The sequence below is a fragment of the Amborella trichopoda genome, chromosome 10, assembly GCF_054954075.1.
Source record: "Amborella trichopoda isolate Santa Cruz 75 chromosome 10, AtrichopodaSantaCruz75HAP2 v2.0, whole genome shotgun sequence".
NCBI lineage: Eukaryota > Viridiplantae > Streptophyta > Magnoliopsida > Amborellales > Amborellaceae > Amborella > Amborella trichopoda.
Genome location: NC_142345.1, coordinates 29,629,847 through 29,701,935, shown reverse-complemented (window position 1 = coordinate 29,701,935; position 72,089 = coordinate 29,629,847). Strand labels below are relative to the sequence as shown.

General features: G+C 35.0%; 2 protein-coding genes, 1 long non-coding RNA gene and 1 other non-coding gene across 4 annotated transcripts; 2 read left to right on the top strand and 2 right to left on the bottom strand.

Moving 5' to 3' along the window:
• Window positions 1-327: 327 nt before the first annotated feature.
• LOC18429722 (cytochrome P450 CYP94D108) lies at window positions 328-2,160 on the bottom strand. Its single transcript, XM_088850555.1, has 2 exons — window positions 1,144-2,160; window positions 328-1,077 (listed from the first exon to the last, which is right to left on the bottom strand). The coding sequence occupies exons 1-2, from the start codon at window positions 2,158-2,160 to the stop codon at window positions 328-330; spliced, it is 1,767 nt and encodes a 588-aa protein (XP_088706681.1).
• A 504-nt stretch (window positions 2,161-2,664) lies between these two features.
• LOC110006871 (uncharacterized) lies at window positions 2,665-7,689 on the top strand. The gene is made up of 3 exons (XR_002280210.2): window positions 2,665-2,893; window positions 5,099-5,720; window positions 7,529-7,689. It is a non-coding gene; the product is annotated as an uncharacterized LOC110006871 (long non-coding RNA).
• A 6,141-nt stretch (window positions 7,690-13,830) lies between these two features.
• On the top strand, window positions 13,831-18,668 carry LOC18429719 (putative disease resistance protein At1g50180). The gene is made up of 3 exons (XR_016043444.1): window positions 13,831-14,421; window positions 14,508-14,771; window positions 16,722-18,668. It is a non-coding gene; the product is annotated as a putative disease resistance protein At1g50180 (transcript).
• Window positions 18,669-35,773: 17,105 nt separating this feature from the next.
• On the bottom strand, window positions 35,774-36,538 carry LOC148780129 (uncharacterized). The gene has a single exon (XM_088850554.1). It carries the CDS (start codon window positions 36,536-36,538, stop codon window positions 35,774-35,776), a length of 765 nt encoding a protein of 254 aa, XP_088706680.1.
• Window positions 36,539-72,089: the final 35,551 nt, after the last annotated feature.

Sequence of the window (72,089 nt, the reverse complement as noted above, 5' to 3'; positions counted from 1 at the left end):
ATGCCGAAAATATAAAAGCAATATTCATAATAAATAAAACGACCATAATACCCCTAAACTTTTTCGAGGTATTTTGATTATTTTTATTCCATAAAAAATATATATTTTATGCACCCCATTGAGATGGGGACACATATAAATTTCATATTCATATAATTTTAAGAATAGAAGGTGCCATCAAATGGTAAACGTCTTATTTGATATAAATTGATCGGCTGGATGGGTCAAGTAGAGAAGTATAGAAACCTTTCCGGATACAAAAAGCATACACTCTCAAGGTGACATGAGAGTATAGGTGTACCTGGAGAGTGTATACAGTGCTCACATCTACGAATCTGAGCCGTCGATCATGTCACCGTACGCTATACTCTCTTGTCTTTCTCTAAGAGATATTGGCAAGCCCCCCCGCATACGAAGTGTAAGAGATAGTGTATAGGGATGGTCTTTTTGTCTCTCGGGTATTTTAATCTCGTATCTCTCTATTATGCACGCTGCTATGCTCTTCATCTGAATGTATGCCATATCTTTGCCCAGGCAGAGCCTGGGCCCAGCATGGAATATCGGATATTTGAAACTACTCACCGGCGAAAAAACCCCCTTTTGGAGCCATCTGTCGGGCCGGAATTCGGCAAAATCTCGGCCCCAGATCGTCTCCATCCGGCCCATGGCATACGCACTGTACGTTATAAACCAACCTTTTCCAACGAAAGTTCCATCGGGTAAAACGTCGTCTTTTAAGCAGTGCTTCGAGTCCATTGGAACCGGTGGATAGAGCCGCATCGACTCTGTGAGCGAGGCATGTAGGTAATGCATGTCCTTCAGTTCTTCGTAGCCGAAATTTTGGCCGTGGCCGTACGTTTCGCGAATGTTTTGGATCTCGGCCAGGATGTTCTTTTCGACTTCGGGGTGGCACGTCAGCAGCCAAAAGAACCTCGACAGCGCCGATGATGTGGTGTCGCGCCCCGCCAAGATGAAGCTTATGACCACGTCGCGGAGGAGCTCGTCGGAAGATCCAAACCGTTGATCGGCCATAAAGCGCGATATCAGATCCTGACCATTCATTTCGTTCATCTGCTTGTCAGAGGATCCAAGCATTTGATCGGCGGCTGAGGGTGACATGAGGTCCTGATCGTTGGATTCCATCCCGGCACAGCGGGCCCGGACAATCCCGTTGGCATAGACGTGGACGACACGTACGCAATCGCTGATCTTCTTCTCTGATGCCACGTGGCAGAATTTCAGAACTTTCCAGAAGTGGGGTACAATGCCGAGGAACCTCCATGCGGAAAGAACCGTTGCCTCCTCAAAAGCAGCTAAGAAGGCATTTTCCCCCATCTTTAGCGTCTCTTTTTCACGGGAAGCATCATCAAACCCGCCGGAATTCACTAAACATTCACCGGAAACTTCATATTTTTCGACGGATTTAACTGAACTTTGGCCTGTAGTTTTGCCAGCAATTGTTGATTTCTCACTGAAAGTTCTGTATTCCTTGTCGGAAAATGAAGATTCTTGGCCGGAATTTTCTGAATTTTTGCCAGAATTCATCGGAAAGAACTCCAAGCATGCCGGATCGCTGCCGAAAGCCACTTTGCAGACATTATCGAATGCGAATCTCTCCAAAACGTCCTGCAAATCGATCAATTTCTGACTCGAACTCACGAATTCGAGTAGAGGGATCAACCTCTGGTTAATCTCGCTCTGCACCACGCTGAGCATGAAGGTCCTCAGCGACTTCGTGCTGAACTGAAAGCTCGCCGTCTTGCGTTGGATCTTCCATGTGTCGCCATCGGCGTTGAAGATGCCATCGCCGAGAAAATCATGCAGAAAGGAGATGAACCTAGGACCTTTAGGGTAATTCTCGAAATTGTTTTTCAACATGTGCTCTACGTTCAGAGGATTAGCAGTCACGACATCCGGGACACGGCCTAGTCGCCAGTGTGTGACCGTCTGAGTGGGGCTCCGGGAGAGGAGCTCGGTCGTCCATTCCAGAAACCGGTGGCGATTAAGCATGAACTCGATGAGGCTGCCGACAATGGGATAAGCTTTAGGCCCTGAGTATGATACTTTGGGGTTGGGGCCAAGGGCATTATGGTAAAAGAGGCGGATTACGAGGAGAAAGGAGAGGAAGAAGAGGGAGTAGAAGACTAAGAGGAGGGCCATTCTGATGGCCGACTGCAAGGATTTCCCCCGTATTAATGGCCGTAAACCTCCTCCTTTCTCTCTCTAAGACTATAGGTATTTTAATGCTTATTAGTTTCAATAAATGGATACTTATCCTCTAGACTCATACTCACTCATAAACTACGCTTGTTACTATTTAAGAAGAAATATTAATACTACCTTATCATCTAGAGTCATCTACCCTATTTTTGTTATCACTTAGTATTTAAGGAAATGGTGTTTTCTAAACATATAGGCATTTTAATACTCATTAATTTCAATAAATGAATACTTACCCTCTATAGTCACAGGGGCGTGCTTGATAACATGAAGTGTTTTTCTGAAAGTGGGAACTTATTAATATGGTTCATGTTTCGTGTTTGATAAAAAATAGAAGTTCAACTGGAAACTTCACGGTACTGTTCATCTTCTTATCTCGCGTGTAAAATCAGTTCTGACCAAAAGGTCGGAACTTAAAATTGGAACTTCGTTTTAGAACTTCACCCCCGAACCCTAGTTCTTCTTCTTTTCTTCTCTTTGTTCCCATCTTCAGCTGCTGGGCACCCCTCTCTTCGTCGCACAACCACTCTCTTTTGTTCTTTGTGTTCAGCCGTTGAGCCACCCCTTTCTTCATAGCACTCCACTATCTCAGACGGACTCCTTTCTTCACAAGTAGCCCTTGCTAGGGTTTACTCAGCTTTCTTGACCTCTGATCCTTGCTATTGATATTGAGGTATACTATTGACTCTTATTCTCTCTGTGTTATTGATCTCTGTGTTTGTTCTTAAGCTTTTGAAGCAAATAACTCTTATTCTCTCAGTGTCATTGATCCCTATGTTTGTTCTTGAGCTCTTGAAGCAAAGAGCTCTTATTCTCTCTCTGTTATTGATCTTGAGGTATGCTATTGACTCTGATTTTCTTCATCTCTCTCTCTCTATCTCTGATCCTTCCTATTGAGCTTTGATCTGTGTTCTTCATCTTTCTCGAGGTATTTGCCCTCGACTGCCCTAACCACAACAAATAGTATTGATGTGTTTTATTTAATAAAATCAGAGTGAATAACATACCTTTTATTTATGATTTTATAATTTTTTTGCAACAGCCCTATAGATCAGAGCTCAATTACAACAAAAATATAGCTCAGTTACAAACTGATTATTCAAACAGTTTGTAATAAAATCTGAGTTCTTTTTTTTTTTTTTTGTATTTATTTGGCAATTTTATAGATTTTTCGTAATAGCCCAATAGATCAGAGCTCAGTTGCAAAAAAAATAAAGCACAGTTACAAATTGATTATTCAAACAGTTTGTAATAAAATCTGAGACCTTTTTTTTTGTGCGTTTATTTGGTGATATTACAGATTTTTTGCAACAGCCCAATAGATCAGAGCTCAGTTACAAAAAAAACATAGAGCTCAGTTACAAACTGATGATTCAAACAGTTTGTAATAAAATATGAGTCATTTTTTTGTGTTTATTTGGCTATTTTACATATTTTTTTTAATAGCCCAATAGATTAGAGCTCAGTTACAAAAAAAATAGAGCTCAGTTACAAACTAATTATTCAAACAGCTTGTAATAAAATCCGAGTCCTTCTTTTGTGTTTATTTGACGATTTTACAGATTTTTCCTAACAGCCCAATAGATCAGAGCTCAGTTACAAAAAAAATAGAGCTCACTTACAAACTGATTATTCAAACAGTTTGTACTAAACTTTGAGTCCTTTTTTTTTGTGTTTATTTGGCTCATTGGATTACTCAGCATAGACTTTGATGAGTTGATTAAGATTTTGCTGAGTTGCAGATTTTTCCTAACAGCCCAATAGATCAGAGCTTAGTTACAAAAAAAGTAGAGCTCAGTTACAAACTGATTATTCAAACAGTTTGTACTAAAATTTGAGTCCTTTTCTTTTTTGTGTTTATTTGGCTCATTGGATTACTCAGCATAGACTTTGACGAGTTGATTAAGATTTTGCTGAATTGCAAGGGGGTGAGTTCCTTCTCCTGAGCCCCATTTTCAAACATTGGATAAAGCAAAGTGATCAACATCTGGAAATGCCCCGATTTTTGAACGTTAAGTATAACATTTTCGAATGTTGAACATCCAAATTTAAAACATTTTCGGATGTTCAACATCTAAAAATACCCTGATAGTTAAATAAACATTCGTCTTCTCTGTTTTTGGATGTTGAACATCCAAAAATCTCTTAAATTTGGATGTTCAACATCCGAAAATGTTATACTTAATGTTAAATTATTGGGGTATTTTCGGATGTTGAACATACAAAAATTCTTTAATTTCAGATGTTTAACATTCGAAAATAGTAAATTTAACGTTTAACTTTAGGCCTATTTTCGGATGATGAATATCCGAAATTCCCACCAATTCGGATGTTCAACATCCGAAAAATGGTAAAGTGGTATTTTTTAAAAAACTGTGTTATAAAATGTAAAAAACGGGCATACATGTAATAACGAAGCCTATTTTTTATGTCAAAAAAATAGGGAAAAAGGGTTGTGAAAAAATCAATTAGTGGTGGGGGTATTTTAGAAATAATCCAAAATGAAGGAGAAATATCAAAATAAGTTTGTCAAAAACACTTTCCAATTTTTGTCAAAATTATAAAAAAATAAAAAATTATAAATACAATTTTCATTTTTTTAAAATTTTTATATATATTTTTAATAATTTAATAGTTGATGTTGTAATTTCTCTTGAATGTACATTCATGAAAACAAATTCCCAAATACTCCATATTTATTATGAATCTAAAACGATATGGAAATTTTTAATTCTTTGCCACCCTTACTGTAAACGGTGAAGGGGTTGGTTTAATCAACAGGGGTTCAACTAGTGGTTGATTTAATCAAAAGGGGTTCAACTAGTGGTCTAATTTTTTTCAATACAAATGTAAGGACCAAAATTTTCTCCGATTCCAGTGACATGCACGGCGATGGAGAGTGAGATAGAGGCCTAGTGCGGTTTGGAGCATCGCCGCGTGTGTTTAAGATACAACACCGGCTGTGTAAGGAAGACACAACGCCGATTGTGTAAGGAAGATGCAGCGCCGACTATGTAAGGAGGACGCAGCGTCGGTTGTGTAAGGGAGACGCAGCGCCGACTGTGTAAGGGAGACGCAGTGCCGGCTTTGTAAGGAAGACCCAGCGCCGACTATGTAAGGAAGAGCGCCGGCTACGTAAGGGAGACGCAGTGCCGGCTGTGTAAGGAAGACGCAGTGCCGGCTGTGTAAGGAAGACATAGCGCCAGCTGTGTAAAGAAACTCAGCGCCATCTATGAAATGAGAGCAAGAAAGAGCAGCATCGTACGTCTCAGCGCCGCTTCGTACACATCAGCGCCGAGTGTGACTGTGTCAACCACAGTGCTTTCTAACCACCCTCTCATTTTTAAGCCTTTTTCCTCCCTTGGGCAGCACGGTCTCCCCCATTTCCCAACTCTCTCTCTCTCTCTCTCTTGAAGCTCACTGCTGCCCCTCGAAAGACATCCAACTGGTGGAGCTAAGGAAGCCCGTGAGTGAGGATCGAAGACACCATGGGAGTCAAGGTAAGTGGGTTTAACTTTATGCATCCATGGTTTTGTAAAGATCAAATATTGAAAGGGGGTAAAATGATAGAATGAAAAACTGTGAGGTACGAATGGGTGGATAAGTGATTGAAATTTTAGAATCACGCTTCTAAGTGCCATGACTGATTTAACCATATAAATGATCTTGTTATTCATGAAAAGTCATAGAATAGCTCACTGCGAGACTTGTTAACACGAACAAGGTTCCATGCCCCAAGGGTACGTTGGCCATGAAGCATTTAAGTGTTCTTCTAAAGCATGTTAATTTGAGAATACGAATTTCTAGAACTGTAACCCTCTTTGGGCTGTGCCTTTGACCTAGCAAACGGTGTCCAAAAACCTTCAAATTGCCACCATTAGAAAGGTCTTGAATGTACTCAAAGTTGTATGTTTTGAGGTTTTTAAAATTTCCCACGGATTTTAATTATGCCCTGAAATACGTGAATATGTCACTGCGCACTGCTGTAGGGAAAATTTCCAGCAACTAATGCTCACTTTGTACTAAGTTATTGACGCATCAAATGGCACCCATATTCTTTCAAATCACTATCTTTCTAAAGGTCTGCGTATTAGCTCAAAGTTTCATGTTTGAAGCATTTCGAAACTCCCCCTAGTTCGGGAGCTATGCTCTCGCAAAGAGGGGCATGTCACTGTTACCTGTCACTGCATCAATTTTATGACCATGCGGCCTAAGTTATCTTGATATATGATAAATGTGAATGTCTTATGATAAATTTCATGCGAATGCCATAAAGATTTGTGAATGATGTCGTATAACTGCACTTTGTGAGAAAAAGGGGCCACGAGCGCAACATCGATGAAATGAGTTGATAACGAATACCAAAATGCTACTGAGAAAACTTGTGTAAATGCCCTGTGAAAGCTTATGAAATATATATCTTTTGCTAAATACTATGATGTTATGATGAAATATGATTCATCTATATGAGGCATTGACTGATACAAATGAATTGAATACTCGAATATGTTGAATGGCCACTGCTTATATTGATATTGACCACTACACGATGGAGCACTCACCGGTAGTGGATACTGTTATGATATTGTGATGAATGGCCACCACTTATATGGATATTGGCCACTACACGGTGGGACACTCGCCGGTAGTAGATACTATTATGATATCGTCTGCTACACGATGGGACACTCATCGGTAATAAGGAAAGTGACGCCGGCATATCCCCTAACCTGCATAATGATAGGAACGGGTTAAGGGAGAGGATAGAGGGTCGCACCCTAGATTCACGAAATGAAATGAAATGAGATGAAATATACGATTGGTGCCTTGCAAGGTAAGGGCCTATCGAACCTCCAATGCACGTTAAGGACCGTGTGCGTGTGTTGAGACTATTACGAAGTGGATTACTACACTTGTCATTACCCTCCCTCCTGTATGATGGTAGATGTCTTAAGCAATGAGATTGGTTTAGCTTGATGGATAGGGCCTCTACTGTGGGAGTAGGTGATTTAGGGAGTGAGTGGGTAATGATTGAATTTCTGAATAAGGAATGTTTAGGATTGCACTGATTAAATGTTAATGATTTCATTGGTTGAATGCTCATGATCGCATTGATTTTGTGATAACTGTTGTTTAAATGAAATCTTCATAGTCGTTGTCTTGACCTGATATTCATATATGCTAAACTCTGACTTTATATTGATGGATTGAACTATTATTACACATGGATAGAATTACTATAGATGCATAACTCTAGAACTGCTTACTGGGCTTTCGAGCTCATTCAACTATTTTTTCCTCCTTGTAGACTGAGAGCAGCAGGTCCAGAGTCAGGAACTCAGGTTGCAGTTGGGGATTCTGCCCAGCTATTTGGAGAAGGAGTTAGTGCCTGTATGTAGTTGGGCTCTTAGCCCTATTTGTAATTGTTTCATGTAAACTCTGAAATCACGGGCCTTGGGGCCTCGAACTTTATTGTAGAAATTTTGGAAAAAAGAATATTATGTAATATCTTTTGGATTAGTGGATTTGCCAAGTTAATTTTTTTTTAAATATTGTATGTAGTTATTTCCATGGTTTGCTCGATTACCGAAATTAAAGGCATTCTGTCACTCCTACTTGAGTAACAAATGTTACATTGGATTACGAACCCACGCTCGATCACCCCTCATCGCGTAAGGTACGGTGGTCGAGGGCACGACCGTGACAGATATGCTATTAGAGCTGTCAGGATAGGATTATTGGCCTAGGGAGTTTAGGAGAGTCCTTAGATTAGTTTTGGGGTAGACAAGTGACTAGGTGTTCTTGTGATTAGGTTAAAAGATGCCGAGAGCTCATACCCACAACACGAGTTTTAATAATGAAACTACTGAGGCACTCGAAACTCTGGGGGCTCGACCCAAATGATGAAGGAATAGATGCCAACCCAGTTTACCCCTACACCAGAGCAGAATGACAGTAGCCTCATGGAGAGGTTTAGGAGAATGGCACCCCCAACCTTTTTGGGGCATGGAGGAGTGGAGAAGGTTGAGAGGTGGAAGAAACATTCTTATGATTATCTAAAAATTTATTTTCATAACTAATTATAAAATTTTGAAATCCAAAAAATGGTAAAAATCATGTAGATCTATAAACATATGAAAATCTTGAAAATGGACGATCTAGATAATGTGTTGTAAGATGCACTATTTTTAGGACTCAAAATATTTTTTTTTATACATACATACATCTCGATGTCGAGATGATCAATTAGAGGGTCTTTCAATATTAAAACAACATTTTCTGTTGGATTTTTGAGATACATATATATATATATATATATATATATATATATATATATATATATATATATATATATATATATATAGGTGTGGTTTGTATAGAGCCGAGGCTCTAAAGAAACAAAGTAAATCGGCCCTTCAAATAGTGTCAAGAAAAGTGGTTTCAATAGTTAAAATATTTGTGATAGCCTTAAAACCTATATTTTTATCTTCAATTATAAATTTAAAGCTTAAAAAATAGTGCAGATCGAGCAGATCTATTAAAACTTGAAAATCTTGAAAACTTGAAAATTGACGGTCCAAAAATGCATTACAAGATGCACTTTTTCCAAAACTTGAAATCCAATTTTTTCTCATGTCCATGCATCTTAATGGTGAGATAATCAATTTGAGGATATTTGGACATAAGAGCAGCCTTTTCTAGTGAAAAATTTGAGGTGGGCTCTAATTTGATTGTTTAGAGCCTCTGCTCTATATAAACTTTTTCCATATATCATTTAGAGCCTCAACTCTATATAAACGTTTTCCATGTGTATGTATGTGTGTATGTGCGTGTGTGTGTGTGCATGCATGTGTGTGTGTGTGAAGCTACCACAAGGTAACATCTATAATGAATAGTAATATAGGTGGAACCCTAGCCATCATATATTAATCTAGTGGTTGAAATTATATGTCACCATTTAAAACACTTATTCAATTGCCTCATTGTTTTTTTTTAAGTGATACTACTTACTTACCAAACCCGAACAAAGAATTTTAATAGCACATTTGGTACATGTGAAAATATTTTCATGTGACAAAAACTTCCTGATTAAGTGTTAGAGTTTTTCACTTCAATTGACTACCAATTGGTATAAGAAAATATGATGGGACCATAGGAGTGTGAAAAAACGCCCTACCTAATTATATGATAGTGTTTTTCCATAAAAGTATTGTCACGCATACCAATCGTGCCTTAATAGAAATATACTTCAAGTTTATAACCGACAAAAAGAAGGTAATATTTATTTTTAGGTGATTTGGATACGTCAAATTATTGAAAGACGCTCACATCCTCGCTCACTTTCCTTTTTTGAGATATACTCATCCCATGAATAAGGCAATAGTCCTTATCCAAGCGCATGGTCACATACAATTCTCATGATGTATGTTTGATTTGCGTGAAATATTTATTTTCCTATAAAAAACTTCCTGATGTAGTCAAGTGTGAGAATATTATTACACTAATTAGCTGTTAATTGGTGTGAAATAATGCATTGGGATCAATTGGTATGAAAATATTCTCACACCTAACCAACCACATAAAAAAAAATTTTCGTGTAAAAATATTTCTCAGAAAATATTCGATAAATATTTTCACGTAAAACAAACATATTTATTCTGCGATTATTTGGGAAGACATGGAACTAGTAAGGCGGAAGTTTGAATCTTTCAGAGTAGAGGATTTCGTGAGTTCCCAATATACTAGTGTTTATCGAAACTTTTAAAATACGTGACTTTGTTAATATGGTAGTAAGAAGAAGAGTGCGACTTGAAAAAATTCAAATGGTTAATCAATTTCTTTACTTTTGATAAGTAAAATGGTTGATGTTCCCACATGAGAACACCATTCAATTTCTTTTCGGATAAAGGCCAGGCTTATGGTGGTTTTAGAATCTTAACCTAGAGACCAACCTCAAGGAAATAAGAACTTTCAAACCACACGCACTATGTGCCTAAAAGCGGTTATAAGATTCAATAGAGAATCAAAATTTCGGAAGGCAATATGTAAGTTAGTATAAAGAACTCAAAGTCAAAACTTTTTTATATATGAAATAGTAATTTTTGTTGATACGTAATGCCAAATCACAACCCTATAGTATTTTCATTATGATGAGGGATATTTTAATCATAATGAAAATGTTCTTTCTCATAAGGCTTTATAATTTATTTGTAGGAGGAACATCCGTAGTGTTTCTCTCTGTATGAAGCTCTTTTCCCTCTAAGGGGAGGCATTGCGGATGCTCAGGGGGTTTGGCCTCTCTCTAGAGGGAGTCACATTTCTTATATAGAGACTCAAATAGGGCACACAAATTCTTTGCACTTTCATCTCATAAATATAAGGTGTCTCTCTCTCTAGAGGAAGCCACCTTTCTTATATAGTGACCCAAATAGGGTACACAAATTTTTTGCACTTTCATCCCATATATATAAGGTTAGGAGTCCACACCAAATAGGAAAGGACCTATAGGTGTTACAAATATCTTAAGAATCAAGAGATATATGTAGAGTCCTAATATTTTTGGAATTTTATTTCCTCTAGTAAACTTATCAATATTAATCTCAATCCCGCCTAATATGGGATTTTTTTATGTGGGTGACTTTGGATAATCATCATATCCAACCGTCTCCACCTTGATATCAAAATCACCAGCTCCCCATGCCAACATCCATTGGATAGCTTTACGAATTCTTCATCGTGCCAACATCTATTGGATAACTAAATTTGAATGACAGAGAGAGTATGAGTATACACAAGAGAGATCTCAATATTGTTTCTATATCTCCACATTATTTCTATATCTTAATTAGAGAGAGGGAGAGAGAATATGAGTGGGCACAAGAGTGAGATCTTAACATTATGAGAAAATTTGAGAAGAAGATAGAGAGCGCATGCACAATAGATAGAGAATGAAAGATTTTAGGAGAGATGAGAGATTTTTATGGAAGCTTTTGAAGAGTAGATAAAGAAAGAATCTCTTTTTTTAGAAACCAAACTTTTTTTTTTTTTTTTGACAATGTTACTTATGCTTTATTAATCAATTGAAGGTTACAGCTAGTTAGAAAGGAGAAAGAAAGATTCTTATAAAATAGGATTTTACGAAACCTAAATTTTAGAAGAATTTATTTTTATAAAAATGATAAGTAGTTAAAAATTTCTTATTATCTAAGAGGTGATTTGAGATTTATCAAAAATTTTATTAATAAATTTTTTTGATCAATGAATATTTAGTTAATCTGCTTCAAGTAATTGCATACCTGCAACGAACGTAATTCAGCTAGTTTAAAGCAATGGAAATACAACTCTCCACATGCTCCACTCTAAACAAAACAAAATATAAAAACATCCAAAGATTCAGGACCTAGTTGTAGATAGTACAAAGAAAACGTAGACTAATTTTTTATCCTAACTAAATATCATATTCTGAAAAAAGTCAATTGTGGTTGTTGGGGGTTCACACCATCTTAAGCGGCCATCCCACTTGCCTTACGGCACTTGCCATGTTCCTAAAGATGTCACAAGATAGAATAGAGATTATGGAATGTTTGATAATGGTATTTTATTTTTGATAAGTAATTAATATTTTGACATTAAGGTGCCGTTTGGTATCTGAAAATCTATTAGAAAAACCTATTATAAAAGAAATATGAGATTTACTATGTTTGGATAAACTTTAACAATAACAAAATCGAAATAAATTACACACGATTTGTCCAATATGTGAAATCTATTATGTGCAGAATGACTGTGAAATCGATTACATGGTTAACGGGTAACCTAACTACGCGCTTCTCTTGCCTAAAAAATCCTCTATCTCCTGCTATTCTCCCTCTCTCCTGTGCACATCCATTCTCCTGATATTCTCCTTCTCCCATATGTACATTCATTTCTACTTTTTCTCTCTCAACTCATTCTAGTTCCTCTCTCTCAACTCCACTTATAAGTGTTTCCCCATACTGCACCTATCCATTTCACACTTATGCGTACATCCATTTCTACATCCCTCTATCCCCAATTTGAATTGTAGCCCTTATCTGAAGCCATCAGCTCTCATATAAGAACAAAAATAATAAAAATAATAATATCAATGAGAAATTACACAATACAATCATAATAAAAAAATTCACACAATATAATTCTCATAAGAGATATAAGAACAAAAATAATAATAAAAATAATTGGTAATCAATGAGAAATTATACAACACAATCCTAATAAAAAAATTTACACAACATAATCCTCACAAGAGATTAGTAAAAGCTCAATTCAAATAAGATACCTCTTTTGTCTCCTCTAATGCATCAAAATTTTCTACTGTAATTACCAAATATTTTAGTTTACTAATCCAACTTCTTCCCATTTTTTAACTTATACCATAAAGATTTTGAATTTGGAATCATATATTTCTTGCTTATTTGAAATTATATGAGAGACATTTGAAAGACTTCTATAAAAAGTATATAAAAATAACACTTATTACAATAAAAGTATGTTATTCCAATCATATTATTCCAGTGACTTATCATATTGAAACCAAAGTTCAATCATGTTAGAGGACATGTGACTCCATGTAAGTGCGAAAGGCATACAAAATAAGTGGGAAATGGTGTGACGATGACTTTAGAATGGTACAAGTTATTATTAGAAAATCGTTTTGGAATGGTGATGATATTATTATTAAAAGATCTTTTCGAAATGGTTTGAGGATGACTTTAATTCCACATTTCAGTGGAATTTTATGACAACAAAGAAATTAATGATAGTTTATAGGCAAGTGTTGGTAAAATGTTAGTAATGCATTTCCCATATTTCTTCCAGACATAGCGAAACAGTAGCAATGTATTTCTCAGGTTGTATCTAAATACTACCCAAACAGTAACAATGCATTTACAGATAATGTATTACGCCAGTAATATATTTCACATGCAATATATTTTCAGGTATCCAAATGACCCCTAAGCCATACTAGCAAGAGACACATGCCTTGGATGTTAAATTAATTCACGTTAACAAAAAAATCAAAGTAATTATTAAATATTAAATTGGGAATTTATAAAAAGGATTAAATTAATTGAGCTTTATATAAATAAATTATAGTTATATGCATGGTTCGTATGTAAAAGCATTTCAATTTCTCCCAGTGTTTAAAGAAAAGGGATCGGTGACTCAAATCGGTAACACCCATACCCGTGTTAGATCAGGGGAATCGGTGGATCGGATTGGAACAATCGGCGGAATCAGTAATGTTTGTCCCAAAAAAATTTTAAAAATAATTCACGAAAAAAATGTTCATCATTTTCTAGCTTGACTAGGTGAAGAATCTGTCGGAATCGGTGCGGAATCAGCAATTCTACAAAAAAAATCGGCGAGTCTACTATTCTTAATCGACCGAATCCCAATTTTTTTACCGGATTTTGGATCGTCATGGTGATTCCTGATCCAGATCGGGTCACCGATTTTTAAGTCACTGGTTTCTCCAATTTCTCTCCTTAATGTTCTCCCTTACACATATAAATATCCCTCATACATATGTGTATGGTACAAGCTTATGCACCACTTGAAAGATTGGAAATGGCGTATGTAGTGGCCAGTATCTTGAAAACATTAAGCACACCTCTCCTACAGGAAGCAATTTTCCTGTATGGAATAGGGGAACAAGTCGACAGACTTAAGGCCGAGCTAAGGCGGATGAACGCCTTCCTTAAAGATGTGGACATGATAGGAGACAGTGATGAGAGAACAAAAAATTTGGTAGAAGAAATACGAGATCTTGCGTCTGAGTCTGAGAACATCATCGAAATGTTTGTTCTTCAAGCTATGCAGCAAAATAGAAGGGAACTTATGGGTTCTCTGAGAAATTATGCCTGTTTGATTTGGCATTTGAGAGGACGCCATGAGGTGGGTACGAGGATAGAAGCTATCAACAATAAGCTTGGCGATATTGCAAGGGCCAGGTCCATCTATGATGCGCCGCAGAGCAACAACTTGGGGGAAGCCACAATTTCTAGCGCCCAAAGTTTCAGAGAGATGAGAAAATCATCACCTCTAAAAGTCGAACGGGATTTAGTGGGGATTGAGAAGAAAGTGAATTCTTTAAAGGAATCATTATTGGATGGAGAAGAACAACTCTCTGTGGTTTTTGTTGTTGGTAAGGGGGAGTTGGTAAGACAACTTTTTTCAAGAAAGTCGATAATGGAGAAGATATAAGGCTACACTTCAATTATTTTGATTGGGTAAGTGTATCTCAGACTTACAGCATAATTGAGATACTTCGTGGCATGATCAGTAAGGTTGTAGTGTCACCTGAGGGCTTACAAAATATGAATGGACAAAGGTTGAAGGAGGTTTTGCATACTCATTTGAGAACAAAGAAGTATTTAATAGTCTTGGATGGTATATGGGATTTCCAAGCATAGGAATCTCTAAGAGAGGCTCTACCTGATGTGAGCAATGGCAATAGGGTTTTAATAACAACTCGAAACAAGGACCTGGCCAAGATGGTGGATAGAAGTGTTGGTTTTATGTAGCCTTTAAAGGCCTTATGAGAGCTTGTATGAGTATTTTATATAGTTGAACAAAAACTCAGTGAGAGTGTGGTCTTTTTGTGGACCATACTAGGCAAATGTTATTTCCTGATACGCGGACAAGGCTCGACGAGCAAGGCCAGTCGAGGTTTGGAAAAACCCAAGATACTTGGGTATAGGGATCTATCGAGAAGGGTTTAGTGGGTTGTCCCTTGATGATGTCGAAGTATGCTCAGATGAAAGCCAATAGACTGTGTGGGCCTTGCGTGTAATGAATAGCCTTTAGAGACAGGGCTAAAACATCATCGTTATATCATCACACAGTATGTCGTTTTGAGATTCACCGATGAGGGTAAAGCGTGTACATGTGCGAGATTCACCAATGTGGGTGAATCATGTACATGTGCGAGAGATTACCCCTATGCACTATAGAGTCATGGTTGCATCGTGGTTTGGAGGACCACGATTTTATCTCTAGGGAAGAATCTGAAATCCATAAACTGGGATTGCGTCCCCTAGTCTATTGGCTGACTTTGGTGGTCCAATCATGAACCCCTGCAATGGACTGTGGGTCATTGGAACTGTTGGGTTAGTTTGAGAAAGCTAGGCGGATTGTGATTCACAGTTGAAAGTGGATTGCTCCCATGTATTGATAATTTCCTCGATCTAACATATTCGATTCCCATCAAAATTAATTAATTTTAATTAATTTTATGTTATGTGATTTTTTGAATGTTTATTTGAATTTTTGTGAATCTCCTGATATTTTATTTTTATCATTTAAATTTATAAGGGAAATTAATTTTTCAATGTTTTAAATAAAATATAAGATTTTAAATATGAAATAAAATATTTTTTAAAATATTTGGGACCTCCACAAAATATGGGGCCCAAACTTTAAAAGGATGTAGATTAGATAGGGCCCACACATGGCCACCAAAGGGTAGCACGCCTCCACCCACCCACGTAACATTCTTGCAAAGAATGTTTATCCTCTTGGTTAGCGTATCTCTTTAGTTATAGCCAACTTATGTGATAAAATTGAATATTTGAGATATTTACTAATTCTTTGAAGTATAACCAACTTATGTGATAAAATTGAATATTTGAGATATTTACTAATTCTTTGAATCAATATTGATTGATAAAATAATTAAGGATTTGATATATTAAAATATAAGCTTTCCTTATTTGATGGGAATAGATTTAGGAAAAGGAGGATAAGACTCTAACTCATCTCTTTGAATCTTGATGATAGATCAAAGAGAGATTTATGACTCAAATCTCTCACCCCACAAGTCTCCTTAGATTGACAGTTGAGATTGGACCCTACGAATTGAAGCAAAATCTATGGTATAAAAAACCTATAAAAAGAGATGTTCCGTCTGAGATACATATTCTCTTCTCTCTATTTAACAATTCTATCTCCCTACCCAAAATTCCCTTCTCTTCCCCAAGGGAGGCATGCCCCAATTTTATCTCTCTTTAAATTGTATTATAATTTGGTGGACGCACCACCTCTATACTTTGTGAGTGGTAAAGGGGTAGAACGTCTTGCTAGTAGATCTCTCCTTTTCTTTTCATATTCTTCTCTCATCTCTCTAAAATCAAGCTAAGAGACTTAATGAAGATTAAGTCATTGAGTGGATTTTTGCCATAGTAGGGAAATCAACCTACCAATTATAGATCCCGAGCACCATCGGAAGGAGGAGACTCAGCGTGGGATGTACTAAGTCCGGTTGGGTAATCTCCAGCAATTTTACATTTTTTAAAATATTTAGTTTTCTCCCCATAAAGCAATAAATTCTATTTTTTTTTCTTGAATAAAGAATTATATTTGAAGAGGTAGCAATTGAGAACCGATTTTATTTTTATTTTATTTATTTCAAGAGTGTTTTGATTATAATTAGACATTGTAAGTGATTTTGCTGGTGTAAGGGTAAAGAATTTTTTAAATATATATACGTGCTTTATCATAACGTCTTTTCAAGAAGAACGATCTATTATCTTGAACCATTGCGAGAAAATGAGAGTTCGGAGTTGTTCAGCAAAAAGGCTTATGTGAAAAGCAATGGAAAATGTCCCCAATATTTGGCAAATATTAGCAATGGCATTGTGAATAGATGTGGAGGGTTACCCCTGGCACTTGTCGTAGTTGGTGGTCTGCTATCCATGAAATTCATGACTGAGGATATAAGGGCATCATCGGAATGGCAGAAAGTGCTTAACGGCTTCAGCTATTATCAAGATAGAGGTAAAATCAATACCTCTGAGATACTATCATTAAGTTATTTCGATTTACCCTACTACCTTAAACCATGTTTTTTAGTTTTATCTACTTACCCCGAAGATTACAAGATCAGAAGGACTACATTAATACAATTATGAGTGGCTGAAGGGTTTATTGAAAAGCGAGGAGATGAGATATTAGAAGATGTGGCAGAGGACTATCTTAAAGAATTGGTAAGTCAGAGTATGTTACAGGCGGAAATTATGAGCTCGAGTGGACGCATCAAATCTTGTGGAATGCATGATCTTTTACGTGACACGTGTTTAAGAAAAGCTGAGGAGCAGAACTTCTTAGGCGTGGTTGCAGGTAAAGATAACGTACCCTCTTAGAGGTCTCGACGTCTTGCCTTCCATAAAGGTATTGATTCAATGAATCTCCTTCCAAAGTTCGTTCATTCATCTCTTTTCACATTCAAGACACCCACCCGATTCTAAACATTGTTTATACAATTCTACGCTAGTTCGGGTATTGTTGATGGAGAATATTAGTGTTGAATGCTCTTTAAAAGAATTGGGAAGTTTGGCTCTTCTTAGCTTTCTTGAGTTTTCGAGGAAGCCAAATTCATAGTGAGATTCCAAAATCCATAAGAAATCTTCAACACTTGGAAGCCCTCGACTTGAGGGCTGACGATTTGACTTGTGATAGCATTTGTATATGCTTAAATTCAAGTTGGAGCCTAGAGTTGCCAAGTTTGAGACACCTTTATGCAAATGATCAACTTGAATACATGCAACCAACGCATCTAAAGGCAGGGAGTTCGAGATGCCTCCAAATGTTGTGGAGTGTAAGCCCTGACTTTATATGAGAGCAATTGGGCAATTTCTCTCAACTCAGGAAAGTAGGTATTTTCGATATGGCAGACAAAGACATTAGATCAGTCTACAGGTCCATTGGGCTAACTAAAATGCATGCGTTCTCTATCTCTACGGGCAGTGCACGGAACAATGCAAAAATTGGACCCACCATTGGCTCTTGAGAAATTGGAATCGGTTGGAAAGTTAGGGAAGATACCAAGCTGGTTTGGGAGCCTTCCAAACCTCACCAAGTTGGTTTTATGTTATAATGAATTCGATGAGGAGCGGTTCTTAAAGCTCCCAAGAGTTGCCGCACTTCAAAATTCTAAAATTATAGGGTAATGCATACGTGGGGAAGGAGATGCATTGCACTGCTGGAGGCTTTCTTTAACTCCAACACTTGGAATTTTCGTATTTATACAAGTTAGAGGAGTGGATGAGATGGGAAGAAGGATCCATGTCATGCCTTCAACCTCTGGAGATTAAGACTTGTCGCAAATTGAGGAAGCTTCCACAAGGTTTAGAGCACACTTCTACCCTCCAACGAGTGCATTGTTCTTATTTTGGAAAAGAATTTAGTGGGAGAGTGTTAGATGATGCACCTCCTCATCTTTGGCGCGAAACCAGAAGGGATTATCATAATCAAGAGTGGAAACGTGCAGCCCTTTGATTCCTAATTTCTTCGAATGCTGCCTGCCAAGTATTCTACGCATGTAAGTGATGTTCTTCTATGATTTTGAGTGCGGTGTCAGGTTTTTTTATCGTAATTTGGCATCATAACAAAGTTCGACTCATCCAATTTCCTAACTAGGCCTTCAATCATTTAAATTGGTAATTTATGTCCTCGTCTTGTTTTTGCCATGGGAAAGTCTCCATCGGAATCATTGGACGGTGGAAGGGTGTACAAGCAAAAACCAAATTTTGAAATCCTAGAGGGATGCACCAGATTGCAGCCTTTTAAATTGCATATTGAGGTTTTCCTTTGCGATCTTGCACCTTTGCAAAGTTTTTGGTGTCCCGATGATCTAACGATTCCTTAATAAAAAAAATCAAAAAATTAGTAAGCACGTAAATTTTTTAAAAGGTACATGGCAACAATGAAATTTGTCAAGTCAAAATTTATTGTAAAGAGGCCATATAAACACATATAGTTAACTAATTATGCTTTAATTATTTTTCACAATTGTGATCACTTTGTACCAAAGGTAAATGAAATTTGTCAAGTAAAAATTTACCGTAAAGATGTTAAATAAACAGGTCTAGTTAACTAACTATGCTTTGGTCATTTTTTACATCGTGGCCACTTTGAACCAACGATAAATGGTCTCAATATATACTTTTCATTTTCCAATTTAGGATGGAAATATTAAAAAAATTTCAATATGAATATTTTTTTTTAAATTAGCGGTTTTCAAATGCGTAAGTGGGAATGGAAACCTAGACCGGTAGCTGAGGCTCAAATGGTGCTACCACCACGATCTCAGCCCCATTTCTGGTCACTGAGTTTAGTTGTGTAGAGCAAGTTTCCATAGAAAATTCCCAAAAATTGCAAAAACTAACAAAAAATTGAAAATAGAAAACAAAACAAATCACACAAATCATAAAAATAATATATACAGGGAGACGATAAAAATTTGATTTTGTTAAGTTGGAAAAAACTATAATTTATTAGAATTTAAATTGAGATTTAAAATATTCAAAGCTAATCATGCATAATCTTCTTGCTCGTGTTGATCCATGCCTCCAACATTGGTCGAGGTGATCTTAAATACCCCACAATGAAACCATAAGAAAGATTTGGCGTTCAAGTTTGGATGTAGTTGACCAAGCTCTTGAAATTTTTGGTCAAACAACTTCTCTCGTTCAAAGTATTGCAAATTCAAAACTTTGAGAGGTTTTTGTGAGAAATAATCATTATCATCATATGAGCCTTATCCAAACTATGTGGGGTCTGCTATTTGAATTACATTTTGTTATTTCATTTTAACAAGGTTCATACCCGTTGTTAGACCATAAGTCATCATATATCTTCTGACTACATCCATCCATATTCTTTTGGGCCTTCCCCATGCTCATTTAGAGTTTTCCACTTGATCCAAATCACTCCTAGTCAGTGTTATTCTAGATCAACACTATACATGGCCAGACTACGTAAGTGTAATATCTCGCATCTTAACGTCTAGTAGAGCTACCCCTTTGTTCCCTTGGATGTATTCATTTTCAATTTTATCATTTCTTGTCTTATTACTCATCTATCTCAACACCCTCATCTCAGCTCCACTCATTCTATAGATGTGTTGTTTATTGACCACCTAATATTTTGCCCAATAAACTTTTGGTTCAATAAACGAACTGAAAAATAGACTTAAGTAAATAATTTAAACCACAACTGGGCCAGAGATGGAAAGAAATCCCAAGTTTTGGAAATAATATTTTTAGAAAATAGATCAGTGGTGTCGACCACCCACCTACCAATCCCAATCTAGATTGTCTTGAACAACGATCTAGTAATATAAAAAAAAAAAAAAAACTCGGAGGAGTACATTATTGAAGCTCTCAAAAAAGGTTTTAAACCTTGAACCTAATGTTTCACAAGCCCATGCAAATAGGCAATAAGGCCATTTGGATTATATGATAAAGTTTTTACATATTATATCATTTGACCTCCGATTTCGGCCAAGAATCGGTACAATGTCTACCGATTCCCAATCCGGATCAGCATTTCCCAATCTGAATATGCGATTGTTTAATCACTGTTTCGAACTTTTGCAAAACCCTCTTTTAAAATTTTCAATCTCTCAGAATTGAAATTTTGATTTTCTTTTTAAAACCACGTTTATTCAATGGATTAAGGTTGCAAATGATGTAAAAACAAACCTAGTCACAATTTCATGTTAATCCAAAGGATGCTTGAAGAGGAGCGAAAAAGGAGCTTGATGGCCTGACAAACTACAATGAGACCCTCGAGAAGCTATTTGGAGGTAGGGTTAAGAATTTAGCCAGTTCGCATCTAAAACCTGAATTTTGGATCTTATATGGATTCTGTTACGAATCCAAGATTTGGATCTGATAGGTTGGATCCTATCCGTGTGGCAATTACGCTCAGATCTAGGCACAAGTGGATCTGATCAGGATCTGACCGAGTTATTAAAATATTATAAATTAATTTGTATATATACATAGATGTTATATAGTATTTTTTATATAGAATTATTTTTTAGATCCGATCGAATATAGATCCCATGTATGCTTCTCAAATGTGAATCCAAATCCTAGTGGATTCGGACCCGATCTTACCTATTCTTAGCTCTTTGTGTAGGTATATAATGTGGGGCATACTTCGGCAAGCTATTTGATCAACTCATACGCGTACTATGGAAATTGGGCTACATCTACGGCCTTGGCAAGTAAAAACTCAATATCACAATGCAGATTACAATTTTGGGTTACAAGAGATATACCTATCTCCAAACATTAGTAAAAAACCCTCAACGATCTTCTCTTCTAAAGCACACTTTTGACCAAACAATAGAGTCGATCATTCATATCGCTCAACCGCTAATGAAAAGAGAACCTTGAGAGCAACTGAGAAACTTTATTTATCTAAAAGTGGAAACCTTACCAAATCAAAACCTCCATGGGAAAACCACTACTCTCTCTTGGAGGCCCATCTCCTTCTTGGAGATCCCTTAACGATTTTTATAAAGATCACTAGTCTTTTTCTTGTTCCCCAAGAAAGCTATTTTTTTTGTTGTAATACCCTTAATCTTTTAAAAAAAACTAATAGTAGTGATTTTAACTGTCACCAAACCTAACCATTTAACTAGAATCACGTAGGAAATCTCTTTATTTTGGACAAAAAAGGGAGGAGTTGGTTCTACAGAAAACATTTTCATGTTTATTTTTTAAAAGAAAAGGAATGCATGTATAACTTGCCAATGTGTATATTTTTTACTGCAGATCGTATCATAGAAAATGACGATTGTTATGAGTTCTATTTTTAAAAAATTTTATACTTTATGATGACTCTATCATAAGAGTTACTTTTGAAAATTTTGATGATATATTCACTTGTTTTTATGTATTTTTATTTTACTGTGTAGAGATTCTCTTTATTTTGGTTGGAGATCCGAAGACAAAGATGCAGGTTCTTTGATGCTATTGTTCCCTCGCTTCTTTTAATATATGAATTCATTCGGAAAAGGGCCTCAAAATCAATGATGTGTTAAATGAACTAACTGCGAACTTTCCAAAGAATCTATGCCGCTTGAATATTTTCATCTTGGCCATGTTTATGTTCTTGTTCATGACCTAAACATTCTTTTTTTGATGTTTTAGGACTAAATTTGAAAAATATTTTCTATTAGAAAACTAGCATGCATTTGGAACTAAAAACCGGCATTGATTTTTATATCGTTTCATCGGGTTATTCAAATGAAGCAAAATTACTAAGATGTCATCATTTCCTTCCTAGTTCCATATCCCTAATATATATTGATGATATATATATATATATATATATATATATATATATATATATATATATTGATGAAAATATTGATGATATCTATATATATATATATATATATATATATATATATATATATATATATATATATATATATATATATATATATTGATGAAAATATTGATGATATATATATATATATATATATATATATATATATATATATATATATATATATATATATTAATATATTACTATATTTCAGTTTACTGTATACAGATTTTCTTTGTTCTCCTTTCTCTTTTAATATATCAATACATCGCCAAAACGACCTCAAAGTTAATGTTAAATGAGCTAACCACTAACTTTCTAAAGAATATATGCTATTTGGACATTTTTATACTTTGGGCATGCTCATGTTCTTGTTCATGATATAAAGATTCTTATTTTTTTATGTTTTGGGTCTAAATTTGGAAAATATTTTCTATTAAAAAATTATCTTGGGTTTGGAACTTATAACCGGCAGTGATTTTTATATCTTTTAATCAAGTTATTCAAATGAAACTAAATTACTAAAATCTTATCATTTTCTTCCTAGTTCCATACACTAACAAAGAATTTTAATCGAAAATGTGCTCCATGTTTGTAACTGCCAATAAGAAGGAATTATTTGAGTTCTACTTCTAAAATTTTATTTGAGTTTTATTTTTAAATATTTATATAATTTATGACGACTTATTATGCATTTAAGGGTTACTTTTGAAAATCTTGATGATATTTTTGTTTTCTTTGATATATTTTCATGTTACTGCGTGGAGATTCTCTTTGTTTGGTTTGAGTGCTGCAGGTTCTCTGATGGCGTTGTTCCATCTCTTCTTTCTCTTTTAATATATCAATACATTGGAAAGTCAATGACGTGTTAAATGAGCTAACTACTAACTTTCTAAGGAATCTATGCTACTTGGATATTTTATTCTTTGGCCATTCCCATGACCTAAATATTTTTGTTTTTTATGTTTTAGGTCTAAATTTGGAAAGTATTGTCGAAATTATCATGGATTTGGAACTAAAACCTGACATTGATTTTTTTTTATCTTTTAATAGAGTTATTCAAATGAAACTAAATTACTAAAATCTCATCATTTTTTTCCTAGTTCCATACCCAAACAAAGAATTTTAATAGAAAAATTTGCTTCATGTTTGTAACGACCAATAAAAACGAATTATTTGAGTTCTATTTCTATTTGAGTTCTATTTTTTAAATTTTATGTAATTTATAATGACTTTGTATGCATATAAGGGTTACTTTTGAAATTTTGGATGAAATTTTTATTTTTAAATGTATTTTCATTTTACTATGTATAGATTCTCTTTGTTTTGGTTTGAGGCCTGAATCCAAAGAAGCAAGTTCTCTGATAACATTGTTCCCTCTCTTCTTTCTCTTTTCATATATCAATACATAGGAAGAATGACATCAAAGTCAATGACGTGTTAAATGAGCCAACTACTAACTTTCTAAAGAAACTATGCTATTTGGATATCTTGATAATTTGGCGGTGCTCATATTTTTGTTCTTGACCTAAATATTCTTGCTTTTCTATGTTTTAGGTCTAAATTCCAAAAATATTTTTTTATTAAAAATTATCATGGATTTAGAACTAAAAACCAGCATTGATTTTTATATCTTTTAATCGAGTTATTCAAATAAAGTTAAATTACTAAAATCTCGTTATCTTCTTCCTAGTTCCAGAATTTTAATACAAATTATGATAAGTCTGTATCCATATAAGGGTTACTTTTGAAAATTTTGATGATATTTCCATTTTGTTAATGTATTTTCATTTTACTTTGTAGAGTTTTTCTTTGTTTTGGTTTGAGACCTGAAGCGAAAGATGCACGTTTGCTTATGGCATTGTTCCCTTTCTTCTTTCTCTTTTAATTTATCAATACATTGGAAAAACGACCTCAAAGTCAATGACGTGTTAAATGAGCTAGTTAATAACTTTCCAAAGAGCTAATGTTATTTGGATATTTTTATAATTTGGCCGTGCTCAAGTTTATTGTTCATGTCCTAAACTTTCCTATTTTCTTATGTTTTAAGTCTAAATTCGAAAAATATATTCTACCAAGAAATTATCATGGATTTGGAACTAAAAACTGCCATATATTTTTATACCTTTTCATCGAGTTATTCAAATGAAGCTAAATTTCTAAAATCTTACCATTTTCTTTCTAGTTCCATACCGTAACAAAGAATTTGAATAGAAAAATGTGCTCTATGTTTGTAACCACCAATAAGAAGGAACTATTTGAGTTCTATTTTTAAAATTTTATATACTTTATGACGACTCTGTATGCTTCTGAAATTTTTGATGATATTTTCAAATATTTCCATGTATTTTTATTTTACTTTGTGGAGGTTCTCTTTGTTTTGGTTTGAGGCCTAAAGCCAACAATGCAGGTTCTCTAATGGCATTGTTCCCTTTTTAATATGTCAATACATTGAAAAGTAAGTTAAGTGTTAAATGAGCTAAGTATTGACTTTCTAAAGAATCTATACTATTTGGATCCTTTTATAATTTGGCCATGCTCAAATTCATGTTCATGACCTAAATATTCTTGGTTTTCTATATTTTAGGTCTAAATTTGGAAAATATTTTCTATTAAGAAATTATCATGGATTTGGAACTAAAAACCAGCCGTGATTTTTATATTTTTAATCGAGTTATTCAATTGAAGCCAAATTACTAAAATCTCATCATTTTCTTCCTAGTTCCATAAACAATGAATTTTAATAGAAAAATGTGCTCCATTTTTGCAACCGCCAAGAACAAGGAATTATTTGAGTTATTTACAGATGGCTGGGGTAGGCGAATTATCGGTCACATCCTCATATCACAAACCTAAAATATAATCAATTTAAGTATTTTTAACAAAATATACATGAAGACATCTAAATGAAACTACTTTTAAAACTTAACCTAAATGAAACACTTATTCAATCGCCGCATTACTTTTCTTTTCTTTTTTCCAGTGATACAACCAACCTACCAAACTGAACAGAATTTGAAGAGCACATTTCAAATATTTTCACATTAAGAAACTTCTTTATATGATTAGGTTTGAGAGGTTTTCACATCATTTGACTGCCAGTTGGTATGGGATTTTATGATGGGACCAATAGAGTGTGGAAAACTCCACACCTAATTATATCAGGGAGTTTTTCTACAAAAGTATTGTCACACATACCAACCTACCAACCGTACCTTAGTAGAAAATGTGCTCCAAGTTTATAACTAACAAAAAGAAGGTAGTATTTGGGTTATTTTCAAGTGTCTTAGAACAAAAGACGCTCACAACATCATCCAATGACTGGGACAATGATCCTTATCAAAGCTCATGGTCAAAGATCACTCGTGTGATTAGGTGTGGGAATATTTTCACATTAATTACCTGTCAATTTGTGTGAAATGATGCATTGGGATCAATTTTCGGTATAAAAAATATTCCCATTCCTAACCAACAATATGAGAAAATTCTTTCATGTAAAAATATTTCTGAGGAAATGTGTGATAAATATTTTCACACGAAACAAACATGTTTAGTGTGGAGTCATTTCAGAAAATACGCAGCTACTAAGGGAAACTTTGAATCTTTCAAAGTCTTTCAAGGAAATGGAGGAAATCGCGTGTTCCTAGTATACTGTTGTTTTAGGCTCCATGCATGATAGCAAGGCTTTTTTTTTTTTTTTGGACAATATTATGAACTTTTATTAATGGTTTGCTTAAAAAACATCAAGTACCTAGCTGGGATTAAAGCATAAAAAATAGACAATGAATGTAAATAGACTCCATGTTTAACAAGGCGATCCGCTAGATCATTGGCTTCATGGAAAATATGAGAGAAAGAAACATGAAGCCCAAGATAGGAGCCACAATCCATGAGCCAAAAAGTATGAAGAGTCCACGAGATCCTTTGCTCCACCAGGCACCATTTGGTCACGTTAAGGGAATCACCTTCAATAAAAATAGTTCCCCAAAATACCTCTGGAGACAATAGTTTGCAAACCATAGAGGAGAAAAACAATCTCAGTCTAGTTAGCTGTGGTGGAGCCAAAAGGTCATGCAATGAAAAAGATAACACTCCAACTCTACCTGGTCCTAGGTTCCCTAAAGAGTGTTACTATTTTTTGTTTGAAAAATGCTTAAGTGTATTTCAAAACAACTTTGGTTTTATAGTTCTCCCCTAAATTGCTTTGTAGAGAGAGAAGGATGTGGATTTGAGTCCCACATTGAAGATGACAAGATTTGTTGAGCTGTATTTAAGAGCTTGTTGTCCCATGCAATATACTCTAAATACAAAAGAAAGAAAAGGTACATGTGCGGAGAAACCAAAGCATGCATGTGCGAGGGAGTGGGTGGGCACTTGCCCCTTGCCGGAGCACGTGTGCAGGTCGAGCTCGTGGCTCATTATCTTTTTTGTGAGCCCGGCTCATAGAGGAATCCAACGGTCATCTAGCAGTTATATTTTTGTGAGCCCAGCTCGTAGAGAAATCCAACGGTCATCTAGAAGTCAATCAGTGTCGGTCAACTACCCGTCGATGAGTGTGGGACATCCAACGGTCATCTAGCCATTGATGAGATGGAGGCTTGTAACAGCAGCCATCAAGTACATGTAACACATGTAACTTGTAGTTGTTGGGGTGCATGTAACTCATGTAGCTTGTAGTTGTTGGGTGATGCATGTATCTACCACAACACTAAATGGGTATCTCTTGGTGCTCTATAACAAGGGCCCTTTTATCCATACGATTATATGCACTTAGAACAATTTTTAGGCCTTTCTCAAGAGATCATTCTCTGCAATTCTAGCAAGTAAACTAATGGGCTAACTCTCTCTCTACTTAATTTTTTATCTTTCTCTCTCTAAACTATCAATACTGGTATCTATTGTATGGGTTACAAGCTCAGGTGCATAGAGCTTAGGAATATTTTTATAAGACCTCTTTGTTTTCCTATATCCTGAGGACGAAATTCCCTTCTTATGCACAACAAATACTACATTGAAGGGGGGCAAATATGGTCTTAAAATAGCACTCATGCGTGCCCGAAAACAAGAAGAGTTCGAGATTTAATTTTGCAAATCATACCATTTTTCTGCCCCCATTTCACCCACCATAACTCTAACAAAGAGCAGCCATCGAAATTTAATTTTAAAGAATCCTCAAAACGACCAGCCCATGTGCGTCTTTAGTAACACATAACCAATCCAAAAGGCATTGCAAAATCCTATCTTTGATACTATGAATATCCAAAGAGATCCCATTAAAGGTTCTTATATTTCTTTCCAACCATATCTGCCAAATAATAGCATCTGACAATCATCCAAATAAGTAGACCCCTAAGAGGTAAAGAAGGGATATGAAGATGATTAATAATTGAAATTAAATTGGCAGGTAGCGTCAAAGAGAAACCCGCAGTTAAAAGACCCATTTCCTAATCTTTATCGAGATAGGCCACTTCCAGATAGTATGAATACCGTCCAAAGACCATTTAACTTGATCGTGAAAGAGAAGTCTATAGGCTGATTTGACTGAGAAAATTTCATCACTTTCACTTTACCAAACCACCTTATCTTCTCTATTTAGTGATATATAAACATTTTCAAGCATGAGAAGAAGGCTTTGTAGTTGTGAGATTACATGATCAGGCAACCTATTGTAGCTGCAAGCAATGTTCCATACAAGGTCCTCACACTTATTGCAAGAAAATAAATCTGCAATCTTCGCTGAACGAGAAGACACTATTGAAAAGAGATCTGGAAAGAGAAGCGAAGAGAGCTATTATCGTGCTACCTGTTAAACCATAAGTAAATATCCTCTCCACTGCCAATCAGCCACCGAATATTACCAAAGACCACATTTCTGCACCTATAAATACCTTTCCAAACCTATGATGAGAATTTTCCACCCCTTCGTCTTTTGATAAGATGAGAGATATGATCAAAATCATACTTAGCTGCTAAAACATCTATCCAAAGATGGTTTGGGCCTTGAATTATTCTCCATCACCACTTCGAGAGGAGAACCTAGTTCATATATTCAATCTCCGAATCCCCAGTCCACCCATTTTAATTAGGGTGCAAATTTTGTCCTAACTCACCAAATGAAATTTCATGTGGTCATTATCATAAAAACCTCAAATAAAATTCCGCATATATCTCTCAATAATCTTAATAACACCACTAGGCATTTGAAGGACTGACATCAAGTAAATGCGCCTATTTGCATAAGTGGACTTCATAAGAGAAATATGACCTCCCAACGATAGAGTTTTGGTTTTCCAAATATCCAACTTAACTTGGTAACTATGGATTAGAGGGTTCTAAACCACTCAAAAAATCCTTAAATCTAAGATAGAGACCCCCAAATATATAATGGGAAACTTAGGAAGCTTTGTTAATATGGCAGTTGGAAGAAGGATGCCACTAGAAAAAAATCAAAAGCTTAATCAATTTTTTTACTTTTGAAAAGTAAAATGGTTGATGCTCCCGCACGAGAACACCATTGAATTTCTTTTCGGATAAAAGCCGCTTCTGGTAGTTTTAAAATCTCATATCTTACGGATGTAACCTCTTGACCAACCTCAAAAAAATAAAAAAATTTTACTATGTACTTAAAAATTCATAAGATTCAATAAAAAATCACAATTTTGGAGGGCAATATGTAAGTTAATATAAAAGAACTCAAAAATCATATATGAAATAGTGATTCTTAAATTGATCCATAATTTTAAATAATACTGAGGGAGTCAATGTACAAAATATGCTCCACAGAAGCATGCTATGTACTTTCTAAAATGTTGAAAATGCGGTACTTCCATTTTAGAAGAAGTACAGACATTTCAACTGGAGGAAAGCACAGGTTGAAGTTGCAATCACAACTACTTCAATAAAATAGGGGTGGCACGGGTAAGGTACGGCGGGACTCAGAACTAGACTCGAATAGTATTCAAATCCAAGTTTTAGAGCCGAACTCGACCGGTGGGTTCCAAACGTTAGACCCATACTTATACCTATCGAGTCCTGGGTCTATCTCGTCCGGTCTCAAGTCTCATTAGGTCCATTGCTACCCTCACTATGAACTTGAAGTATTTTATCTCAAACAAATAAGACTTGAAGTATTTTATCTCCAATAGTATAAGGGTATGGGTTGGGTCCAACCGGACCTAGAACCGACCTGCCAGGTCTAAATGTTGGACCCATACCCGAATCCCTGTTGGGTATACCCAGCAGGTCCCAGGTCAGGTTTGGGTTCATTGCCACCCTTACAATAACGTATGCAAATTTGTAACCAAAGATCAAGACAAAAATGTAGTTCACTCAATTATTTCATAATTCCCCACCAAGGATTTTATTTTCTCAATAATTGTTATGTTATTTTGATAGTAATTACTATTTTGACAAGCCAAAAGATTTCCTAATCCCAGGGAATATTCTATCAAATCTACTTCCTCAGGCAAAACGTAAACTGGGAATATCTTTTAGATCCCAAATTTTGGACAAGGAAAAAAAAAAAAAAAGAAGGAAAAAAAAGTTGACTCTCTGTACCTAAACAAAAAGGGCATCCTAAGGTTGCACTAGAACCATTAAATTTTTAGATAGAATATTCCAAATGTTCATAAACTTAAAATCCATTTTTTTTTGTTTGAAATAATTATATAGAAACAATTATATGGATCTTGAAAAAAAAAAAATCTCCTAAGTAATTATTTTAAGGGACTAAATGTACATAATGCTCCTGAGGGAGCATGATATACACTCTTTTGACGATAGGCAGCACTAGCAAATGACACGTGCATTGTCTGAGAGATTAAATCAATGCACATTAAAAAAATTAAATAAATTCTTAAATATTCAATTAAAAATTGTATTTTTTTTTTATTTTGATTACACTTCGTTAAATTCTATTTTTTGGTTTTTACAATTCAGTATAAATTTTAAATATCTTTTAGTTTTTGCATATAAATTTCGTACTACAATAGGATCTTGTTTTTTACTAGCATAGTTCGCATGTAAAACCTTCTTAGATTTTTTCATTAAATTTTATTTTTTTGTTAGCTTTTAAATGTTCTTTCTTTTTGTTACATTTTCAATACATCTCTATATTTTTCCTATTTTTCATTGTTTTACTTTTTTTATTAAGATAGGTAATTTATTCAATTTTAAATGTAATATTGAACTAAGTTAGATAGAATTTTTCAATAATTTTTAAAAAATAATTTTTTATTTTTGCTTAAAAAATTAGGTAAATATCCATTTTTGTTTTTGTTATTACTAAAATACCGAATACTTCTGTTATTACTCATATGTCTATTTTTTGAATTTCATAACAATATTTTTTTGGATTTCGTAACAACTTTTTTTAAAAAATACGAAACTACCTATTTTGAGTTTTTCAAAAACTGAAATCACGACAACAACCTGGACTTGATATTGATTCTATCTTTATCTAGCAATTTGGGTAATCTCTCTCCATAACTCACTGGTGAGAAAGCTTGAGTATATAGCATATTCCATCTCTCCCCCATGGCCCTTGAGTATTAGCAAAACGATGCTCTCTCCCTCTCCCCATCTCCCTCTCTTTCTTTCTCTCCACCATGTCCTTCCAGCGACATGAACACGCTCCGAAATTCGTGATGTTATGCTCTCCCTTCCCCACAAAAGAAAAAAAAAAGAAAAAGAAAAAAAAGACAACGCCACACCATAGTTATCGAGAGCGGTGGCGCTCTCGCTCTAGAATCTCACTCCGACATTTCGAAGTCGGGATCCTGCTCGGAACCCATTCCTATCTTTTTGGGATTTCACTCCAATTTTTAGGATTTTCGATCCTATTCACAACGGAGCTCGCTCTCGATACTTCAGAGATCTTGCTCCCTCTACTTCACGGATCTAGCTCCAATCACAAAGGATCTCGATCCCATACACAACGGATTTCGTTCCCTCTACTTCACTGATCTCACTCACGTTGTCTCAAGGAATGCGGTCCGTAACATTGTAGATGTGGTTCCTGAACAAATTAGATCCCTCTCCCAGAATTTTAAGATCGCGATCCTGACATTCTCATAACTAGATCCTAACCTAACAAGGTAGTGACCCCGATCCTATAATCTATGGAGCTCACTCACGAGGAAAGTGGATCCCGATCCCGAAAGTATAAGGTTTTCGATTTATGAAATCCCGGATTGCGACCCCTAGGAACTCGGATGTTAACTCTATATCTATTTATTCGTTCATTGTAGTCGGTGATTCATACCTACAATGGGCATTTAATTGTGCCTATAGTAATTCCAAAAAAAAAAATAAGGCTTAATTTTGTATACGGTATGGTTTCTATAAGGTTATAAATTACAACCTTAAACAATCCAATTTAGGCACACCTCTAAATTTTATCATAATATGGAATTTTGGTGTAATTTTTTTTTTTAAGATTATTTAAAATCTATTTTCATTTTCATTTATAAAATTTTAAAACTCCAAACATGGTTAAAATCAAGTAGATCACTAAGCATATGTAAATCTTGAAAGTGGACAGTCTAATTAAATACTTTTAAACTCCAAGAATGGTTAAAATCATGTAGATATCTTTAAACATATGAAAATTCTTAAAATGGATGATGTAGATAATATGTTGCAAGATGCACAATTTCTGGCACTCAATTTTTTTTTTTTTTCATACACTCATAAATCTTGATGTCGAGATGATCAATTAGAGACTTTTTCAACATTTAAACAATCTTTACCTTTTCTTATAGCTTTGATTTTATAAAATACTATATAATTCTCAAATGAGTTCCCAAATTTGGTGTCTTCTATCCACACTCACGGCCCTCACATGCTTCGTTAGCTCCACCAGTTGGTTGTCTTTAGAGGGGGAGCAGTAAGAGCGAGAGAGAGAGAGAGAGAGTTTGGAAATGGGGGATATTGCACTACCCAAGCTAGGAAAAAGGCTTAAAAAGGAGAGGGTGGTTGGAAAACATTGTGGCTTACGCAGTCACGCACGGTGCTGACACGTACGACGCTGCTCTTTCTTGCTCTCATTTCACAAACGGTGCTGGGTCTCTTTACACAGCTGGCGTTGCGTCTCCTTTACACAGCCGACGCTGCGTCTCCCTTACACAGCCGGCGCTGTGTCTTCCATACACAGCCTACACTGCGTCTCCCTTACACAGTCGACGCTGCGTCTTCCTTACACAGTCGGCGTTGCGTCTTCCTTACACAGTTGGCACTGCATCTTCCTTACACAACTAGCGCTGCGTCTTCCTTACACATCCGGCAATGCGTCTTCCTTACACAACTAGCGCTGCGTCTTCCTTATACATCCGGCAATACGTCTTCCTTACACAGCCGGCTTTGCGTCTTCCTTACACAGCTGGCGCTGCATCTTCCTTACACAGTTGGCATTGTGTCTTCCTTACACAGCTGGCGCTGCATCTTAAACACGCGCGGTGATGCTCCAAACGGCACTAGGCCTCTATTTCACTCTCCATCGTCGTGCGCATCACTGGACTAGGAGAAAATTGTGGTCCTTACATCATCCCCCCCTTAAAAATGATTTTGTTCTCAAAATCATAGTAACATTAACCAAAAAGGTGGGGGTATTTCTTTCTAATCTCATCTTCCTGCTCCTATGTTGATTCTTCCCTTGAATAATACTACCATTACAATTGGACAAAAGGAATTTCTTTGTTACACAACACTTGTACTCTCCTGTCTAATATCCCAATTGGTTGTTCAACATAGGTCAAATCTTCCCTTAGTGGAATTGGTTCATTCTCCAAGACATAGGACGGGCAGGTTGATATTCCTCAGTTGTGACATATGAAAGACATTGCGGATGCTGGCCAGTTCATGTGTTAGAGCATGTCGATAAGCCACACTTCCAATTCTTTCCAAGACCTCAAAAGGTCCAATGAATCGTGGACTCAATTTTCCTTTTTTACCAAATCTCATAACACCCCTTGGTTGGTGATACCTTCAAAAAGACCCGATCCCCCACTTCAAATTCGAGGTCTCTCCGGCGATTATCGGCGTAACTCTTTTGCCGACTTTAGGCTATCTTGAGCCACTCTCATATTAAGACAATCTTCTCAGAAGTCATATGAACTATATCAGGCCCTAATAATCTTCTTTCGCCCACCTAATCCCAACAGATGAGCGACCTACATTTTCTTCCATACAGGGCCTCATAAGGTGTCATCTGAATACTGGCTTGGAAACTGTTATTGTAAGTAAATTCTATCAGAGGTAGATGGTCTTCCCGGCTTCCCTTAAAGTCAGTGACACACGCCCTTAACATGTCTTCTAAGGTCTGAATGGTTCTCTCTGACTGTCCATATGTTTAGGGGTGAAAGGTGGTGCTAAAAGTAAGTCTGGTCCCCAAAGCTAATTGCAGACTTACCCTAAATCTGGAGGTGAATCTGGTGTCTCTGTCTAACACAATGCTGATGAGCACCCTGTGTAATCTCACAATTTCTCTGAGGTACAACTGGACCAACTTATCTAGAGTATAGCTAGTGCGAACTAGTAAGAAGTGAGCATCTTTGGTTAATTGGTCCACCACGACCAAATACTATCATGCCTTGCACTTAATTTTGGTAATCCAAAAACAAAGCCCAACGTGAAGTGTTCCCATTTCCACTCTGGTATGGGCAAGGGCCGCAGTAGTCCAGCAGGTTTATGATATTCTGCCTTCACTTACTAGCACGTCAAACACTTAGCGACAAACTGTGCCACATCTCGCTTCATGTTGTTCCATCATAAGGTCTTTTTTAAATACTGGTACATCTTTGTACTCTCTGGGTATACTATATAGCGATGTTGTTCCATCAGAAGGTCTTTTTAAAATCCTGGTACATCTTTGTACTCCTTGGGTGTACGGTATAGCGGGAGTCGTGTGCTTCCTCTAGGATAGCCCTCTTTATATTCTCATCATTAGGAACACACACTCGGTCCTTAAACCTTAACAAGTCATCACTGCTCATCGAGAAATCTTTTTTTCCTTCCATTTTCAATTCTTCAAGGATTTTTATTAGCTGAGGATCTCCTTTTTGAGCTGCTCGGATTCGTTGAAGGAGTTGGGGTTCCATCCTTAGACACGACAACATTCCTCCCCCCTCACTATGGGGCTGAGATGGGCGCCACTCCACCACATCCTCTAATAGCTTCATTTCTCGAACCAGCAAATGTGCCATAGAGACCACGGCTTTTAGACTTACGATGTCAGCTACTATATTAGTTTTGCCTGGTTGGTAATCAATTGTATAATCATAATCATTCAGTAAGTCCATCCATCTTCTTTGCCTCATATTCAACTCTTTCTGGGAAAATAGGGACTTGAGACTCTTGTGGTCCGTGAACACCTTAAACTAGGCCCTAAAGAGGTAGTGCCTCCAGATTTTTAAGGCGAACACTACTGCCGCGAGCTCCAAGTCGTGAGTTTGATAGTTCTACTCATATGGCTTTAGTTGTCTAGAGGCATAAGCAATGACTTTACCTCTTTGCATGAGTACACATACGATCCCTTTATGGGATGCATCAGTGTAAACCACAAAGCCTTCATTCCCCTCGAGCAAGGACAATATTAGGGCTATGACTAGTCTCTTCTTAAATTCCTGGAAACTCCTCTCACACTTCTTGTACCATATAAATTTTGCATTCTTCTGGGTCAATCGAGTCAGGGTAAGCGTTATCTTTGAGAATCTTTCTACAAAGCGCCTGTAGTACCCCGTCAATCCTAGAAAGCTACGAACCTCGGTCACATTTATTGGTATTTCCTACTTAAGTACAACTTTGATCTTAGAGGGGTCGACCATGATTCCATCCTTAGAAATAATGTGCCCAAAGAAGGCCACACTAGGGAGCCAAAACTCGCTCTTGCTCAACTTAGCATACAATATCTCTGAGTTCAAAGTTTGCAAGACAATTCTTAGATGTTGTTCATGCAATTCTCGACTCTCTGAATATACCAAGATGTCATCGATAAAAACTACTACAAAGTCATCTAGGAAGGGTCTAAACACCATAATCATCAATTCATAAACACAGCGGGGGCATTAGTTAACCCGAGCAGCATCACAAGAAACTCATAATGACCGTATTGAGTTTTGAAAGCGGTATTTGGGATGTCTCCCTCCTTGACCCACAATTGATGATAACCCGATCGGAGGTCAATCTTTGAAAACACTTGGGCCCCTTGGAGCTGGTCAAAGAGGTCGTCAATCCAAGGCAGAGGGTACTTATTTTTCACCGTCACTTGGTTCAACTGCCTATAGTCAATGCATAATCTCAATGACCCATCCTTTTTCTTCACAAATAGGACCGGTGCACCCCAGGGCGACACACTTGGTCAGATGCATCCCTTATCCAATAATTCTTGTAACTACTCTTTCAATTCCGCTGGAGGTATTCTATATGGGGCTTTGGAGACGAGAGCAGTGTCAAGTATTACTTCTATCTCAAATTCGATTTCTCTTTCTGAAGGTAGGGATGGCAATTCCTCTGGGAACACCTCAGGGTATTCTTTTACTACTGGTATCCCTTCCAATTCGGTCTGAACACCCCGATTCTCTACCACATAAGCTAGGTACCCTTTACACTTCTTAGCCAAAAGGCGAGAGGCCCAAAAGGCAGAGATGAGGTGTAGTGGGGAATTGTCCCTAATGCCCCTGAAGTGTATTTCTGCTCGATCGGGACATTTAAAGGTTATCGTCTTTTCATGGCAGTTGATAGTGGCATAGTATGTAAACAACCAATCCATGCCTAGAGGCACATCAACGTCATGAATATCTAGGTTGATTAAATCCACAGGTAGGTTGCACCCATCAATCGTAAGCTTACACTGCGTATATATTATATCAGTTTTTATATAGCCTCTCACAGGCATGCATACTACTGAAGTATAATTGAGACATGCAGGTGCAACATTCATGTAACAGGCAAAATGGGGTGCAACAAATAAGTGAGAGAATCCAGGGTCAATTAAGACCTTAACATTAATATCACAAATTGAGAGCATACCTATGATCACCGAGGTTGATGCCTTGACCTCTTGTTCGGTAAGTGCGAAAACTCGACCTTGGGTCTTCGAGCTCCCTCGGCCTTCAATATAGGGCAGTGCCTTGCCCAGTGGCCAGGCTTGCCTCATTTCAGACATACATTCTTCTTTCGGTAGCATTCCGTGGCAGTGTGGTTATCTCTCTCACAATAAGTACAAATCAGGTGTCAGTCATTGTCCATATTGCCTGGAAGACTCTTTGGAATCCTCAGGTTAGGTGGGTATGGCTTCCCTCTAGCGTTTCTTCTCAAAACCTACCGAGGTTTCTTCGCAAACTTTCTCGACGGCACCGCTTTCATCTTTCCTTCCTTCCTTAACCTGCGATCCTCGCAGTCTTTTTCAATCTTCAAGGCATGGTCAACTATCGAGGCGTACGACTTTATATTGGTCGACATCACTCTACTCCTGATATCTAGTCGCAAGCCCCTTTCAAATTTCGACGCCTTTCGCATCTCAGTACTTATGATGTGGGGCGCATACCTAGAGAGCTCTGCAAACTGGACGATGTATTGTTTAACAGTCATACTCCCTTGCTGGAGTTCAATAAATTCTACTTCCTTCATTTCCTTAACTGAATCAGAGAAGTACTTCTCATCAAATGCTGCGAAGAAGTTTTCCCAGGTGACCTCAGTCCCTATCTCCCTACAAGTCCAATTCACCGAGTCCCATCAATACTCTGTTTTCCCTTTCAGCATAAAGGACCCTAGCCTAACTTTTTGCTCATTCGAGCAATGCAATACCTCTAAAATTTTCTCCATTTACAGTAAAATTACATGTTATGATAAAATTTATATATATATATATATATATATATATATATATATATATATATATATATATATATATATATATATATATATATATATATATATATATATATATATATATATATATGTATACAAAGAGACCATTTATCTTTATTATAAGTAGGTCGTAATTATTTCTACTATTTAGATATTAAATTGGATGGCTTCGAGCGAGTAATGAAGTTCGAGAAATTGTTAAGATTAGCCCACTAGCTCATATGAACATATGAACCTAACGGTCCAGATTGAATTTGGACCTATATGAAGGTCACGACCTTGAATGGATTAGAAAAAGAAACAAATGCTAGAAGCCATCTTATAAAACATTATTTGGACTATCCATATTGAAGTATTCATAGATCTGCCACATCTACGACATTTTTTAATATTAAAATTCCATAATTAGTTAAAATTCCATAATTAGAGAAGGAAATAGATTTTCAACCCAACATAGATGCTTCCAGCATTGGTATTGCATTTTCCAATTGCATCTTGCGGTTGCATTTTCCAATAGCATCTTGGAATGAGCTTCAAATTTTACAACAACAACATCATCTTGGAGTGAGCTTCAAATTTTACAATGAGGGAAGAAATAGATTTTCAGCACATCATAGGGGTATCTAGCCGTTTTCAACAATTATGGAATGAGCTTCAAATTTTACAACAAGAGAGGAAATGTATTTTCAGCCCATCATAGGGTTTCCCAGGATTTTCGAGGACACTTCTGAGGCACAACTTAACTTTTTCTGCATTCATCAGGAAACTGTGCTCTGTACATCGGGAAACCGAAACCAAAAGTTACCATTCCATTGGACATTGCTATTGTTGTTCACACTAGTCTTGTCCATGACCATGGCTATCCATGATCATGCTTCCATCCCATGCCGGGTTCGAGGAGGATATCTGGGGCCATGTACAAAGGGTTGAAGTACTAAGGGCTTCACTAGCACCAGTTACCCAAGAACTGCTCAGCGTGGTTTCTTTTACATGGGCACTTGAGGAAAGCATGGCTTGATAAGTGTTTTTGACCACCAAACCTGATGATCTAGAAAAGATTAAAACTACTGCCATTAAATTTGTCCACTACTTGAGAGTAGTAACATAAATGAATACATAAATTGGCATGTCATGATAGCAAGATCTTATGATGCTTCTCTCTTTGTATATACAAAAGAACAACCATTACAAACATAAATTTTTAGGAAATAAATTTTGAGCTTAAAAATGCTCTATCTTGTACCTTTTCTTGAATTCTGATCACCTGATCTACAATGTTTCCGAAGCTCCAATTTACGACAAGCATAGATTTGCAATAATTTAGATACTCTTGAAAATCTGGGTAAATGCATGAGTAGGCCGACTCACCAAAAGCCTTGTGTAGAGTTGCCTTTCGCCATTTTCTTTTCTGGCATGCTTCTGATGTGACAAAAAAGTTCACTTGAAAATACAAGGGCAAACAACAAATCACAAAATTTAGTGAAAAGAAGAGAGAAACAAAGAACTTTTCCCCTCTCTAGAACTGCAATTTTTTTTTTTTTTAAAGAACACAACTCTCTAGAACTCGAACCCAACTAGTTTTTGGCTTTGACAATGATGATAACTCTCTAAAACTGTATTTTACACCAATCTACAAAGGTTGGCCAAAGACTCCAAGGCATGAGGTGGGGATTCAATGTGTAGCTGCATTTAAATAAGGGGGAGATTACTATACTTAGATATACAATTGCTATCCAAATTAATGTATGGATAACACCTTCTTAATGATATTCACCAAAATTAAAAAGAATAAATAGCTACTTAATTAGTTTATCCCATATTTAGTAAAGTTGGTGTGGGCATGCTAATTTGATCTGGCATTATTTATTGGTAATTAAACTCTTCAATTTAATTAGTAATTATCCAAATTTGTTTTCCAATGGTGATAAGCACGCACTATATTTCTAGAGGTTTGTCATTCTCTCCCTCTCTTCCAGTCTGTCATTTAAGCTTCTTCACCTTAATGACAAATACCGGTCTAGATGCAAGTGGAGGGTTTGAACCTTTGAAGTTTGTCAATCTCCCCCTCTTCCGTTAGGTCCCTTCAGCTTCTTCGCCTTAGTGACAAATACCGGGTTTGATGTGAGTGGGAGTTTGAACATTTGAGATTTGTCAAAAACCCTAAATAAAGTTATGTCTTATTTAATCGAAGTATCGCAGTGAGTCTGTCAGTTTATAAGTGTTTCTTTAAATTTCGACCCATTTTGTTTATTAAACAAGTTGCCAATCATTAAATCCAGTGTTTAAAAAAACGCCGAGTCGAACCGGACTCGTCCGGTTCGACTCGGGAATCGCTGTAAAAAACGGGAATCGTCCGGTTCTAGAGAGAACCAGACGATTCTGCACAGTGACTCGCCGATTCACTGTACGGAATCGGCGAGTCCCGTGAAGAACACGGGTTGCACGGTGTTCTTCACGGGATTCTTCGAAAGTTGTCATTTTTTGATCATTTTTTTTGTTTTTTTGGCATGTGATCTAATTTGCAGGCTGTAAACAGCTTTATTCAACTTTTACACGGATTAAATGGTTGAAATTTTGGTGTTTTTGGATCACAAAACTTGCATTTTTAGGGTTTCCGCCTTTCCATGTGTTTCATGCCAAATAGGGCATGAATCTTTCAAAATTTGTAGGCATTTTGATCGTAAAGTTGTGCATCAAAACCTTTTGTTACTAATTTGTGATAATCGTTGAGAAAAATAGAGTTTTTTAGATATTGAAGGCTCCGGTTCACAAAATCAGGTAAGAAGTTTGGGTTTTTTTTTTTTTCCGGCATATGATTAATTTCACACCATATTTTGAAGATAATGAGTTCAATTTGTAGGGTTTTTAATCTTTATTGTGTTTATTATAATTTAAAATTTTCAATTTTATGTAATTTGGTCAATTACAGCATGAAATTTGAGATGAATACATAGATGTCTGCGGAACAAAAATTCCGCTTTTTTTTTTTTTTTTTTTTTTCCCGCCTTTTGATTTTTTTTCATGATATATTAGAAATAACGTGTTAAAAATTTAGGGTTTTGATTCCTTATATTGTTGTTTATCAGAAAATATATTCAATTGGATGTAGTTTATTCACTTGGAGGTGGATTTTTGAGTTAAAATGGCTTATGTAAGATAGCTATGTGAAGAACAGAATTTTTTTTTTTTTTTGTTTTTGTAATCCATGATCGAATTTTTTGTAATACTTGATCAATTTTTTTGTAATCCATGATCAAATTGGTTTTTTTTTTTTTTTGTAACCCCTGATCGAATTTTTTGTTTTTTCTTTTTTTTTGTAACCCATGATAGAATTTTTTGTAATCCATGATCGAATTTTTTGTAATCCATGATCGAATTGTTTGTTTTTTTTTCTTGTAATCCATGATCGAATTTTAAGTTTTTTTTTTTTTTTTTGTAACCCATGATAGAATTTTTTGTAATCCATGATCGAATGTTCTGTAATCCATGATCGAAATGTTTATTTTTTTTTTGTAATCCATGATCGAAATGTTTGTTATTTTTTTTGTAATCCATGATCGAATTTTTTGTTTTTTGTTTTTTTTGTAACCCATGATAGAGTTTTTGTAATTCATGATTGATTTTTTTCTAATCCATGATTGAATTGTTATTTTCATTTTTTGTAGTCCACAATCTAACTTTTTGTTTTTTTTTGTTTTTTTTGTTTTTTGTAATCCACGATCGAATTTTATGTAATCCATGATCAAATTTTTTGTAATCCATGATAGAATTTTCTGTAATCCATGATCGAATTTTTTGTAATCCATGATCGAAATGTTCGTTTTTTTTTTCTTGTAATCCATGATCAAATTTTTTGTTTTTTTTGTAACCCATGATTGAATTTTTTGTAATCCATGATCGAATTTTTTTTTTCTTTTTTTGTAATCCACGATCGATTTTTTTGTTTTTTTATGTTTTTTTTTTTTTGTAATCCATGATCGAATTTTATGTAATCCATGATTGAATTTTTTGTAATCCATGATTGAATTTTTTGTAATCCATGACCGAATTTTTTGTAATCCATAATTGAATTTTTTGAAAATTTGTGATTTTTTTTTTTTAATCCATGATCGAATTTTTTGAAAATTTTTTTTAATCCATGATCGAATTTTTTTTGTAATCCATGATCGAATTTTTTGAAAATTTGCTGTACTTTTTTTTTATTTCTCTTTATCCATGATCGAATTGTTTTGAAAAATGATGATTTTCCGAAAAGATGTGAAAATCGTGATAAGGTTTTGATTATCATGATGTATTAAACCCAATTTTTAATTTTTATTGTTTGAGTTTGCTGTACTTTTTTTTTTTTTCCATGATCGAATTTTTTGAAAAATGATGATTTTTCGAAAAGATGTGAAAATCGCGACAAGGTTTTAATTATCATGAGGTATTAAACCATATTTTAAATTTTTATTGTTAAAGTTTTTGTTGAAAAAATTGTATGTTGATAGATTATTTATACAAAAAAATGCATGTTATTATATTTTTAATGCAAAACTGTATTTTTGTTATCTGTTGTTAATGCATTTTTTAGTTGGAATGACTGATGTTAGCTGGCTTTGTGAAGAATAGTTTTATTATTAATTTTTTAATGCAAAAAATGTATGTTCTTGATAATTGAGTTGTAGCCATGTTTGGAGCTTGCATTTTGTATTATATTATCCTGAATGTTTGTAATTGATATGTACGAAAATATTATTGTCAATAGAGGTATTTTGCAATAACAAATAACAACAAATATGACTATATGAACTCCCCGAACATATTATCACTACACATGGTGATTATTTTTCTTGTTGAACTGTCAAGTTATTTTTTACTTTTTACATCTTAAAACAATTGAATTATGTCAAGATCTGCAGAAGACCCTGTATGGCAACATGGGGTCAGACTTGATCCCAACAAAAAAGACAAAATTATTTGTAATTACTGTCAAAGAGTGATAAGTAGTGGGGTACATAGGTTCAAGCAACACTTGGCAGGGGTTAAGGGAGAAGTTTCTGCATGCACTAGTGTCCCTAGTAGTGTAAAAAAATAGATGGCGGCAATTCTTAATGCTAACAAAGGTAAAAAAATTGCCAAACATAGGATGAATGAGGAGATAGCTAGTTTATATACTCCATCAAGCAGGAATGATACAGAAGAGCAATATAATAATGACCTAGAAGAGCAATATAATAATGAGCTGGACATGGCCACAAGATTGAGTTTACATGAACAATATCAGAGGGAACGTGGGTTTAGAATGTCCAGTGGGTCTAGCTCAGACATGCATGGTAGGCCTAGCTCAGATATGTTTGGCGGGCCTAGCTCGAGCATGTATGGCAGGCCCAGCTCAAATATGTATAGAGGGGTTGGTGGCAATATGTATCAAGGAGAATCAGATGTTAAAGAAATTGTTTCTAGGTTACCTAAGAGTGCCAGTATTGCAGGTCATGGTCGTAAAGACCCATTTCTCTCAAAGCCTAAGTCACAACAAATGACCCTAAAAGGTATGGTTAAAGGTACAAAATACATGTTGGGGAGATATGTTGGTAAATGGTTTTACGATAAAGGGATTCCCTTTGATACAGCCAATAGCCCATATTTTTCACCTATGGTCAGTGCAATTCAGAGAGTCGGGCCCGGGGTAAAACCCCCGACGGCATATGAGCTCAGTGGGCCAATATTAGATGAAGAGGTGGAGGAAGTTAAAAAGTGGATTGAAGAATATAAACAGAGTTGGCCAAGGACAAGCATTACTCTCATGAGTGATGGTTAGTTGAATAAAGTTAGCAAAAATGAGTTTTTAAACTTCTTGACCTATTCCCCAAAAGGTACAGCTTTTTTTTCTAGCAAAGACGTATCAGAGACGAAAAAGGATGCAAACTTCTACGTACGACTATATGATCAGATAGTGGACGAGGTGGGAGATAAGCATGTAGTCCAGTTTATTACGGACAATGCGCGTGCATGTGTTTCTGCGGGCAGCAAGTGGATGGATAAGAGGAATCATCTAGTATGGACTCCGTGTGCTGCACACAGCATCGATCTTATGTTAGAAGAGATCGATGAGATCAAAATTGTGAAGGAGACTCTAGAGGAAGCAAGGTTGGTGTCGAGATTTATATACAACCACTCTAAAATTTTATTTCTGTTTAGAGAACACTCTAAGAAAAAAGAGATAATCAGGCCTGCCATAACCCGCTTTGCGACCGATTACTTAGCTATGGACTCCATTCGAGAATCTGAATGTGCATTAAATAGATTGTTTACCTGTGAAGAGTGGTTAAATGACCGCCTCTCGAAGTCCAGTACCGGTATAAAAGTGGACAACATAGTCTCAAATAGGCGGTTCTGGTCTCGATGTTCCAGTGTTGTAGAGGCCACTGCCCCTTTGGTCACGGTGTTAAGAATTGTAGATGTTGACAAGAAAGCTACCATGGGTATCCTTTATGAAGGTATTGAGAGGGCGAAATCAGCTATTGGGGAGAAGTGTAATTTTGCTAGCAAAGTGATCGAGATTATAGAAATAAGGTGGAACATCAAATTTGGACGTCCAATTCATTATGCTGGTAAATATATATTTATATCATTACAATGTTTCAGTTTAAATCATTTTATTATGAAATTGTAAATGACAGTTTCTACCTATATATTTTTTAGGTTACTACTTCAACCCAAAATTTTTCTATTTGACACCTGAACAACCCCACAAGATTATGGAAGGGGTCAGATACATTATTGCAAGATTGGAGAGAAGCCATCGCAACCAAGTAGCAGCAATACAAGAGGTATTATTTAATGTTTGGGTAAGAACTTCATTGAGTTGTTATATTTGTGAGGAATAATGCACTAAAACATAATATATTTATTTTAGCTTGCTATGTATAGGGATGCTATAGGATCCTTCGGAACTAGACTTGCCAGGAATTCTCGAACTATGATGGATCCAGGTTATCCCCTCACTAATATTTTGTTCATTCATATATTTAATCTTATGAATTGTTCTTGCCCTTACAATGCTTTTTACATTTTAATCCAACTGAATGGTGGGAGATATATGGTACTGATGCACCTCACCTAAAGAGGAAAGCAATCAAGGTGCTCTCTCAGACATGTTCTGCTACTGGCTGTGAGCGCAACTGGAGTACGTTCCAATGGTTGCCCACTACTAGGAGGAATCGACTCGCTTCTGAGAAACTTCATAAACTAGTCTACGTTCATTATAATTTAAACCTTAGAGAGCGACAAATAAGAAGGAAGCTTGAAGACTATGGGCCGATAGACTTAGACACAATATTTGTCACAGACACAGCAGACCAATGGGTAGTAGAAGAGGAGGAGCCAGTGTTGCACAAGAGAGCATTCCTGAAGGCTATCGGTGGTGAAGATCTTGAATAAAGTGATGAGCAGCATGAAAGAGGAAGCAGTCAGCCAACGTATCCACAATTCGTCGGAGATGTCGGTGATATTGCACCTAATGAGGGAGAGTGGGAAGGGGGTCTAAGAGAAAATGAGAGAGATGATGATTCTGAGGCCACCCTATCCCAACCATATTATTCACATATCGAGTCCCAACAGCAACAATATAGGGATGAAGACGACAGTGCAGTTGAGCATGAAGGATGGACAAGCTTCAGAGATTTTGGATTGGGAACACAACAAAACACTAACACTCAGGGATTTGGGAATAGTCAGACGCCTGCTAATATCGATGATTCGTTTTTAGATCGAATCAATGAATTGTCAAACGAATTCAATCAATGGCACCAGCGTGACCAAGAAGAACAACAATGTCGTCTATTATTTTTTTTTTAGATCGTATGTTACTAATTTTATGCTTTATTGTAGTCCATGTATGTTGATATACTTATTCCATGATAATTCTATGTTTATCCTTTTGTGTGATGTAAATTAAATGCTAAATGGCGGTTCATTCAAAAACATGAAAATTCTTAATGGAGTACCCTCATTTCTTATTGAATTCCTAAAAAACAATATTTATAATGAGTTTTAATACTTTTTTTGGATTTTTTTGAAGCTTTACTATGACCGATTCACCCGATTCCCGATCCGGATAGCCGATTCACCGATCCGAATCGGTTTTTTGGGTGCCCGATCCGAGTCACCGATCCGTTTTTTAAACCATTAATTAAATCTCTATTTGTGCCTCACATCTCTAAATTTAGATTTTGAACCTTTGAAGTTTGTCAAAAATTTCAAATAAAGTTATCTTATTTAATAAAAGTATTGCAGCGAGTCTGTTAGTTTGTAGTCTTTCCAGGTTTTTTAGGCATTTAGTTCGTGAAACACGTTGCCATTTATTACAACCAGTGTTTAAAAAAACGCCGAGTCTAACTGGACTCGCCCGGTTCGACTCGGGACTTGCCATGGACGGATCGAATCGGCGAAAAAAATGGGAATCATCCGGTTCTAGAGAGACCGGACGATTCAGTACAGTGACTCGCCGATTCAATGTACGGAATCGGCGAGTCCCGTACGGAATTTTTTTTTTTTTTGTTGTAATCCATGATAGATTTTTTTGTAATACTTGATCGATTCTTTTGTAATCCATGATTGAATTGTTTTTTTTTTTTGTAATCTATGATCAAATTTTTTGTTTTTTTTTTTTTTTGTAACCCATGATAGAATTTTTTGTAATCCATGATCGAATTTTTTGTAGTCCATGATCGAAATGTTTGTTTTTTTTTCTTGTAATCCATGATCGAATTTTTTGTTTTTTTGTTTTTTTTTGTAACCCATGATAGAATTTTTTGTAATCCATGATCGAATGTTTTGTAATACATGATCGAAATGTTTGTTTTTTTTTTGTAATCCATGATCGAAATGTTTATTTTTTTTTTTGTAATCCATGATCGAATTTTTTGTTTTTTTCTTTTTTTGTAACCCATGATAGAGTTTTTTGTAATCCATGATTGAATTTTTTGTAATCCATGATCGAATTGTTTTTTTCTTTTTTTGTAATCCACGATTGAATTTTTTGTTTTTTTTTGTTTGTTTTTTTTTGTAATCCATGATCGAATCTTATGTAATCCATGATCGAATTTTTTGTAATCCGTGATCGAATTTTTTGAAAATTTGTGATTTTTTTTTTTTAATCCATGATCGAATTTTTTTTTGTAATCCATGATAGAATTTTTTTGAAAATTTGTGATTTTTTTTTTTACTCCATGATCGATTTTTTTGAAAATTTGTTATTTTTTTTTTAATCCATATTATTCAAAGAGAAAATGAAAGAGATGATGAATCTGAGGCCACCCTATCCCAGCCATATTATTCACATATCGAGTCCCAACAGCAACAGTGTAGGGATGAGCACGACAGTGCAGGTGAGCCTGAAGGATGGACAATCTTCAGGGATTTTAGATTGAGAACACAACAAAACACTAGCACTCAGGGATTTGGGAATAGTCAGACGCCTGCTAATATCGATGATTCGTTTTTAGATCGAATTAATGAATTGTTAAACGAATTCAATCAATGGCACCAGCGTGACCAAGAAGAATAATAACGTCGTCTATCATTTTATTTTTAAATCATATGTTACTAATTTTATGCTTTATTGTAGTCCATGTATGTTGATATACTTATTCCATGATAATTATATGTTTATCCTTTTGTGTGATGTAAATTAAATGCTGAATGGCGGTTCATGCTGGGAAAGAACATATCAATATTCGCATATTCATTCAAAAACATGAAAATTCTTAATAAAGTACCTTCATTTCTTATTGAATTCCTAAAAAACAATATTTATAATGAATTTTAATAATTTTTTCGAATTTTTTTTAAGCTTTATTCTGACCGATGCACCCGATTCTCGATCCGAATCACCGATTCGCCGATCCGGATCGGTTTTTTGGAAGCCCGATCCGGGTCACCGATCCGTTTTTTAAACCATTGATTACAATAGTATTTCTATTTAGTTCGTGAGACACGCCGCCATTTATTCCAACACTATTTCTGCCCCACAACTGTAAATTTAGAAGAACGGGGAATCCAACAAAATACCCCTTTAGAATAGCATGTTAACACTTTAACCATATATCAAAATACCCCAAAAATTTCAACTACTTTATAACCATGATTGGTATCTTTTAGTGGGAAATGGGTAAAATGTTAAATAGTTCATCACTTAGAGAAATTTTATAAATTTTTCATGAAAATTTGAAATAAATAGTTAAAAAATATAATTCACTACTTTACTCATGATACCAAAATGGTAATTTTTGCAAATCATTAAAGCAAAAAATGAAGATGCGCCATTTTGAGAAACAAGTTTTAGGATGCTATATATGTAACTCAGAGTGTTTCTAGAAAACAAAATTGTATTCTTACATAGAACTATAATATTCATCCAAAGGTACATCATAAAAAGAATTCTCCACATTTCTTCTCAAAGCATCACTTGGTTCACTTTAACCAATTTATTATTAGCTTTAAACTAGAACAAGACTATTTAATTCCATAACGTATGGTGAACTTATAATTTTCTACGCACAATATTTTCATAACAAAATGCCTTACGAATATAAAAATTATATGAATAATAGCATGTTTTGAAATTTAAGAAAAGATATTTTTAATTTTAAATTACTTTTAAAACCTAATTATTATTCAAGAAGTCAAAAAAATCATTTTAAATTTAAAATCACGTTTTGAAGGGATATTTTTTGGGTAGTAAATTTTGGAGGGATTTCGAAAAGACAAAGATACACTTCTTATAATACATAAAATATTTATAGTTAAGAGCTATTTTTTGAATATTTAAGAGCATTTTATAATAAAAATTTATGGAATAATTCTAAATTCACCATTACCCTAATAAATTTTATAGATAACATATTAACAAATTTATAATTGAAACAAACTAATGAAGCATTACTTAGTATCCATTCTAATAAATCTCCTTATTAGAATACTTGTCTGCAATCGAGCATGGAAACCCATATGCAACTAGCATGAAATATCACACAACTTGTAGGAAATTAAAACACAAAAGGATGACTAAGACTATTATTCAGTCCCTGTAGTGCTAGATTTATAATACTACCAAGGATTACATTTGTTGATAAACATATCAAATCAACCCAAATTCTTAAGAAAGAGTGGAATGGAGAAAAAGAGACAGTAATATTGACGCTTGCCTTAATTGAGAGACACATCAGCTCAAACCGAACGCCAAGAGGGTTCCATCCTTTGGACTCATACTGATGAAAATTTCACTCCACGAGAAATTGAGCAAAAAACTGTTGAATTTGCCTATTTCTTGCGCGCACTAATTGAAGTATTTCAAACCAAGTAATGGATACTTTCTCGGCATGGGGTAGGAAACCCAAGAATCGATTTTAATGCAACTTATCTTTTTACGAAACAATTGCACAAGAGAGTTGCAGATAGGAAGAGTGCCTAGGGAGTATTTTCATGGAGCTTTGTGTATTGGTTATAATAACATAGGGTTGCCTTAATTAAGAAACATACCTACCTAAATTACAATGTGACAACTAGAAGCCGAGTGAAGAATCCGATGATAATAGATAAAATGGATGCGACCAATTTAGCAGACGATTTCATGGGATGCAAAGAGTTTCCAAAGCTTTGAAACATGATCTGATTCCCTTTACTATATTTTACAAGATGCGACAATTTCCAATGGTTTGAATCTTCGCATGCTCTACCGTGTCCTGGGTCAAAGGTAATCACCAAGTGCCCATGAATGTGAATCTGATACATGAATAGATGAGACCCAAACCACTCTCATGTGCACTGGACCTGCCACACTTTGGATATAATAGAGAAGAACAATATGGCTTTGTTTGTATGATTTTAAGAACATATAGCTTAAGCAATGATTCAATGGGATGACTATATAGGAGCAAATATCATGGTTCCTTACTATAGGTATTTATACCGTTGGGCTATTGTCCCCCACCCTTTTCCAATAGGTTGGACAAGGGGGTGTGCATGGCTATGCATTTCGGCATAAGAAGCATCCCTACTTTTCTGTATCATTTTTTTTTAAAATTATAACTTATTGGCATCGCTAATTTTCTTCTTGAATCAAACATACGCACCTAAAAGAGGGGCATACAAGTAAATTTAAAAGCATGGTCGAAGGAGCAACACGAAAGAGTTCATTTTTTGGTAAATTTAGGACCGTTTGGGCACATGGATTTTGGGGCATGGATTTTTAATGTATTTGGATATTACTGAAATCCACCATTTAGTTTACTCAATGGTTATGATATTAAAATTCTATGAAAATTAAATCTTGAAAAATCGCCTAACTTTTTCATGATTTTATTTCCACGCCAACCTGTTTTTTTTTTTAATTTCCAAAGCTAAAGGATTCCACTCATCGCCCCCCCTCAACCTGAAACATAAGGTACATTTGGTAGTTATGAAAATTTTAGAGAAATTAAATACCTAAAATTTTTTAATGAGAGAATCTATCTCAAAAGATTTTGAAGAGATATCAAGTTTCAACTTTTTAGAGAGAAAGCATGTTAAAATTTTAAAGAGATAAACTATATCAAATTTTAGAGAGAGAAAGTGCCTAAAATTTTTCAGAGAGATAAATTATCTCAAAATTTTAAAAAGAGAGAAACCCTCTTAAATTTTTTAAGTTTTAGAGAGACAAATTGTCTGTTATCCTTCATGGTAAGAAATATGACATATAGTATATGTTCTCCTCCATGGTAAAGGAACCACAAAAGTATTATTCTGGCACAAACAATTAGATATACTTTAATCTAAAATTTAGAGCATCTGTACATCTTAGTGAGGCACACCTAATAAAAATATGAAAAAAATAATTCATAAAAAATAAACTGACCAAAATACCCTCACAAATTTTTTGGGGTATTTTGGTCAATTTATATTTTATGAATTATTTTTTAAAATATTTTTATTAGGTGCACCTCAAGAAGATGTACACACGCTCCAAATTTCAAGTAACTTAGATTTGTAGAAAAAAAAATGAAAATTGAAACACTACCGGACAACTTTGACCATACGATGAAGTTTGGATGGTGATAAGGATAGGCAAAATCACTGTTCATTTTCACCTATAGACATTGAGAAGAGTTTTCCATATATATATATATATATATATATATCGAGAGAGAGAGAGAGTTGTGTGGCTGAAATGCCCTCAAATTTCTCATTTGGACCTTAAATGCATTAGAAAAGGAAACGAATACTACAAGCCATCTTATAAAATATTATTTGGACTATCCATATTGAAGTATTCATAGATCTGCCACATCTACAACATTTTTTAATCTTCAAATTCCACAATTAAAGAAGGAAATTGATTTTCAACCCATCAGAGATGCTTCCAGCATTGGTATTGCATTTTCCAACATCATCTTGGGGTTACATTTTCCAATAGCATCTTGGACTGAGTTTCAAATTTTACTGCAAGAGAATAAATAAATTTTTAGCCCATCATTTGGAGTGAGTTACAATTCCTAGCCGTTTTCAACAATAATGGACTGAGCTTCAAATTTTACAACAAGAGAGGAAATATATTTCAAGCCCATCACAGGGTTTCTCAGGATTTTCCAGGAGATTTTTGAGGCGCAGCTTTACTTTTTCTGCATTCATCAGGAAACCGTGCCCTGTACTCATCAGGAAACCAAAACCCAAAGTTACCATCCCACTGGACATTGTCATTGTTGTTCATCCTAGCCATATCCATGACAATGGCCATCCATGATCATGCCAAAGGGTTGATGTACTAAGACTAACACCAGTTGTACAAGAAATGCTCAGCATGGTTTCTTCTACATGGGCACTAAATTCTTTTATATGGGCACTTGTGGAAAGCATGGCTTGATAAGTGTTTTTGACCACCAAACCTGATAAGTTAAAAAAGATTAAGACCGCTACCATTTAATTTGTCCACTATTTGAGAGTAGTAACATAAATGAACTCATAAATTAACATGTCATGACAACAAGATCTTATGATGCTTCTCTCTTCATATATACAAACGAACAACCGTTACAAACATGAATTTTTAGGAAATAAATTTTGAGCTTAAAAATACTCTATCTTGTTCCTTTTCTTGGATTTTGCTCGCCTGACCTACATTGTTTCCAAAGCTCCAATGTACAGTAGAAATACATTTGAAATGATTTAGAGACTCTCGAAAATTTGGGCGAATGCATGAGTAGGCCAACTTGCCAGAAGCCTTGTGTAGAACTGCCTTTCGCCATTTCCTTTTCTAGCATGCTGCTGATGTGACAAAAAAGGTCACTTGCAAATACAAGGAAGAAACAAATCACAAAAATTAGTGAAAAGAAGAGAGAAATAAAGAACTTTTCCCCTCTCTAGAACTGTTATTTTTTTTTTTTTTAATGAACACAACTCTCTAGAACTCGAGTTCAACTAGTTGGGAAAAGGTTTTGACAATGATGATAACTCTCTACAACTATATTTTGCACCAATCTATGAAGGTTGGCCGAAGACTCCGAGGCATGATGTGGGGATTCAATACGTAGTTGTTTGCCTCTCCCTGCATTTAAATAAGGAGGAGATTAGTATACTTAGATGCACAATTGCAATCCAAATTATTGTATGGATAACACCTTATTGATGATATCCACCAAAATTAAAAAGAAGAAATAGCTACAAAATTAGTTTATCCCATATTTAGTAAAATTGGTGTGGGCATGCTAATTTGACCTGCCATTATTTATTGGTAATTAAACTCTTCACTTTAAATAGTAATGATCCAAAGAAAATGAAATTAGAGAATCTATGGTCATTATGTCCCTTTTGAATGTATCTATGGTTCCTTTCTCATCACCTTATTACAAAATGGATAGGTGCCATGAGAGGGTGGGACGCATCATGGGTGTATTTGATTGGCTAGCCGATCATGTCCTTGGATATTTGTTTTCCAAAGGTGATAAGCACAAACTGTATTTCTATAGGTTTGTCATTCTTTCCCTCTCTTCCAGTCTATCCTTTAAGCGTCTTTACCTTAGTGACAATTACCGGTCTGGGTGCGGGTGGAGGGTTTGAACCCTTGAAGTTTGTCAATCTCCCCCTCTTCCATTCTGTTCCTCAAGTTTCTTCACCTTAGTGACAAATACTGGTCTAGGTGCGGGTGCGGGTTTGAACATTTGAAGTTTGTCAAAAACCCTAAACAAAGTTATATGTCTTATTTAATTGAAGCACCGCAGTGAGTGTGTCAATTTATAAGCCTTTCTTGATTTTTGAGGCGTTTAGTTTATGAAACACATTGCTAATCATTAATTCTCTATTTCTGCCGCATATATACAAATTTAAAGTTTGAACCCTTGAAGTTTGTCAAAAACCCCAAATAAAGTTATATTTATATCGGTTTGGGTGCGGGTGGGTTTGAACCTTTGAAGTTTATCAAAAACCCTGAATAAAGTGATATGTCTGGTTTACGAAATTCTTTTGTCAGAAAGAATTCTGTTCAGATGGAAGTATTGTGGTGAGTCGGTCAGTTTATAAGTGTTTCTTTAAATTTTGACCCATTTAGTTTATTAAACACATTGCTGATCATTAAATCTCTATTTTTACCTCACATCTTTAAATTTAGAGTTTGAACCTTTGTAGTTTGTCAAAAATCTCAAATAGTGTCTTATTTAATAAAGGGTAATGATTTCATGCAACCGTTGTATAGTACTATAATGCAACAACTTTAAAAAACCATCCTATGACCATTTGTTTGATCCAAAAACACTCTTTTCATTCTAATGAACAATCGAGGGGACTCATTTTGACCATATCTGGGGTTCAAATTGAACGTTTTTTGGGGGGGGGATTGATTATTGAGATGAAGAGACTGTGTGTGAAAAATTTGGGGTCATACAAATACTACAAACTTGGTTTTCTAGAAATGTCGTTGTATTATACTATGATACAACCGTTGCATTGGATCATTGCTCTTTAATAAAAGTATGGCAATGAGTCTGTCAATTTGTAAGTCTTTCCTGATTTTTGGAGGCATTTAGTTCGTGAAACACATCACCAATTGTTATAAATATAATTCTACCTCACATCAATAAATTTAGAAGAATGGGAAATCCAACTAAATACACCTTTGGAATAATAAGTTAACACTTTGCCCATTTATCAAAATACCCCAAAAATTTCAACTACTATAACTCATGATTGGTATCCTTTAGGGGGGTCCTTTAAATTCAATTAAAAGAAATGGGCAAAAAATGTCAAATAGTTCATCGCCATGAGAATTTTTATAAATTTTCCATGAAAAATTGAAATAAAGAATTAAAAAATGTACGACATAATTTAGTATTTTACTCATGTTACCAAATGCTGATTTTTACAAATCATTCAAACCAAAAATTAAGATGCGCCATTTTGAGAAAAAAGGTTTTCGGATGATATATATGTAACTCAGAGTATTTCTAGAAAATAAAACGGTTTTCTTACATATAACTATGTAATATTCATCCAAAGTGACATCATAGAAAGAACTCTCTACATTTTTTCTAAAAGCATCACTTGCTTCACTTTAATCAATTTATTAAAACTAGAATAAGACTATTAATTCCATGAAGTATAATAAACTTATAATTTTCTATGCACAATATTTTCACAACAAACTGCCCTTACGAATATAAAAATTATATGAATAATAGCTTGTTTCAAAATTTTAAAAAATATATTATTAATTTTAAATTACTTTTAAAACCTAATAATTATTTCAGAAGTCAAAAAAATGTTTTTAAATTTAAAATTGTGTTATCGGGAGATGATTTTTGCGTAGTAAATTTTGGACGGATTTCGAAAAGACAAAGATACGCTTCCTATAATACTTAGATTCACCATTGCAATCCAAATTAATGTATGGATAACAACTTATTAATGACATCCACCAAAATTAAAAAGAAGAGATAGCTATGTAATTAGCTCATCCCATATTTAGTAAAATTGGTGTGGGCATGCCTTTTTGACCTGGCACTATTTATTGGTAATTAAACCTTTCACTTCAATTAGTAAATGTTCCAAAGAAAATGAAATTAGAGAATCTATGGTCATTGTCTCGCTTTTCAATGTATCTATTGCTCTTATCTCATCATCGTCAAATAAAAAGGATAAGTGTCATGAGAATGAGGGACCCATCATGGCCATGTAGTTGATTTGCTAGCCGATCATGTCCATGGATATATGTTTTTGAATGGTGATAAGCACTCAATATATTTCTAGAGGTCTGTCACTCGCTCCCTCTCTTTGATTTTGTACCTTAAGCGTTTTCACTATAGTGACAAATATTGGTCTGGGAGCGGGTGGAGGGTTTGAAGTTTGTCAGAAACCCTAAATAAAGTAATACGTCTTATTTAATAGAAGTATTGAGGCGTGTCTATTAGATTATTAGTCTTCTCGAGTTTAGAGGCATTTAGTTTATGGAGCACATTGCTAATCATTAAATCTCTATTTCTACCTCAAATCTATAAATTTAGAGTTTGAATCTTTGAATTTTGTCAAATAAAAAACCGAAATAAAGTCTTGTATATACTGGTCTAAGTGCAGGTGGAGGGTTTGAGCCTTTAAAGTTCATCGAGAACCCTAAATGAAGTAATTTGTCTTATTTGATAGAAGTACTGCAACGAGTCTGTCAGTTTATAAGTCTTTCTTGATTTTCAAGGAATTTTGTTTATGAAATACATTTCTAATCATTAAATCGTTATTTGCGCCTCAAATCTGTAAATTTAGAGTTTGAACCTATGACATTTGTCAAAAACCCCAAATGATGTTATTTGTCTTATTTAATAAAAGTATTGCAGTGAGTATGTCAGTTTGTAAGTCTTTCCCGATCTATAAATTTAGAAGAATGGAAAATCTATCAAAATATACCTTAGGAACAACTACTTAACACTTTACCCATTTATCAAAATACCTTGAAATTTTCAACTATTATAACACATGATTGGTATCGTTTGGTGGGGTCTTTTTAAATTCAACCAAAGAAATGGGCAAATGTTAAATAGTTCATCGCTGTAAATAGTTCATGTAAATAGTTCTTTACACCTATAGGGACTTTTCTATTTGACTTTTCTAACAAGTGGTATCATAGCGCATGGTTCAATACAAGGCTAGTGTTAGTACATTCGAGTGAAGAAAAACACATGGCAAAGTATGTGAGCGTTTTATTTGAGCTAGAGAAATATGGTAGCAAGCACAATTTTTCTGCAAGAATGATGAAGGAATTTCTTTGAAAAAAGATAAAAAATTCGTAAAGCTATCCAATGGATGTTGGCATGGTCAGCTAGTGATTTTGATATCAAGGTGGAGAATGTTGGATATAACGATTATCCAAAATCACTCACATAAGAAAAACCCATATTATGTGGGATTGAGAATGATATTTATAAGTTTCCTAAAGGAAATAAAATTAAAAACGGATTAGGACTCTGGATGTATCTCGTGGTTCTTGAGATATATGTAACACCCATAAGATGTTTCTTAGTTTGTGTGGACTCCTAACCTTATATATATAATATGAAAGTGCAGAGAATTTATGTGCTCTATTTGAGTCACCATATAGGAAAGATGGTTTTCTCTAGAGAAAGAGGCAGGGCCTCCTGAGCATCGGCAAAGCCTTCCCTTAGAGAGAAGTTAGTATCCTACAGAGAGAAACACCACGAATGTGCCTCTTGTAAATTGAGAGGCTGGTTTTGTTGTAGAGAAACGGACATTGTCTCTTCTTGGAAAGTAGTTTAGCTGTAGAATAGTTTTGGTTGCTCTCAAGGTTCTTCTCTTGGACAATGGTTAGCTTTGGAATAGAGATAATCTCTTCTTGGAAAATGGTTTAATTGTGGAATAGAGATGAGAGATCGACGGGTAGTACCGATCAAAATACTGGGTTTAAAAAGGTTTAGTCGATTGGGTTTTGTTGAGTGTTAGAGAGGTAAGAAACTTTTATTCGTATAGTGGATTTCAGTTTGTTATGCCCATGGATATAGCCCTATTGGACATAAATCTTTGTGGTTTTGTGTTTTTGTAGTGTGTGTGTTTCATGCATTATTTTTCGTATTGTGGCTCGTGCTCTCTCTTATTTTGTTTCTAACTGGATAAGTATACGATCTTGGTAGGATCCAACTTTGAAATTATTGTTTCCGAATCTAAGAGGGTTCTTAAATCCTAACAGTCCTCAGCCTCAAGATTCAAGATCTCGTATTTCTTCTACCAATTTTTGTGTTCTCTCATCATTGTCTTCAGTCATGTCCACGTCTTTGAGGAAGGTATTCATCCGCCTAAGCTCAGCCTTAAGCCTGTCGACTTGTGCCCCTATTCCATACAGGAAAATTGATTCCTGTAGGAGAGGTATGCTTAATGTTTTACGAGGCGCTTGCAACTACATACGCCATTTCCAAATCTTTCCCCTGCACTCACTGCTCTCTCTCTCTCTCAAGTGATGAATAAACTTTTTTTTGGGGTAAATACGTGATGAATAAACTTGTAACATACACATATGTATATGGGATATGTATATAAGGGAGAACATTATGAAGAGAAAGAATTGGAGAAACTAAAAAGCTTCTTATGCAATGACTTGACATGTAGAATATAAATTAAAATAATTGAGTTCATTTCATTAAAAAATAATTAATAGTTTCGCCCTAAAAATTTCAACATTGTTCTTTTCCTTGACAAATTTTTGAAAACCTCTCGACACCTAATTTGCAATCTAAACTCTCATTCATGAAATTTCTTTGCTTAAATTTTCCAAAAGAAACTCCGTCCATCTCTTATTGGAAACCTCGTTTATTTTTTGCCCAACTCTTGATTTAAACCAGTAACCTAATCCAGCAAATAAATATGAGAAACCTGAAAACTAAAATTTAATAAAAAATTTAAAAAGAGCGTTTACATACGAACTATGCTTATAACTATAGTAGTATTGGTTGTTTTCGTTAAGAAAAATTTTGAGTTTTCTTTAATTCCTAGATATTGCCCTTCAAAAAATTCAATAGTCTATGTTCAATCTTGTGACATCTTTATGCCCATGGCATTTGCGGTTTGACAATTTTTGCTTCCTTGTGCTTTTACAAGAAAGCAATTGAATAGTATGCTCCCGAAGGAGTTTCAAAGGTACGCTCCATTTCCTAATAGTTTGATAATGCGAAGTGCTAAATATATATTTTTCCCATCGTACGCAAAACAACAGTAAAAAAGGACGACGCAGCTTCTCCGGGGAAGAATAGGTGGCTTCCCCCACCTTGGAGCTTTAATAAAGATGGTGAACCCCCAACAACCATAAAAATAAGTTTTTTTTTTATTATGATATTTAGTTTGTATTTAATTATGGTTTTGTACTATCTAAAATAAGTTCCGGAATCTTTGATGTTTAAGTATTATTTATTTTTTTATTTATTTTTAGCGTGGAGCATCCTCGACACTCATTTTCTCTTTTTCTATATATATAATTCTCAGACATTGTGATTCAACCCTAGCCATCTAATTTGACATATAATGAGTGAGAATGATAGTGACCTCCATATATAAAAGATAAATGGTCTTTTTGTTAACAATCCGATATATATTTTAACCGCCTGGATAGTTGCTTCTCCCTTTGTAAAATACAAATAAATTGTAAAAAAAAATTGATATCTTAGTAAAATGTATTTAAATATGGATTAATTTTTAATTCAGAAAATTATTTTGGGTGCCTTAATTTAAATTACCTTTTTAGAAAAGACTGTGATCCCGTTCATTTGACTGGGTAGTGGATGAGGTGAAGAAACGTCGCGTGCCCAGATGACCTGACAAAGAAACGATTTATTCAATAAAAACTACAAGGGCAGAAAAAGTCTTTCTTAGAGAAAGAATATACGTTAAAAGGATAGATCTTTGGTAAAATGAGTTCATAATCAAAATCAGCCGTTAGATGTGAAGTTGGATGGTTGGCATTGATTGGGTTGACAGCCAAAATAAAATTTCTAAATCTAGTGACTACCCAAGTTGTCTGAATTAATTTAAGTGTGACGATTGTGAGTGAACGTGACTTTGTACTAAAAGTAAATGGTCATATATTGCATAGAGTACCGCTTCGACTAAGTTACTTGGGCTCAGGCCCTTGCCGAGCGTTAGTTGTCCCAAGTTAGAAGTCCAACTCGGGAATCTTAAAAACCATTTTAAAAAATTATAAAAAATAAGAAAGATAAAAATGTTTTTCATCATTTTAGCATAGATGTGAAAGTATTTTGGCTGTAAATACATAATTTTACATTTTCCTATTTTCTTTAAAAATTTCAAAAGCACCTTCAATACCAATGATTCTTCATCAGGATTAGCCCGATCCTAATCGCCGATTTTTTAAAACCATGAGAGAAACTTAAAAAGCTTCTCATCCAATGAGTTAGCATGCACCACCACTTATGTAAGGTAGGTTATAAATGAAAATAATTGAGTCCATGTCATAAAAAAAAGAATGTAAATGAAAATAACTAATAGTGGGCTTCAAAAAATTTCAACGCTGTTCTATTTCTTTGTGAATTTTTGAAAATTCTACACCTATTTTGCATTCTAAACTCTCATTCAAGCAATTTCTTTGCTTAATTTGCGAGGAAAATGCCCGTTCATCTCTTATTGGAAATCTCTTTTATTTTCTATCCAAATCTTGATTTAACAAGTAATCTAATCTAGAATTGAAATAGGACCAAACAAATAAATAGAAATAGGAGCAAAATAAAAAACAAAAATATATGAAATAAATTTAACAAGGGTTTTACATGCGAACTATACCACTCAAAAATAAAAATATCTATAGCAGTACGAAATTTATCTGCAAAAACCACAAAAAATATTTAAAAATTGTACAAAAGTTTAAAAGCCACAAAAATAGCATTCAATGAACTGCCATCAAAATAAAATGGAAACATTATTTTAATTGAATATTTAAGACTTAGTTTAATCCTTTTTTTATGTGAATTGATTTATTCTCTCAACATTCCAATTTTTGGGGATGTGATCTCAAAGGAAAAAAGAAAAACAAAAAGAAATAAATGAAAAATTAATTCTCACTATGTGCTTAAACAACAGGGGCATTCCAAGGTTATAATGGAAAGATTCAATTTGAGAGAATGATCAAGATGTTCATGAACTCAAAATTCTAATTTTTTTTGTTAAAAAAAATCATCTAGAAATAATTAGATGGATCCCAAAATTTTCAATAATAATAATAAACTCTCAAGTAAGTATTTTTGAGGGATTTAATGTACATTATGCTCCTAAGGGAGCATAATATACATGCTCTTTTGAGGATAAACCACACTAGCAAATGACATGTTCATTATGACTAAAATAACCCTATCATAATGAAAATACCATGGGGTTGTGAATTGGCATCACATCCCAACAATCTCCACCTTGAAACAAAATCACATCTTTGTCTTGTCAAACCATCACTTCTTTCATTTCTTGAGACCTAAAGAAGTTAGACTACATTCTAACTTCTCTACTTGGATGGGCTTCATAAGCATAACCGCAAGGTTGTCTCGGTCCTAAACTTAACCAATCGAACTCTTCCATCTTCAACAACTTGCCATATATAGTGATATTGAACCAATATATGTATTGACTTTTGTGGTAAACCGGATTCCTGGCCAAATGGATCGCACTCATATTGTCACAAAATAGTTCAATGCGCTTATACATAACGCCCATCTCATCTGTCAACCTTTGAAGCCACACGACTTCTTTTGATGCCTCCGTTGTTGCCATGTACTCGCTTCGGTAGTGGAAAATTCTATCGTATCGTTGAGCCTTGACATCCAACTTATCGATCCATTTGCAAACCAAAAAAAAATGCGTTGGTCGACCAACCTCTATCAAGATAACTGGAAAAAATTGCATCCACAAAACCTTGCATTTGGGTTGAGCCCTTGCCAAATGTGATTGCATAACTAGTTGTACCTCTTAGGTACCGAAACACCCATTTTGTTACTTCCTAATGAACATTTTCGGGATTTGTCATAAACGAACACCAACCGCATACGCGATATCCGGTTTTGTACATACAATGACAAATGTTAAACTTCCTATCGCATTTGGATAATGAACCTTAGCCATGCTTCTTCTTTCTCCTTTCGTCTTCAGTCTTTCTATTGAAGAAAATTCGAAGTGAGGCACTAAAGGTGTCTTCACCGGCTTTGCATTTGGATCTTTCATGCCAAATTTTTCATGCACCCTGTCTATATAACCCTTTTCAGATAATGGCAAAATTTTATTCAGTCTATCCCTTTCAATTTCTATCCCAAGGATTTGCCTTGCTAGCCCAAGATCCTTCATCTCAAATCTTTTTCTCAAAGAAGTCTTGAGCTCATCAATTTTTGCCTTATCTTTGCATACCAAAAGTATATCATCCACATAAAAGAGTAAAATCAAGTATGTACCATCATCAAAGAACTTTAAATAGATAGAATGGTCACTTCTTGTTTACCCAAGGCTCATCATGAATATATCAAATATTCTATACCATTGTCTTAATGTTTGCTTGTGGCCATGCAAGGACTTCTTCAATTTGTACACAAGTCCTTCTTTACCCTTCTCTATGAAGCCTTCTAGTTGTAGCATATACACTTCTTCTTCAAGTTCTCCATACAAAAAAGTTGTTTTTATATCCATTTGTTCAAGCTCTAAAACATGCATAACAACTAACCGAAGCACCAAGCAAATTGACACTAACTTGACTACTGGTACAAAAAATTTATCAAACTCAATGTTTTGTTTTTACAAAAAACCTTTTGCCACCAATCTTGCCCTGCATCGTTCAAGCTTGCAATCGATCCCCTTCTTTATCTTGAATACCCATTCCAACGACCTTTATACCTTTTGGTAACTCCACCAAATCCCAAGTGTTATTTCTTTGAAGAGACAATATCTCTTATTTCATAGCTCTTTCCAATGTTCGATACCATTGCTATCAATGGACGGAATGATGTTGGCTTTTCATTTTCAGCTATCAAATCATGCAAAGTATTTGGATCTATATAATCTTTGTGCCACTCGGGTGCACGAGTTTCTCTAATAGAGCACCTATGTGCCAAAGGCACAACTTCATTATGATGACTAATTGTTTTTCATCTTGACTTCTTAGTTCTTTATGCTCTTCACTATGATTAATGAGTATATTCTCATGAGGCATAGTTGCAATTGGTGGAAGTATTTCAGGGTTGCTTTCAAATTTTTAGCTCTCTTGTTACACTTCTTGACCATTGTCCTTCATCATTATCCATTTTGCCAACACCTTAGATTCATCAAAATGCATATGACGACTAGTAATTATTTTTGAGGTACTTGGATCTCATAACCAGTACCCCTTCACACCCTTACTATAAACCACAAAGATGTACTTCCTCGACCATGGATTCAATTTGTTCATTTGGCAACTTGGAATAAGTGCATATGCATCATAACAAAAAAAATTTAAATTTGAGTAGTTACTTAGAGTTCCATATCATACCTCATTAAGAGTTTTGCTTCGCAATGCTATTGAAGATGATCGGTTGATAAGATAACAAGCTTTTGATATGGCTTCCGCCCATAATTCATGTTCTCGTTCAGCATTGTTTAACATGCACCTCACATGCTTTATTAAAGTGCGATTCAACCTCTCGGCCACACCATTTTGTTGACGATTGTAAGCATTTGAGTAATGCCTAGTAATTCCCTCGACCTTACAAACATTTTTTAACTCCTTTGATTCAAACCTTCTACCATTATCGGTCTGATGAACTTTAATGTGATGCCTAATAAATTTTTTAACTTTGGTTTTAAAATTCTTGAATGCACAAAACACAGATTTTAGATTTGATAGTTTTGATCCATACTTTTCTTGAGAAGTCATCAACAAATGAAACAAAATATAATACCCATCCATAAGATATAGTTGGTGAAGGGTCCCATACATTTGAGTGAATGTAACCAAGTTTGCGCTTGCTTGTATGCTTTATGCCTTGAAAGGTTGTCTATGTTGTTTCTCATAGATATAATGCTCACAAACTTCGGATCCATCAATTTTAAGAATAAGAATAAAATTCTTCTTCATCAAAACGTTCATACCCTTATCACTCATATGCCCCAAGCTTCTATGTCATAGGCGAAATGAAACTTCCTCACCTACAACCACAGAATTCACTTTATCATTTATTATTGTTCTTCTTAATAACTTATACAAGCTCCCAACTAAGAGACTTCTTTTATCACAATTAGAACCCCTTTGGATATTTTGATTACTCCACCTTGACCGGTAAACTTGTAGCCTTCCGAATCTAGAGAAGAGAAGAAAATATAACTCTTTTTTTGTTTCGACACATGTCTAACATCCGTAATTGCCTGAATACTCCTATCAAATATCCTTAGACGAATTGAACTCATTCCAACCACCTTGCTAGTGGAATTATTACACATAGATACCGATCTTCCTTCGCATGACTCGTATGAATCAAACCATGATCTATGTGGGCAAATATGATGGGTGGATCCACTATCAAGTATCCAATTTTGATAGCATATTGAATTATATGCTACCATCAATACTTCATCTTCAATGAACCCGGATGTAGACACTTCAACTTGAATTGCTTCATTGTTTATTTCACTTGGTTTTCACCTCCCGCATTAGGAGTTTGGAAGAGTTCACTTCATTTCTTTTTTAAAAAAATTTCCTTATATGGTCGGGCTTCCCACAATGCCAACGCACATTCTTGTTATTGGACCCTCCAGTTTTTGATCGAAATCTTGAATTACTTCTTGAATGATTCCTCGATGGATCCCATCGTTCATTCGATCAACCTCTTGCCACAAGAGCTTCTATCTTCGATCCTACCAAACTTCCCAAAGATACCTTCTTTCGAAATTCATCGCACCACACACCGAGCCCAAATCAAGAGAATCCTCTTTAATACAACTAAATGTAGTAATAAGATTATCATAGGATTCTGGCAATGAACAAAGCAAGGTGACAACCTTATCTTCATCGTCTATTCTCGCACAAATACTCTCAAGTTGACAAATGATGTTATTAAACTCATTCAAGTGTTCCGATACATTTGCACATTCTTTCATTATCAAGAAATGCAATTTTCGTTTTAAGAAAATTCGATTTGTGAGATATTTAGTTCGATAAAAAATTTTCAATTTTCCTACAAATCTTTTGCTGTCTTTTTGCCAACAATATTAAACAAAACTTTATTCGCCAAACGCAAGCGAATAGTGGCCCGTTGCTTCATATCGAGTTTGTCCTAATCATCATCGGCCATAGTTACTTGTTTCTTATCTTTTCCAAGTAATGCTTTGTGTTGCCTCGATGTACTAATAAATTTTCCATTTTTAATTTCCAAATTTCAAAATTATAGTTCCCATTAAACTTCTCCACCTCAAACTTGTGAGACGTCATTTTCCCAAAAAAATATTACACTAATTCCTTGAGCTCTGATACCACTTGTTGTAAAATCGGGATAACCTAATCACCCCTTTTGAGCAAATCAGGATATCTCAAATCCCAGTAGATGTGGTTAGCACTACACTACAATGATTTCAACACTCAAATAACATGCCCGAGATGCAATCACTAGTGCGATATAATTAGAAAAAATAAAAAAACAATAAAACAAGCAATATAAGAAATCATCAAAGCACAACATAAGTGAAAGTAGAGAGGGGCACACACATATACGTGGTTCACCCAAGATGGGTTACGTCCATGGGAAAGACAACAAAGATGTATTCACTATCAAGAAGAAAACTTACAAGATTTGAGTCATGTAGAGTTACCTCGTACAATCTCAATAAAAGCTAAAACAAGAAAACTTCCTACCACAAAACCACCTACAATTGATTTCTTTCTTCAATTTACTGATGCTGCGAAGAAATGCTGATAAAATAGCTCAAGTTGAACCCAAATGGTGGTGCTAGGGTTTTGTATCAAAAAAAACCCCCAAATTTCTCCCTAGCCTTTCTCTACGTTTCCACCGTTTGTTTTCTTCTCACCTCTTTATCTCACTTAACTCAAATGAGTTATAAAGCCTTATGAGAAATAACCTTTTCATTATGACTAAAATAACCCTCATCATAATGAAAATACCATGGAGTTGTGATTTGGTATTACGTCCCACAAGAATCATGATTTCATATATAAAAAAGTTTGGATTTTGAGTTATTTATACTAACTTACATATTGCCCTTCGAAAATTGGATTCTCTATTGAATCTTATGACCCCTTTTAGACACATAGTGCATGTGGTTTGAAAGTTTTTATTTCCTTGAGGTTGGTCTCTAGGTTCAAGAGTTACATCCCCATGATATTCTAAAACCACTATAAGCCGGCCTTTATCCGAAAAGAAATTGAATGGTGATCTCATGTGGGAGAATCAACCATTTTACTTATCAAAAGTAAAGAAATTGATTAAGCATTCAAATTTTTTCAAGTCGCACCTTTATTCCTAGTACCATATTAAAAAAGTCACATATTTTAAAAGTTTCGCTACCAGACATGGCACCTAAAACAATAGTATATTGGGAACGCACGAAATCCTCCACTTTGAAAGATTCAAACTTCCGCCTTACTAGCTCCGTGTCTTTTCAAATGATCGCAGACTAAATATGTTTGTTTTACGTGAAAATATTTATCGAATAATTCTTGAGAAATATTTTTACATGAAAAAATTTATTAATGTGGTTTGCTAGGTATGAGAATATTTTCACACCAATTGGTCCTAGTGCATTATTTCACACCAAAAAGCCGCTAATTACTGTGATAATATTCTCACACTTAACTGCATCAGGGAAGTTTTTTATGGGAAAATAAATATTTCAAGCGAATCAAACATGCATCATGAGAATTGTATGTGACTATGCGCTTTGATAAGGACTATTGCCTCATTCATTGGATAAGGATGTCTCAAAAAAGGAAAGTGGACAAGGATGTGAGCGTCTTTCAAATAATTTGACCTACCCAAATCCCTTGAAAATAAATATTACCTTCTTTTTCTCAGTTATAAACTTGAAGCATGTTTTTTACTAAGGCACGGTTGGTATGCGTGAAAATACTTTTATGGAAAAACACTATCCTATAATTAGCTATGGAGTTTTTTCACACTCCTTTGGTCCCATCATATTTTCCTATATCAATTGGTAGTCAATTGAAGTGAATAACTCTAACACTTAATCAGGAAGTTTTTGTACTATGAAAATATTTTCACATGTGCCAAATGTGCTATTAAAATTCTTTGTTCGGGTTTGGTAAGTTAGTTGTATCACTTAAAAAAAACAATGAGGCAATTGAATAAGTGTTTTATTTAGGTAGGATTTCTAAAATCATTTCATTTAGATGTCTTCGTTTATATTTTATTAAAAATACTCAAATTGCTTGTATGTTTTGTTGGGAAAATTACACATATATCCGTTATAGTTTAAGTTATTACGGTTACACTGAATAATTTCCGTTATTACACCCATGTTCGCTCTTTTCATCTCAAAATTTTAAAAAAATACCACTTTACCCTTTTTCGGGTATTGAACAACTGAATTCAAAAAAATTTCGGTTGTTCTACAACCGAAGAAGGGATTAGCTCGTTTAAACTTCCCGCTCTGGTTTCGGTTGTTCAACAACCGAAATTAGAGTTTTCTGGTGTTGAAACACCGAAAATCTAATTTTGATTGTTGAACAACCGAAACCATAGATTTTTTGGTTTTTCAACACCCGAAAACAGGAGTTGCTCTCCCGCTATGGTTTCGGTTGTTCGACAACCGAAATTCGGTTTTTCGGTTGTTCAAAAACCGAAAATTTGATTTCGAATTTTCAACAACCGAAATTTTGTGGATTTTGGTTTTTGATTAACCGAAAATATTCGCGCCAATATTTCCCGCGTTTTAGCATAAGAAATTTTTTATATATATAAATTTGGGGAAAAACAAGCAAAATACAGTATCATACGTGGATCATACCTTTTTTACTTTCGCGCAATACAGATCCCACAAGATTGACTCACGGTCGTGATTGGTACCGTTCTTACTCTTGTCTTATGTTGTTGATTATTTTTTGTTAATTTTGTCACAATTAATAGAAGGGAAAAGCTTATATAGAGTCGAGGCTCTAAACAATCACATTCGAGCCTACCTCAAAAGTTTCACTAGATGAGATTGTTTTTGGGCATCAAAAATCCTCAAATTGATCATGTCGAATCAAGATGCATGTATATGAGAAAAAAAATGATTTCAAGTGTTGGAAATAATGTATTTTGTAATGCATTTTTTGACTGTCAATTTTCAAGATTTTCAAGTTTTCATAGATCTGTCGATCTACACCATTTTTTAAGCTTTACACTTTATAAATAAAGATTAAAATATATTTTAAAGCTATCACAAAGATTTTCAGTGTTGAAACCACATACCTCAACACTATTTAAAGATAGGCTCGAATTTGATTGTTTAGAGCCTAGACTCTATACAAACTGCACCCCTAATAGAATATTATATTTTTATATATGTAATTTTTATGTATTGTTGATTAATAAATAATATTTGTTAAAATATTGTTGAAGTTGTTTCTTTGTATAGTTATTTGTTGTTTGTATAAATCTTTATTTTTTGTATTATGTTGATACATTGTATTTATTGTTTTGGTTAAATATTTTTCAACTTGTTGGTTTATGTTAATATTTGTTTTTCATTCGGTGTTTGTTTGAGTATTTGTTATTTTTGTTGTTTATTAATTATTTGTCTTTTTATAGTAGTACACTATTTCAATCTATTATGTCCTACTCAAAATTTATGAACCCCAAAGTACTTAGAAATATCCATATTTTTTGTATTCCTTATTGTATTGATCTTTTGTAACACAAATTTTGCTCTTCATTTAATACAAGTGGCATTGATAATGATTACCGAGGGACTGCAACTGGTATTCCGATATGGGAGGTCATTTGAGATAAATGTAAATGACGGATATGTTATTTATAAAGGGGGAAAATTGAAGGTCACGAAGTATAATGGAAATAGATCCTTAGAGGAACTAAAAAATCATTTTGGCAATTTAACCATGTGTGATCCAAACAAATTAGTTATTATGTACCACAAGATAAGTCTATCTAGTAGGCTTGAATTGATTGATGTAACTGATGATATAGATGTATCTTTTATGTTGGGAGGGGAATCTTCGAGAAATGTTGTATCTATTGCCTCTAGAATGGAGCCAAAACGGGAATTTATTGCTGAAGCCTCATCTTCAAGGAATAGGTATATCTACAATTTACTTTTTCATCTGTAAATTACTTTATTTTAATCTTTTATATACAGAAATTGTTGCTTCATCTTACACTCTATCTTTTGTCAACAGTCAGCGTAACGCTTTACCTAATCAAGATCAAAACATTCAAGTGGGCCCCGACCCTGAGCTTGTACTAGAGCGTGATATGGCAGATGTTGAACTAAGAGAGAGCCCATGTAGAGGATTTGGTAATGAGGTTCAATTGAATATTAGGCAATTTTTTGAAATGTCAATGAATGTCGTCATCATCTAGTTGATTTTTCAATCCACAATAATTTTGTTCTAAAATTTGACAAAAGTGAATTGGGATGGGTGTGGGAAAGTTGTAAGGCAGAGGGATGCAGATGGCTGCTTACGAGTTGGCAGTACTACATACTTTAAAGTGAAGTCTATGATTAAGGAGCACACATGTAGTGGTCCAATGGGGAGGGTCCATCAGTCACTAGCTCGTAGTGATTAGGTGGCACAAAAGATTAAAGGCCGCCTTATTGACCAACAAAATATTAGAGCGAAAGACATCGTAAAGGATGTCCAACGTGATCACAGTGTTAGGCTTTCCTACATACAAGCTTGGCGGGGAAAAGAGGTTGCAAGAGAGATGATAGATGGATCAACGACAATACCATGACCTCCCATTGTATATAGCGAAGATCCGAAGAACCAACCCGGGAACCAAAGTTCGCATCCACACAGATGAAGACAGGTTCAAACGACTATTTATTAGTTATAGTCCATGCATCATGGATTTTGTTAATGGATGCAGGTCACCAATTGGTATTGATGGGACATTCTTAAAATGAAAATATCAAGGTATATTATTGTGCGTCATCGCCCTAGATGTAAATAATGGGCTCTTCTCATTGGCATTTGCAGTAGTTGAGAATGAGAACTATCAGAGTTGGTATTGGTTCTTAAGTATATTGAGAGAGCTATTACATGAGTATCCTAGTCTGCCTACCTTAACATTATATCAGATCGACAGAAAAACCTACCATAACCAATAGAGAAATGTTTTTTCACATGTTTTCCATCATTCTTCATGCGACATATGAGAGAAAACTTCATGGGTTTTTTGAAGAAGTCAGCAAATACTAAAGTATTGTTGATGCTGTTTTGAAAGGCTGCCCGTAAAACGACCATTTGTGGGTTTGAAAAAATAATGTTTGATATACAGTGTGCCGACCCATAAGCATATGAGTGGATTAAGAATATCCCTCCCAAATTTTGAGCAGATACCTATTTTCTAGGGACAAGATATAATCATCTTACCTCTAACATGGTGGAGTCATTCAATGCTTGGATTTTATCTGCTCGACAAAAGACGATCATTACAATGTGTGAAGAAATAAGGGTACAGTTGATGACCAGGTTTGAAGAGAAGAGGGAGTTAGGTAATACTTGGAGCAGGATCTAGTATCGAAAGCCCAAGAATTACTCCACTTGCGAAAGATGAAGGCTAGATATTTTCACATAGTTATATCTACCATGGACACGAAGTTTGAGATCTACTATTTTGGGAAGAAGTATGCTATTATTGATTTAAGGCATTGGACGTGCAGTTGTAGAAAATGGCAACTCAATGGCATTCCGTGTGGTCATGCCATTGTGGTTATTACCTATTTATATTTGGATCCCACTGCATACTTCCTTCAGTATTTCACAGTGGAATACTTTAAAAAGGCCTATCAAACTCCCTTTGGGCCTATCGCGAATGATATTGAGTTGGTAGGTATGGTCAACCGGGCAGTGTTCCCACCAAGGACTACACACCTTCCCCGTAGGCCCAAAAAGCAACAAAAAATATCCGATACCGCCCATCACCAGGCCTTTGAAGTGCATCACAGTGGATCATAATAAGACGTCATGCAGAGAACCGATAGATTGAAAATTCAATGTTGTCAATCTTGTGTTTGAGTATCGAATTATCAATTTGATGAAATAATGAATAGACTAAATTCAATATTGTCAATCTTGTGTTTGTGTATCAAATTATCAATTTGATGAATTAATGAATAGACTGAATTCAATGTTGCCAATCTTGTGTTTGTGTATCGAATTATCAATTTGATGAATCCTTTCATAGATTGAATTCTGTGTTGTCAATCTTGTGTTATTGTACTTAGTGTTATAGTTAGATCGATAACAAAACTTTGAGCGTATCTCAAAACTTTTAGCAATGACTTTCAGTAATGATTGCAATGAATCTGGAAAAGAAAAAAAAAATATTCGTTGTCGTAATATAGAGCATTTGGTCGTAAACAATCAAATTAGAGTGCACCTCAAAAATTTCAGCATTTGATTGTTCTGATGCACAAATATCTTCAAATGGTCAAACATCAATATATGGCCATTAGGACAAAAAAATGAGTTTTGTTGTTTTCGGTTGTTGAACAACCGAAATGGTGTGAATTTCGGTTGTTCAACAATCGAAATGGTATCTGCGAATATCCAGGGACCTTCTGTTATTCGCAAAGACTATTTTGGTTGTTGAACAACAGAAATTTGACAATTTTGGTTGTTCAACAAACGAAATGGTTCTCTACGAACATTCAGGGACCTTATGTTGTTCGCAGAGAAGATTTTGATTGTCGAACAACCGAAATCAACCATTTCGATTATTCAAAAACTGAAACGGTCTACCCCCAAATTCACAACAAAGACCATTTCGGTTGTTGAACAACCTAAATGGTGCTAATTTCGGTTGTCCAACAACCAAAATGGTCCCTATGAACATCCAGAGACCTTCTGTTGACAGAGACCATTTCGGTTGTTGAACAACTGGAATTAGACAATTTCGATTGTTCAACTTTCGAAATTGTACCAAATGGTCTACCCCCAAATTCAGGGTAAAGACTATTTCGATTGTTAAACAATCAAAATGATTATCTGCGAACATACAGGGACATTTTGTTATTTGCAGAGAAGATTTTGGTTGTTGAACAACCGAAGTCAACCATTTCGGTTGTTCAACAACTGAAATTGTCACCATTTCGGTTGTTGAACAACCGAAATGGTTTACCCCCCAATTCTTATGATTTTGTACTCATTTTTGTGTCTTTTGAGTTGCATCCAGTTTAAATATTTTCGTTCTTCTGGTGGTTACTACGTCATGCACTTATTGGTTGCATTCAATACGTTAATTGGGTTGGTCATTACCAGCCATGTGCATAGGGCTGAAGCTGCTCATGGGCTTCTGAATGTTCTCTTCGTCACATTCAGTTTGGCTGTAAATTTATTGCTTTAGATGGTTCATGCAACATATGTAGAATGCTAAAATGTCAAAACCTATTAATGTCTTGGCTCTAGTGGGGCACACAAAAAACTGAACTACATAAATTAATTTTAGCACAAGTATGAAAGTCACCTTGGAATGGAATTTTGAAGTATATTTAGCAATGTTAGGGCAAACTCATTTAATTACTTAATTCAATTACTTATGAATCTGATCACAAGGAACCATGAAGCAGTCCAAAATGGATTACCAAATGTATTCAATGACCAATACATTATCCTTTCATAACATTACAAATGTATTCAACACATTACAAATGTATTCAATGACCATTACATTGCCAAATAAGACATCTACATTGGCCGCCTTCTCTTCGGCTGATACTTCTTCTTTCATGTGTTATGTTTTATGGGCTCCTCAACTGCATGTTGTGTGGATGGAGCCAAGTCTTCTGCATGCTGACTACTTTAACCCACTATATCTTGTCTGCCCTCTTCTTCTACAGCTTCATTATTAACTTGGCTTTGTAAAATTTCTATCATTGCTTCTATATGAACCATGTTGACAGGCACAAACTTAGACAACATTTCAAACACGTTGTTAACGCTATTATAAACTTCATGATACCACTTCTGTCTGAGTGCAAGTGCCTCTGCTAACATGGTTGTACTGACCTCAATTGCATAAACTTGCAAAGACAATTTGTAGGTTAATATAAACATACCAACTGATAGGCAAGTCCATAGCGAACAAAATTTCTAGGTTAATATAAACATATCAATGATCCTTATATCCTCGAGGTCTCATTATATATTGTGGTTCATGTACAGAAATCACATCTTTTTCTTCCTATTCTTGAGGTTGCAATATGTCTTTTAGGGAATGAGAGACATTATGTATTATAAGATAGGACACTCGGCAGTACCAGGCCTTGTATTCCTCTTATGGCAACCCATTGGCAATATCGACTTCAATGTCTGCCATCATATGATCATAACGAGACAACCAATTATGGATTTTGTTTGAATTGACATTTCGCTAATCTCGCTGCCCAACATGTCTATTAGACCTCTTACCAACAGAAGTGGGATTTCTTGGAATGCCATGTTTAGCTCCAAATTGCCAGCAAACACGATCTGGCATGTACGGCTCGGCAATTTCGTCAAAGATAAGCATCGTTATGCACATTGCTGTTTCGAATGCCTGATGCATATCTTCTAAAATGGCCTCAACAAGTTTGAAAATGGGATTCCATATTACCTGTAATATTATATGCAATCACACATA

What these genes read in the sequence shown, in the direction of transcription:
- LOC18429722 (XM_088850555.1), bottom strand. Translation starts at nt 2,160, where the DNA reads ATGGCCCTCCTCTTAGTCTTCTACTCCCTCTTCTTCCTCTCCTTTCTC. An exon ending in TCCGGGCCCGCTGTGCCGGG is followed by an intron (nt 1,078 to 1,143) that starts ATGGAATCCAAC and finishes GGATCCTCTGAC; the next exon opens with AAGCAGATGAACGAAATGAA.
- LOC148780129 (XM_088850554.1), bottom strand. Translation starts at nt 36,538, where the DNA reads ATGAGGCAAGCCTGGCCACTGGGCAAGGCACTGCCCTATATTGAAGGC.